This window comes from Castor canadensis, chromosome 9, assembly GCF_047511655.1.
Source record: "Castor canadensis chromosome 9, mCasCan1.hap1v2, whole genome shotgun sequence".
NCBI classification, from domain to species: Eukaryota; Metazoa; Chordata; class Mammalia; order Rodentia; family Castoridae; genus Castor; species Castor canadensis.
This window is the reverse complement of record NC_133394.1, coordinates 152,465,501-152,536,013: the sequence shown is the minus strand read 5'-3', so window position 1 is coordinate 152,536,013 and position 70,513 is coordinate 152,465,501. Positions and strand designations below refer to the sequence as shown.

Genomic DNA, 70,513 nt, shown 5'->3' with positions numbered 1-70,513 from the left:
AGAGGTCTAAGCTAAAAAGCAGGATGGATGGGGAGCGAGGCCAGTCCTCCATGCATCCAGATGGAACTCTCAGGACAGGGACATCCATAGGGACAGAACGCAGGTGGGTGGCTGCCCAGGACGGCGTGGGGCGAAGGCAGGCCAAGGACCTCGGGGCTACCTCCTGCACTGGCTCAGCAAGAGGCATCATCTTGGTGCCTCCTGAGATGGTGGCCTCGTTGGACTCCACAGAGCCTGGTCTAGGGCCAGCAACTGCTCCCCACTTCCTGGGACAGCCCAGGAAGTAGAGTGTCCCCAGCTCTGCCATCACTCTGTATGTGCCATCAATAAAGAGGCACACGTGAGTGCTTAGACTGCATCTGCTGTGGCCATGGCTGGTGCGCTGAGAAACTGGACTGTGCGTGTCCTGGAAGGCAATGGCCACTGGATAGGCATGCAGAGGGGGGCTCAACCTGGAGCTGACCTGAGGGCTTCCTGGTGGAGGAGGCATTGGACCTGAGCTCCCTGGAGAAGCAGATCCAGAGATGAGTACCCTCATAAGAGGGAATGAGAAGGAGACAGTGACCTTGGGATGCTGCTTACCACCATCCTCTTGGCCACCTCTCCCAGTGGCCTGGCCTTTCCTTTCTCCCTTGGAGGGAAGTGTTTGGAGGAAGCCTGAGTGCGTGTCCAAGGCTCTGCCACAAGGTGCCGTGTAACTGCTCCTCTGCCTGCCCAGCCCACCTCAGAGCTGTGACAGATTAAGTTGGCCATTGAATTTTTTTTTGTGGTACAGAGGTTTGAACTCAGAGCCTCACACTTGCTAGGCAGGTTCTCCCCCACTTGAGCCACTCCGCCAGCCCTGTTATGTGTTGTATATTTTTGAAATAGGGTTTTATGGACTATTTGCCTGGACTGGCCTTGGATCTCGATCCTCCTGATGTCTGCCTCCTGAATAACAAGGATTATAGGGCATGAGCCATTGGGGCCTGGCAGCCATTGATTTTTTAAAATTGGATTTTAAAAAATTAAATGGTTTAGGGGGAAGAAAAAGTTGCTCGTACTTCATTTAGAAAGTGTTTTTATGAGCAGTGAAGGATGGTGGAGGAGACGGTGGCCTGGAACTTGTGACAGGGTCAAAGCTTCTGAAGAAAGGAGAGGAGTCTCCTTCACAGGGCTGTGTGCACGCGCCTGTGTGTTGCGTGGGACAGACAGAGGGCTCCAGATCACGTGGGCTCTGCCTCCTCCTGGCATCGCTCCCCTCACTTCCTGTCACTCCCACGCACTGGCGTGGACCTTGGCAACAGGCCTATGCATGGGCAGCTTCTGCCTCTCGAGGGGCCCTGCACCGCCCTCCCCGGCAGGCTCAGTGCGTGTTGCACCTCTCAGTTTGACTAAGGAGAAGAAAACCAGGGCCTGCTGAGGGCAGCTCACCTTCCCTGTGTCCGAGGGCACAGGTGAAAGGTGGGTGGCACTGACAGGCTGCAGATGCTAGGCTCCCCTGGCCCTGGACTGCTCTCGTGGGAGGGGGCTTCTCAGCAGCCCGTACCCTGCCCTGTGCATTCCTGGGCTGGTTCACCAAGCCCCTGGCCCCTTTGAAGTCAGCCCTTGAAATCTGATGAGGCCTGACCCACCTCTTACTCCACCTTCCTCCAGCTCCCACAGCTGGCTTCAGGAACCAGCCATGGCTCCGAAGGTGGGTGGGACCTTAGCCCAGCATTCATGGCTTGTCCCCATCAGCCACTTGGGTCAGGGCCACAGGCAGCTGCATCTGTGCCTTCCTGCTTCTGCTCACTTCCTGTCTCCAACACCACCTCCCTGAAACCAGCCCCTGCTTCCCACTTGCTGTGGATTCTTGGGCTTCATCCAGGCCTTCCTCTCCTCCTGCCCCACAGGCATTGTCTTCCTCCTGGGCATCACTGCCATCTCCAGCCATGTCCTGGACTCTTCTGCCCAGATGCACCATCACCTCTGCAGTTCATCAAGTCTAAACAGTGAGAGAGTTGTGAGAATCAAAATGGAGTCACTTGTGCCAAGAGCAAACACACAGGTGGCAGCGGAGGGGATCTTTTGCGGGCCCCTGATAACCAGCACTGTCACCAAAGACTACCAGAGCCATGGACTGCCACGGACTGCAGCGGACCAGGGTCAGCTGCCCCCAGCCCCCTCTGGAGGACAGAGCCGCACTGGAGCCTCCGCAGACGGTTATTCACAGTGCCTCACACTCAACTAAAAGCCACAAAGTGAAGCCAGAAGCAGGGTCAAGAGAGAAAATGGACAAGTGCAACAGACTCCTGGTGACCCAGGCCCTGCAGTGACAGCTGAAATCGTGGGAGTGATAAGCTCAAGCAATTAGAGGAGCAGCTGTGGCTGAAGGGCACTGCACTGTCCCCAACAGAGACAGAGCTCTGCTGTGTCAGTCAGTTGTCCAACACTGTAACAAATGCCAAGCCCACCAGCCTGTAAAGAATGGAGGTTAATGATGGCTACAGCTTTGGGTATTGAAGGCCACACCTGTCCTGATGCTTTTGGGCCTGTAGCGAGGCAGCACATCGTGGCGGGAGTGTGTGGAGGAGCACAGCTGCTCACCTCATGGCCAGGGAAGGAAACAGGAAGAAGAAAGGACTGGAGCCCCACAATTTCCTTCAAGGGCATGTCCCTGACCTAAAGACCTCCCACTTAGGCAGCACCTCTTAAAGATTCTACCGCTCCCCAAAGTGTCAGAGACTGGGCCCTCAGCTCATGGGTCTTCGGAGGACACTTACCAAACCATGGTACCGTTCTTTTTGGATGCACATGGAACCCTGGCTAAACGAGCATTCCATCCTCCAGGCACCATAGGGGTGGTTCATAAAAATGTAATCCCACCCAGCCCGCTTCTGCTGAGAGCCTTCCAGCATTCTCCTTTAACAAAAGCAGGTGTCTAAGGCTCCCTGTCACCATAAAGGTCCAGCCGCTGCTCCATCCCAAGTCTCTGTCCTGCCTTAGTCCTCCCTGGAGCCACCTATCCCTGGAGGCCCCCTGCAGCTCCCCTAGCATGAGCTCCAGCCCCACCGGTGGGGTTCAAAACCTTTCACCTGCCAAGCTCCCATACACGCCACCATCCAGTCCTGCCACATCTCCACTGTACTAAGAGAAAGAGTGAGAAGTTTCCCTGTGCCCAGGTTACCTGTGACCCTGACTTTTCACTCAGCCTCTCACTCACCTCATTGGTACTCAGACCCTGTGTCCCAGGGACACTCAGTGCCATTCTACCCCAGAGTCCTTGCCTGTGGCACTCACCCAGGCATCTGCCTCAGTGACTAGAAGTCAACAAGTACCCTCACTGCCTGTGTCAGCCCTGCAGCTGGGCTCCAGCCTCTGGACTCTTGGTGTCCTCAGGTGTCCCCTCTGCACAGTCTATGCCTCTCCACAGGCCCTGTCTGCAGTCCCTCGCCAGTCCTCTGCCCCTGGCTAAAACACAAGCTCCAAGCGGGTGGGCAGGTCTCACTCTGGTCTCCAAAGCTTCCTGGTGCCTCGGGGTACAGTCACCCTGCCCCTGCCATAGGACAGAAGGAGAGACTGAGGAAGGCACTGGGGACCACACACTTTAGCCCCACTCACAATACCCACCCCCGTGTCTATCACAATCTTCCCGTGTGTCACAAGTGTGAGAACCTTAATCACAAGTGTGAGAACCTGACTTTTAGGCTTACTCTCTTTCAGCGTCTGTCTTTCTGGGTCACTGGGCCCTAATCCCAGACATTGACACCTGGGCTGGAACTGAAGGTTGCAGAGATGGCCAACAGTCACCAAGCACATGTGGATTCCTGTGACCCATTCCAAAAAGGGAACCAACTGTCTGTGCAGCTCCTCAAGTGTCCACCCCACGGCTTGAGGACCTGTCTGCACCACTCCACCTCACCTGTGCAGGAGTGGGCCCAGGGAGTGTGGGGGCTGTCAGCACAGAGGGCAGGTCATGGTGTAGGTATGCAGGTATCCCCGTGAGCATCCCAGGACCCTGCACATTGTGGAGCCTGTGCTGGTGACTTGGGGAGGTCACAGGCAGGAGTGTGACCACACTCCAGGGCCATGGGAGGACTTGCTTGTGAAGCAAGCTACTGGAGAGGTGGGCAGATCTGGGCTGAGGGGTGGAACCCTGCAGGTGAGAGCGGGAGATGGCTCATCTCTGCTGGGACATCTGACACCACAGCCGGCACTCAGTTTACACACCCTCCAGACTCCAGCCTAGAAGGGAACCATTGTCATCTCCACACCACAGATGAGGAAACTGAGGCTGGGGGATGCTAAAAATGAGCTCTGTGGTTACACAGCTGCTCTGGAGGGAGTGGAACCCAGGAGCCAAGGGCTCCTGGGCATCTCACAGCCAGCCCCCATCTTCAGCCTGCCCACCTCGGAGCCCAAAGGCCCTCGCTTTGCTCCTGCCAACCTTTTTTGGGCTCCAAGCCTTTGTGCAAGTTCTCCCTTTCCTGCCTGCCTGTGGCTCTTTCCCTGGCATGCTTTAAGGTTCACCCATGTGTCAGGGGGCTCCTTTGCTCCCCTCAGATGGGCCAGGGCTTCCCATGCTCCCTCCTTGCCTGTGCCACCCCCAGGCTGGCCCGTGGAGGTGCCACTTAGACTGCGCTGTCCCCTGCATGTGACCTCAGGCTTCTAGGGAACCAGGTCCTGCTCAGTCCCCTGCACCCAGTATACAGTGGGTCCTTGAAAGTGTCTTTGGAGAAACAAGTCTTTAGCAATTAAGTTTCTTCTGGTTGCTCACACTCTGAGTGAACCCCGCCAGCTGCACCCACAGGCTCGCTGAGCCTGGCGTTCAACGGTGATGGCCCCTTCAGAAAAGCACCAGTGTTCTCTGAAAACTCACTCTGGGGCCAAGCTGAGGATCAATGTAAAGCTGCTGCCGAGACTGTCCCCCTTCCAGAAGACAGCACGAGCTGTGGTGGTTTCAGAGAGGGGGACCAGCCTCCAACCAGCCTTTGGGCACTCCACCTGGAACAGGACCCTGGGCTGATGGGGAACAAAGGAGTCATATATTGGGACACCCCCCCATGCCCAGCGGCTTGCTAGGGACACCTTCTTCCTTATGTGACCATAAAGTAATCGATATAACTATTAGAACAGGATGTGCGCAGTCTCCGTTTAAAGCTTTTCCATTGCTAGTGGTTTTTAATAAGAGAAATTATGGAACATGTTGGGTGTAAGGCCCGGAAGACAGCAGAGGAAGGACAGATGAGTGGACATCCTCTACCAGGACAGCCCCTGGCAGGAGCCGGGGAGGGGTGCTCAGGATCAGCTGGTGGGAAATGCGCCCCATGGTGGCCGTGTGGAGAAGTGCAGCCCAGAACTACCAGGAAGGGGACAGAAGACAGATACAGAAATTTGAAAATACAGAAATGTAAAGAAACTGCCTCCCACACAATCCTCCACTAGTTCTCTTCCATACTCTCTCCCTCCCTTCTGTCTCTCTCTCTCTCTCTCTCTCTCTCTCTCTCTCTCTCTCTCTTTCATTTCCTCCTTCCCTCCTCTCAGTCCTCCTGTGTATTCCTGCGTTAGCGTGCGTGTGCGGTTATGGAGAGGCACACGCAGACGGGTCAGTGATCACAGGAGAGACACGCAGAGGGGGAGTCTGACATCCATGGCATTGGTGTTCCTCTTCCCCACCCTTTGGGTCATTTGCTTTGGTCCTCAATGTCCCAGGAAGATGGGTGCAGAGGGAAGACCTGCCACTCGCAGCCACCCCCCTCAACCCTGCCATCCCATTCAGCTTTCTTTCTCCAATAGTTTCCTGCATGGCTTCCCAGAAAAGAGCCAACAGGGGTAAGGGCCAGAACGCCGACCCACGCCTGGACACACCTGACCACACTGTGCCTGGTGTGGCTTCTCTGGTGGCCGATCCGCTGCCCTCTACATACTGGACCATGGTGATGGACAGGGAAGTACAGATTCTCAGACCTAACTGACCCCTCAAAGCTCTGCACCTCGTTTCCCCAGCTGCAAAGGAAAAAGAAGATGAACTGTCCCGAACGGTTCTTTGGAGAGTAAAGTGGGACCACAGCTTGGCTTGCAGACTTGTGAGTGAAGCCCTGGGTCCATTCCCAACAGCACAGAAAAAGAAGGAAGAAAGGGAGGGAGGGAGGGGGTGGGAGAGAGAGGGAGAGAGACAGACAGACAGAGCTGGCAGTGTGTGAACCACAGATCCCAGGACCCCATGGGAGGCCTGGAGCTCAGTCCCCAGAGAAAGGTAGGGACAGGTGCTGTTAGCAAGTGCCCTGGTGAGCACAGTTTCACCCCAGTGGGGGATATGGTGCCCTTGGTCCGCCTCGCCCCGCCCTCCACATCCCCTCTGCAGTCTCCCTGTGTATGCCAGGCTTGACTCAGCAGCCCCCCCGAAGCTGCATTCAGGCCATGCCCAGCCAAAGGCCACTTGCTGCTCTGTGGGGAGTCCTCCACGAGAGGGTCGGGGCACTGGCCAGCCGTGTGACCTGGGCCGGGATATCCCAGAAGTGTGATATGGCCAGCCCCAAGGGATAGGGACTGCTTGGCTTAAGGCAGGGGTCAGTGAACTACTTCCTGCAGGCCAAATTCTGCCTTTCTCCTGATTTGTAAATAAAGTTTTATTGGAACACAGTCACATCCACCTATTTATGCATTGTGTGTACTGCTTTTGTATCACAGATACATTAGTGAGATAGGGACAGTTTGTTTCCCCAAAATGAAAATACTCACTACCAGGCCCATCTTGGATATAAGGTCATAGCAATTCAGTCCCATTTGAAAAGGCTTGCAACCAAGTTCAGGGCACTGAGATGGGGGAGCCTCTGGGAATGTTTGCTCTCCTGACCAGTAGTGACCACAGTATCAGTCACCCTTGTTTCCTGTGTGGTCACTTTGGGGTGATGAGGAGATGGATGGGGCAAGGGCAGCTATTCCAGGACCATGAGGAGAGACTTAGGATCACAGGAGCTGGGTCCCCACAATAGTGTGGAGTGGACTACACTAAAGGACACCTGCCTGCCCCAAGCAGCAGAGTCCTGTGAAGGAAGCAAGACATGTTCCATAACTACTGGTCATCACCAGGTGGGACTCTTGTGACTGGCCCCATGTTGCTGAGGCCCTTGGCTGGATGATGGTAATAGGAACAGCCTGTGAGAGGGGTCATGCGCAGCCATCCTGGTCCCTCATTGTAGCTGCTGCTCCCTCTGTGCAGCTGGGGAATGGAGGCTCCAAGTTGTGTCCACCAATGAATGTTTTTTTTCTGCATACTACTGTGTGCAGGATGCTGTTGGTGATTGTGTCAGTGGGCTCAGGCCACCATGAGGAAATGTCATGGATGAGGCTTAACCAACAGACACCCATGCCTCACAGTGCTGGAGGCCAGAAGCCCAAGGTCAAGGTGGCTGTCAGTTTGGTTCCTGGTGATGGCTCACTGTCCCGGCATGGGGACAGGGAGCACTCTAGTGTCTCTTTCTCTTCTCATAAGGGCTCTGACTCTACCATGAGGGCCTTAGCCTCAGGCCCTCACTAAACTCAACCACCTCCCAAAAGCCCCATCTCCAATCTATCGCGTGGGAATGGGGGCTTCCACCTGGGGCACACAATACAGTCTATAGTGGTCATGCAGGAGTACACAAAGGACCAGGCTTCTTACCCATGGAGCTGACATCCAGGGGACTTGCCCAAGTCCACATGGTGGTCTGACCAGATTACACTTGATTCCACACTGTCTTGATGTGTGTCTCTCAGATCCTTACCTTGTTTCAGCCAAAGAGGGACAAGCCAGGCCTTACCTTATGTAAATGAGGACATCTTGGCTCTCTTGTTTAGAGCCAAGTAAGGGTAAATTTCATTCATCCACCCATTCACCCCACCCCACCCACCCATTCACCCATCTGTCTATTTTTCCATTTATCCTATCTATCCTGTCTATCATCCATCCATCTACTCCCTCATCAGTCCATATATCTCCCTACCCACCATCAATCCATCTGCCCATCTTCCTATCCATCCATCCATCCATCCATCCATCCACCCATTCATCTAGTCAGCCATCTACTCACCCACACATCAACCTATACATCTACCTCCCCATCATCTTCCCATCCACCCACTCATCCATCTACCCACACATCCATCAATCCATCCATCCATCTATCCATCCACTCAGCCATCCACCATCAACTCATATACCTACCCACTTGCCACCCCCCATCCATTCATCCATTTATCCATCCATCCATGTATTAACTCAACAAAGGTTCCCTGAGCAACCACCAAGACCAAGACCGTCTCCCTCCTTCACCAAGTAAATGCCCACCCTCTGAATTTTCATTCACTGGTCTGTGTAATAGAGACCCACTGGCCCAGGGTTTGGGCTCCACGCAGCCAGGGACCACAGTCATGCTGAGTTCCTGTCGAGCCACCCTGGGAACTCTTCTCACTTAAAGCACCACTGTCTCCATTCAATAGCAAATTCACCAGCTTGCATGGGATTCCCAGGACCCTCTCTGCTTCTAGGGGCTGGGGAGCCACCACAGAGAGAAGGAGGCCTTTCCTTCCTGCCCATAGCACTGTCTGCTGGGGCCTGAAAACCAATCTTCCATAAAGTAGGGCCTAGCTGAACTCAAAATGGAAAACAGACCCTCGGCAGCTCGAGAGCGGCCGGCCCAGACAGCCCAGGATCAAAGGCAGGCTGGGCTGTCCACAGGCCCCAGCACGGTGTCTGGTTATCAAATTTGCACTTGGCAGAGTCTCCACAGCTCACTCTCCTGGAGGGAAGAAAGGCCCAGGCAAGTACAGGTGATGTCCCCACACCAAGGGGCTGGGACCTGACCCTGACTGACATGCCACATGGTATCCCTCCTGGGCAGCACTGCGGAGAGGAGTCCTGCTCTTTAAGTGCTGACTGTGTGACCAGCACGTCATCTCAGCCACAGTTGCCTGCAAAGTGACCAGGCAAACAGGTGTACTCTACTCTCAGGAGACTGTCCCTTGGTGGCTTACATAGCTGTCATGCAGCAGAGCTGTGGCAGACCTTGGAAGGTGCCACTCTTTGGGCCATCTGATGCTGCTTCTCCATGTGGCTTTGTGTCTTCTTGTGTTGGAGGTGGGTTAGAGTCAGGCCTTTGGGGTGGAAGGGCTCTGGAGGGCATCAGCAAGGTCCTCCGTCTGATGGGGAAGGAGATTGGGAAGCAAGCTGTACAGGCAGGCCGCCAGGTGCTGTCCACAGCAGGTGTCTGGACAGCTAGCTTTTGCTGCAGAGCAAAACCACCCAGACTCTGTGGTACTTCACAACAATGTTCACGACTCACCTGTGTATGGTCAGTGGGGGGCCAGCCTTGGGGTCTGCCTGCCTTGGCTGGCCTTAATTAATGCAGCTGGGGACCCCGGGCTCTGCAAGTGGCTGTGGTCCTGACTGGAGCCCACGCTCATGGGGAGGCAGAAGAGCCAGAGAACAGTGCAAACGCAGGAGGCTCCTGAAGACTGAGACTCAGAAGCAGCTGTGTCACTGCCACCTGTGCTCCTGGAGAAATGTAGGCTCGGGACCGGCAGGGAGAGAGGGGAGGCACCGCCAGGTACCTGCAAAAGCTCAGAGTGAACAGTGGGCCTGCCATCTACCAGCGTCACCCTGTCCCCCACGGCGGAGGCTGATAATGTATCAGCCACTGCCAGGCTCCAACCCCACCACTGCTCAACCTACCACCACCGCCGATCTGCTCCAGCCCCCACTCACCTCCATCCTGCCAGTCCATTGCGTCCACTCACACGGGTGTCTCAGTGTGGCCATGTGTTCCCAGAGCCGAGGGTGTGCCTCTGTGGCCGCCTGTCCCCACCTCCACCTGGCTGGGGCTCTGCGGATATCCGCTGTGACAGCTGCAGCAGCAAGACCGATGGCGGCACCGGGCTTCACCCTCCCAAGCCCATCCTCGTCCATTATCGGCCTCGGTTGCTTGTCATCACACACCAGGCGCAAATCGGAATCAAATGTGGTGCCTGAGCCGGGAAAGCCTCCACCTCACATTTGCACAAAAGCTGGGGGGATGGAGGGGTGAAGCTTGCTCAGTCAACTTAAAAGGGAAGGAGAGGCGGCGAGGAAGGGAAGGAGGCCGCGATGATTCGGAGAAACTTTGTTTTTCATTTTCCCTCCTGGCTCCTTGGGCTCCAAGAGCGGACGGGGCCAAATCCCACAAGAAAGCCGGCTCCGGTCAGGCCTAAGCAAAGCCACGTGTCTCTGTAGCCCTTTAGAGGTTTTGAAATGTTTTTCAAAAGTCTGGGCCCCCAAACTCTCGAGCCCCCATTCCCCACTGAGGTGGGAGCAGTGTCGTCTACACCCCAGGCAGCCTGGCCGCATGCCTCTCGTAGAACCCACGATGAGACCCACTTGGGGCATTAGAAGGCCAATGGTGTTGCTTAGCAACCCCGTCCCCCCTTTTTCAGCTCCTTTGATCCACCGGGTTGCTTTTCTGCAGAGGTGGCCAGGAGGCTCTCGGAGGGCCATCTTTGGCCTGTGTGCCACCATAGGGAGCTCTTGTTTCACTCAGCTCTCTGGACACTTCTCTGCCCTCCCACCAGGCCTCTGTTGAAGGCCTATGCCTGGTTCCCAGCCTTCCTAACCCAGGTCATTCATCTATTTCTGCTCTCACCTCCGCATCTCCAGACAAGGTACTGCCCACTTGCAGGAATCCCCCGCTCCCCGCACGCACAGGCAGGCCGCTCTTTTACTTCTAGGCCTAGAGCCCCAGAGGAACTCACACCTGTGGCCGAGGGCAGCCTGCGTCTCTCCAGACCTAGACTGAGGCTCCTTCTGCTGCTTCTCACCCTCTCCTACCCCTCTCAGCCGTGTGCCGGGATGGGCGCTTGTGTGGTCAGCACTGGGACCTGTCTAGGACCCGTGCCTCCCAGTTGGCTTTAACCAGAGGGAGCCCAGTGGAGATCGGAGGCAGGGGGAGGGACAAGGACAGCATCCCCAGTAGCCTGAGCCTACCTGGAGCAGTGTCCCTTTGCCAAAGGTCACTCCCTCTGTCTTCCACTCTCTCCTTCTTTCTCCCCCCTTCCCTTTCTCTCTCTCTCCTCTCTCTTTCCTTCCCTCACGTCTCACCACCTCTCCCTGCATCTCTCTCTTCATAGCTGCCCCCTCCCCTCGTGGTGTCAAGGCCCTGCCCCTCCCTGCTGCCCACCCCCTGCCTGTACTTTTCCACCCACACCTCTTCTAGCCATCCGGTCCTAACTGTGCCCTTGATCCCAACAGTGCCTGATGATACAGACGTCCTTTGTTACTACCAGGTGCTGGGGTCAGCAGAGATCCCTGGAGGTCATGGGGACCTGGCTCAATTTGCTGCTCCAGTGGAGACCAAGTGCCCTGCTAGACCAGCCAGTGAGCCTTGGCAAGCACACCAAGAACCAAGGCAACCAGTGCCCACCCCTCCTCCACAGCGCCTGGTTCAGATGGACAGCAAAGGGGACCTGCAGGCCACTTCACTGGTAATGGCCCTGCAGGTTGAGGAAAAGGTCTGATCCAGGCACAGGGGAAAATCTGCAAGGTTAGGAAACAGAGGCAGGCTTCAGAGCCTGCCCAGGGGCAGCAAAGGAAAGTCCAGAGTGAAACCAGTGGCCATCATTTGTATCTGGAATGTCTCGCAAAGGCCCATGTGTTCAAGGCTTCGTCCCTGATCTGTGGTGCAATTGGGAAGTGTTGGCTTTAAGAGGCCTAAAGCTTGGGCAAGTGAACTAAACAGAACTTTCTCAAAAGAAGAAATTCAAATGGCCAAAAAACACATGAAAAAATGCTCACCATCTCTAGCAATAAAGGAAATGCAAATTAAAACCACACTAAGATTCCACCTCACCCCTGTTAGAATAGTCATCATCAGCAACACCACCAACAACAGGTGTTGGCGAGGATGCGGGGAAAAAGGAACCCTCTTACACTGTTGGTGGGAATGTAGACTAGTACAACCACTCTGGAAAAAAATTTGGAGGCTACTTAAAAAGCTAGACATCGATCTACCATTTGATCCAGCAATACCACTCTTGGAGATATACCCAAAAGACTGTTACTCCAGAGGCACCTGCACACCCATGTTTATTGCGGCACTATTCACAATAGCCAAGTTATGGAAACAGCCAAGATGCCCCACCACTGACGAATGGATTAAGAAAATGTGGTATCTATACACAATGGAATTTTATGCAGCCATGAAGAAGAACGAAATGTTATCATTCGCTGGTAAATGGATGGAATTGGAGAACATCATTCTGAGTGAGGTTAGCCTGGCCCAAAAGACCAAAAATCATATGTTCTCCCTCATATGTGGACATTAGATCAAGGGCAAACACAACAAGGGGATTGGACTTTGAGCACATGATAAAAGCGAGAGCACACAAGGGAGGAGTGAGGATAAGTAAGACACCTAAAAAATTAGCTAGCATTTGTTGCCCTTAACGCAGAGAAACTAAAGCAGATACCTTAAAGCAACTGAGGCCAATAGGAAAAGGGGACCAGGAACTAGAGAAAAGGTGAGATCAAAAAGAATTAACCTAGAAGGTAACACCCACGCACAGGAAATCAATGTGAGTCAATGCCCTGTATAGCTATCCTTATCTCAACCAGCAAAAACCCTTGTTCCTTCCTATTATTGCTTATACTCTCTCTACAACAAAATTAGAGATAAGGGCAAAATAGTTTCTGCTGGGTATTGAGGGGGTAGGGGAGGAAAGGGAGGGGGCGGAGTGGGTGGTAAGGGAGGGGGTGGGGGCAGGGGGGAGAAATGACCCAAGCCTTGTATGCACATAGGAATAATAAAACAATAAAAAAAAGAAGTGGCCTAGTGGGAGGTCTGTAGGTCTGTAGGGGAATATCCTTGAAGGTACCTTGTCCCATTCTCTCTCTCTGCTGCCCAGCTGCCATGAGGTGAGCAGTTTCCTCTGCCACGCACTCCTGCCATGATGCACAGGCCCAAAGCAACAGGGGGCCATGGACCTCTGAATAAACCTTCCCCTTTTATCAGATGCTCTGTCCCAAGTATTTGTTATAGTGACAGAAACCTGACTGGCATAGTGACCTTGGCCAGGTGTCTAAACTTCTCTGTGCCTTTACCTGTGCAGCCAAAGGGTGATGTCCTATTATTGTCCCCTGTGTGGCAGAACAGAGACATCCTCTTCAACCTCATTTCTGACTAGGATGGTACACAGGCCAGAGGAGAAAGTGACATGTCCCTGGTCAGATCCACATAGAGAATCACGACATCATTTTTCATGACTGTCACAGGCCCACCTGGAACTCTGGCTCTTCCTCAGCTCCACCCTCGATCCCCTTCTCAGTCCTGTCCTGATTCGTATGCCAGGGGCTTGTGGTAGACCGAGGAACTACACAAAAGAGCTAGAATGTCAATTTTTCTACAAGGAAAGAAAACATAGTGACCCTGGAGGACACAAAATTTTAAAAGCACACAAAAGAAAAAAGTAATAAATTGAACCCTGTGACATTAAAAACCTTAATTTGCAAAAGAAGTTGAAAAGACAAGTCACAGACCGGGATGAACATATCTGCAGAAGTTAAACTTGGTGAAGAGCTGGTATGGAGTGTGCGTGGTTCTAAGAACTGTGACAAATCAATAATGAGATGATTGAGTTTTAAAACGGGCGGGAGATTTGAGCACATGCCTAACTACAGAAGGTGTGTAATGGCTAGCAATTTGCGCAGGGAAAAGGAGTGTGAATTAAAACCACAGGAGACCCTGCCACTCCCTGCAATCAGGACTGAAATTCGAAGGACTGATAATAATTGAACAAGGACATGAAGCAATCAGAACGCCTCTGTCCCCCTGGAGCCAGGCGGAAAACCGGTCTCTCTGAAAACAAGGTTGGTCGTTCTTAGACAGCTACACACGTCCTCACCCGACGGCTGCACAATCCCCATTTGTCCAAGCACAAGAAAAGGACCCGTTATCAACAGCCATGTTTTAATCATGACGAGCCCTGTGTGTCATGACTGTGTGCAGTCATTACATGCACTTCCCTTAGGGTAGCTCAAACGTTTCATGTTCACACTATGGGGGCTCCATCTGGGCTTCTGAGTCTTTTTGTCCCCAATATTTTGCGTGTGTGTATGAGATAAAGTACACACATAACATCTACCATTTAAGCTGTTCTTAAGAGTACAATTCAGGAGCATTAATCACTTGTTGTTACACAGCCATCTCCACCATTCAACTCCAGAACAGAGTCGCTTCCCTGTAGCATAACTAACACCGCAGACGATCCACTTATAAAGAAGAAAGGTTTACTTTGGCTCATGGCTTTGGAGGTTCCAATCCACAGCTGTTTGGACCCATCGGTTGGGGCCTGTGGCGAGGCAGTGCATCATGGCAGGAGCACATGGCAGAACATCACTCACTTCACACTGGGAAGTACGAGGACATAGGAAGAGGCCCCTTTGAGGCCCTCCCCAGTGACCTGAGGGCCTCCTGCTAGGCCCCGCCTCCCAAAGAGTCCACTTCCTCCCAACAGTGCCGCTCCAGATAACACGTCTCTGACATCTGGGCTCTTAGGGGGTGTGATGGTTAATGTTGATTGACAACTGGATTGGACAGAGAGACACCTAGGAGATTAGTAAAGCACATTTCTGGGCTGTCTGTCGGGGTTTCCAATGACAAACAGATCATGAGGCTCTGAGCTAATCAACGCTTCCATCCACTGGCGGACTCAAAATCTGAGTAGACTGTTGGCAAGTGGTGGAACCGTGGTAGGTGGGGCCTGGTTGGAGGATGCAAGTCACTGGGTCCTTGAAGGGCTGACCTTGGTCCTGGTCCCTTCCTGTCACCCTCTCTGCTTCCTGCCCGCCCACCATGAGGTGAGCAGCTTTCCCCCACCTGCCCTTCTGCCGTGGTGTTTCTGCCTCGCTACAGCCTAAAAGCAATGGAGCCAGCCGACTGTGGACTGAAACCTCCGTAACTGAATCAAAATGAATCTTTCTTCTCTTATGGTATTTTTCTCAGGTATTTGTCACAGGTGTGACTCACACAGGAGACATTTCAATGTGAAATTTTGCATCTTACAAAATTGAAACTCTGTCCCCAGTTAGGACCAATTCCCTAGTCCCCTCCCCCATCCCCTGGCAGCCACCCTCCTACTTTCAGTCTCTCTGGATTTGCCTATTCCAGGTGTTTGAGATAAACAGAGTCAGACAATTGGTGATACTGATTATCGTCTCCTTCCACTGAGCATAACGTCTTCCAGGTCTGTCCGTTTCCTTCCTCTTCAGGGTTGAGTACTATGTCATTGTGTGTAGATCATATGATGCCCGCCTATCCATCTGTGGGTGGGCGCTTGGCTGCTCCCACTTTGTAGCCATGGGAAATAATGCTGCAATCTGTACACGGGTGGATGAATTCCTATCCCAGCCCCTTACTGTCATTTTGGGTGGGGTTTCTGGGTCCTATGGTGGCTCTAGTCTTCATTCTCTGAGGGGCTACACCACTTGACACTCCCACCAGCACAGTGTTCCTTCCGGTCACATCCTCACCAGCATGTGCCATTTTCTGCTTTTGATGGCAGCCATCCTGAGAGGTGTGAGTGGTGCCTGTGTTTTTCTGACGTGACCTCCATCATGTTGGCACCTTCCTTGTCTACAGATCTGATGAGCGGGTCTAAGCTCGGGCTGCCCCAGATCTGGAACCAGCTATTTCCTGGAGGGACCCCAGTTTCTTTTCACGGAAATGGTATTTCAAGATCTTCCTGGGGCACTGGATCACAGAGTGACGCATTTCCCTGCTTGGCCAGTGTCTCAGTCTCCAAGGCAATGCGCAAACACGCAGCTCCCAGGAATAATGTCAAGGGGGCTCCAGAGGGGAGAGGGTGGGTGCCACTTTGTAGGGGAGGATTCTGCCCAGAGATGGTGGATTGAGAGATGACAAGGACAGGAGCATGGCAGGACCTAAAGAAAAAAGTTTAGGACTGACCTTACATGAAGTACAAGTTCCCAGAAGTAGAGGTGTGGAAACCAGCAACCCATGAGTCCTGCGTCCTGAGCAGAGGGAAGCCAGGGGAAAGGCCATCAGGGAAGCCAGGGCCTTGGAGACAAGCATGGTGAAGGCTCTGTGTCTTGCTGAGTGTGATGGGAGTGGATGGGTGTTCAGTGGCAGGGGCAGCATCTGACCTGGTTGTAGAGTTTCTAGTCATACAGTGCCGAGTGGTTGGTGGGGCCGGGGAGGGTGAGGACAGAGACAGTGGCAATGGACCAGGAGGCTAGCCCCAGCCTGGCAGGGAACCCTGGGTAATTCTCCCCCACCCCCTGCCCCATGAGGGAGATGCTGTCATTCCAGGGTCATAGATGGAGAGTCTAAGGCCATGAAGGATGTGGTCAGCTGGGGGGTCATGGCTGGGACCAGATCTGAGAGCCCAGATGAGGGGGTGAAGAACCATTAGGAGACCACTCAAGTTTTGGGGTGTTTTGTGGAAATTCTTGGGAGAGTGAGATTTTATTTCTGACTCAAAGCTAATCTTAAGGCATATGTAGGACTCACTGCTTTCTGAATGCCTCCTTATAAATCATCATGTCTGGCCTTCCTACACTCCCCAAAAGTCACCTGGGTGAGCGCTATTTATTCCTGCTCCACAGATGGGGAAACTGAGGCTGAGGGACACTGCTCAAGACCTGCTGCCCAGCTGGTGCAGTAAACAGTATTGGCCTCAGGGTGAACACCAAATTCAGATTTTTAAAAAGTGACATCCAGTAGAGTCTGCCTAGCTGTCCAGAAGCTCTGTGGGTGGAAGCGGCCTGTTTCCACTGCTTGGGAAACTCTGGATGAAGGAAGGTGGAGGTAAGAGACCTGTGTGGTGGGCTCCACACTTAAGCTCTCAGCCCTCCACCCCATGGCACACACACACACACACACACACCCCTGCTCTCTCCCCCGAGCTCCTTGAAGTCGGGGCCAAACCCACTGGGCTCTTTATTTTCTCCCTCCACACCCTGTGGCTGGAGAAGCAGTGGTTGTTAGTGCTGTGGAGGTTGTTAGTGAGGCTGTCTGGCAGAGGCCTGGAAAGGCCCATGGGCCGCTGAGGACAGTGCTGAAGAGGGAGGGTCCTAGCTGCCAAGAAGGTGGAGGTCAGCACCGGGGACAGCTCCCAGAGCCTCCTGCCATCAGCCCCCTTTGCAAAGGGCCCTGAAGCCCCTCGTTCTCCCTGGGCCGGGTCTTCTGGGTACCAATGGAATCAAAGGGTGTGGTACAGGAAGATGTGGGGTTCAGCTGATAAGTTCAGAGCTCGCTGGCGGTGATGGCGAGGAGATGGAATGGAATGGGTAGGGGGCGTTTGATGGATCCACTGAGGTGAGCACCGTGGGAGGTCAGTCTCCTGGCACTGAGGCTTTTGAGGGCACGGAGAGACAGCAGGGCCGGGCTGATCCCCCACCCTGAGAAGGACACCACCTGGGTATGGGATCTCACTCATTTGTTGGGCTGAGCTCCACAGGGGACTCTGGGCACTGCTCTCTGCCTGCCGAGACCTGGCAGCTTTTCTACTGCCTTGCTGTCACCAGTCACCTCCAGAGGCAAATGAGGACCCAAAATCTGAATACAGCTAAGGCCTTGGCCCTGGCCCTGGGGTGGTCAGTAGGAGAAATGTCCTTCAGGTTTGCAGAGAGAAGAGGGGGCAACAAACAGACTTGAGTGGGCACTGGGGTGACACCCAGCCTCTCTTCTCACTCGTGGTATGATTTCAGCATGTCCCCACTTCTCTGAGCTGGGCTTACTCAGCTACAAAACAGGCAAAGTCACACCCACGTTGCTTTGTCACCATGAGGGGGCCCTGAGCTGGCCCCGTGCAGGCTGGGTTCACTGCCTCACTCTTGGGGCTCCTCACCTGGGGTTCCCTCCTCCATCCCAGAAGAGCCCAGCAAAGACGACAGCACAAGTGAGCTGCCCCCATGCAGGCCGCAGAGCTGAGGTCTCTGAGGGTCTGTGGTGTGGCGAGGAGATGGAGAGTCTGTGACACATCCCTTCATCATTCCCTCATTGTCACCATGTGCTCTCTCTTCCCAGAAAAGCTTCTAAATCTAGGTGACGCCTTTCTTTCTGACGCGTAAGGGATGCCAGTAACCAGAAGATGTGAGTGGGGGACGGATGAGCACGCAGGTGGGAGCCAGCCGTGGCTTCTACAGCTTCACGGTCGATGGCTGACAGGTCGTTCCTGGAACAAGTGGGCAGAGGGTTCTTTTAAACCAGCTCACTGTCTGTCCCCGCTCCTCCCTGTACAGAAACATCTCCCTTCCTGTGAGGGAGGGGACCAAACCTCCTGGGTGGCCCTTCAGCCAGTCAGCCAGGGCTGTGTGGCATCGAAGGTCTGTGTCTGCTCTGGCCTCCCAGCTTCTAAGACTCCCCACTTCCCTGCTGGGACCTCACGAGCAGGAATGGTTTTGTCACCTATGGGGTGCTCCCCATGCCTGGTGACAGACATTGTATTCATACTCAAAAAAGACCTCAAGAAGACAGGTTGAAGCTGCCAATCTTGAAATAAGCCACTGAGGCTCAGAGACCTGGGATAACGTCCCCTGGGCTGTGGCTGGACCTGTCAGAGGGGGGCTCACCCAGCGCCTCTCCCCGAAGCTTCCTGCTGTGGCTTTAGCTAACACCTGTGGGGGTCACAGACTCTGTGACAGGGTCAAGGATGCAGAGACCAGTCACAGAGGTTCATGGTACAGAGGGAGGGACTGACAGACACGTTTATGAGGTCAGTGCCCTTGTAAGAAGAGAGATGGGGTAGCAGGTTCAGTAGTGACCCTAGCTCCTGTCCATTTAAACCTCAGAGCATGATCTTATTTTTGGTAAATAGAATCTTTGTAGATGATGTTAGGATAAGGATCTAGAGATGAGGTCATCCTAGAATATCCAGGTGAACCCAAAATCCAGTGACTGGTGTCCTGATATGAAGAGACACTGACAGGCAGGAAAGAAGTCATATGGGTCCAAGGCAGAGACTGGTGGGGTGCCTGGAGCCCGCAGGAACTGGGAGAGGCAGGAGGACCGCCTGGAGCCTCTGAAGGGGGTGAGCCCTGACTTTACCTTGTCTATATCTTGAGATCAAGTTCTGCAGTCTGAAGCCCCCAGCTTATCACTTGTTGCTATGGTGACAGCAGTCAGTCCCTGCTGGGATGGGAGCCAGTAGAACCGTGGGTCCTGGTGAGGAGCCCCAGGCTGGTCTGCATCCATGGAGCGACAGGGCTGAGTGGTGACAGGCATCCTGTGCAGTGCTGAGACAGGGAGGTGCTCAGACTCCAAGGGACCTCGGCATCCCTGGGGCTTGTAAACTTACACAACTGCCCCAACCCAGAGGTCTGCTCTCCTGCTCTGGGGTCAGCAGAGAATTTGCATTTCAACAGGTGCTGGTGATGCCCAGCTGCTTTGGGGACCCTCTGAGTTGCACACCCTTTACCTGGGGGCACCCATTCCTCTCCACTTCCCTTTGTACACCCGCCCCCAGCTGCTGGAGTGTGGATGGTGATGCTGGCAGCCCTCCTTCTCTGGACCACCCCTCAGCCAGGCGTCTGCAGCCCAGGTCTGTGGAACGCAGCATGGTGACGCCACCTGCTGGTTTCTCCCAAGAGAGTGCCCTGGATCGGCAAACCACTTGCACACAACCGGGGTCTCAGGTCTGCTTCTCAAAATTCGCCATTTTTTTTGTCCATTCACACATCCAACAGAGTGAGCTGGGCAGGCTGGGGACTATGAACGGCCCCAGGAGGAAGGCAGAGGACATGCTGCCCATGGGAGGCTGGCAGACGGGAGAGAAAACCAGGTCAAACCTTACCACACAGCTAACAGGGTGCACCTGGAAGGGTGATTGGGCAGAGGGCACAGCACGCTTAAGGCCAGGAGGTGGGAGGCTGCGTGACTGGAGGACAGAGAGGCCCCAGGTCACATGCACCAATCCTCTTTGCCCCAGAACTCCTAGAGGGTGAGAGCCAGGCCGGGGCTGGAGGGGACAAGCACTTTGTGAGGGTCACTGTGGCTGCAAGGGTGTCCTGTGTCCCACAGTGGGTGGTAGGTCTGGCTTGGGCAGAGGCAAAACACCTCCTTTTTATAGGGTCGCCGGTCACCTAGTTCAGGGTCCACCTAGGCATGTGGCCCCAGGTGGGCCGTGGCTGGTTCTGGGAGGAGGCTGTGAAGTGTGTGGGGTGGAGCAGTTGGGGACAGGAGGGACGGGGCCCTCCAAGCACAAAAAATCAGAGCCAGCACCAGCACAGAGGCATTTGTCAACATCCAGTGTGCTCTCTGCCCTCTGCCCGAGGACAGCCGGGACTGCAAGCATCTGCCACCACGCTCAGTAAGCCCTCTTACTACTCTAGCCACTCTTCCAGCCCTTTCTTTTTTGTGACAGTTTTTTGTTTTGTTTTGTTTGAGATAGGGTCTTCAAAACTATTTACCTGTCTGGCTTTGAACCTCTATCTTCCTGATCTCTGCCTCCTGAGTAGCTAGGATTACAGGTGTGAGTCATCACACCCAGCTCCAGTTTTTACATTAAAATGAGTTGGGATAATATTCTGTCACAGCACCTTTGACATCCTGGACTGACTTGTCCTTTCAACGTATACCTAACATCTGGGAAGATTTTAAATTTAGTTCCATTTCTCTAAGATAAAACCACTTCAACTTCCCTTCTTCTTAAGACAGGGCTGGCGTTTTGCACTTTTCTGGAGATGTGTAGAGCTTGTCTACATTTTAAATTTTGTGCTCTACGGTGCTCACAGTCTCACATCGCTTTTTTGGGAGAAGGGGCTGCTGGGGACAGAGGCCGGGGCCCTGCATGTGGCCTCCCACAGCCCTTGTGTTTTCTTTGGGTTGGTTTAGACGGTCAATGTCTGGCTTTCTTCCTTTCTAAGACAACCCTATAACTATTTCCTAAGTACGGTTCCCGCAGCCCAATCTGCAACCGCTCTTCTCTAATGTCCTCCGCTCTTCGCGGTGTCTTGTTTGCCTGGCACGTTGAGGTTTTCCAGATGTTAGCACACCTGCAAGGTGCCCAGAGACTGGCTTGCTTGCTTTGTTTATGGCCTAGGATTATGATTATTTTTTGGTGGTACTGAGGTTTGAACTCAGGGCCTCTTGTTTGGTAGGCAGGTGCTCTGCCACTTGAGCCATTCTGCCAGCCCTTTTTGCTTTAGATTATTTTTCAGATAGGGTCCCATGCTTTTGTCTGGGGTCAGCCTCAGAATGACCTTCCTACTACGCTTCTCACGTAGCTGGGGTAACAGGGACACGCCAGCAACCTGGCTTATGAATCACGACAGGGTCTCACCCACTAACTTTTTGCCTGGGATGGCCTCAACCCTTGATCCTCCCTGTCTCCTTAGTGGCTGGGATTACAGATGTGAGCTCCTGTGCTTGGCCCTGTATTATTTTTTAACACGGACTCCATGCTCATTTAAAAGTGTGTGAGGTCTGAAGCTGTTGGGTGTAGCTTTCTATCACATTTCTTAGATCACGCTTGCTTAAATCCTCTACATCATCATGGTGTTTTTATTGCTGCCTTATTCCATCAGTCACCACAAAAGGTGGCTTTGTTTGTTTGTTTGTTGTTTGTGTTGCTGGGATGGAACCCAGGGCCTTGTTCACCACTGAACAGCACCACGGTCACAAGCGTCTTCAAATATCTCTGCATGGCAGGACTTGCCCAGTTGTCTCTGCAGTCATCCCTGTGGCCTGTCGAAGTTGGCTTTATGTGTTTTTAACTTGTTATTGGGTGTGAACAAGTTTAACTCACAGTCCGTGGAAACTGCTGTCAAATTCAGTGACTCTCTGTGGCGCAGCTTTCACTGGACATCGCCTGGTCAGGGCTGGTGTAGATACACCAGGAGCTACAGGTACAGGCACAGGCAGTGCACGGGGACAGGCACAGGTACGGGGACAGGCATAGGGACAGGCACAGGCATAGATTTTTGTTAACACTAACTTCCTGGGAACTTTTCATTATTCCTGTCTCTGTCCTCTCTGTCCTAAGGTTACAAATGTCACGGGTGGATTTTCCCCCTCACCTTTCCCTTGCACTCTGGCATTATCTCCACCATGCCCTCCTCCCCGTGCCCTCTGTCCTTTTCACTGGGTGCTGCCCATCAGGCCCCGTTTCCTCTGTGGTTCTCATTTGGTTCCCAGGTGACTTTTTCTTGCCTCTCCCACCTCCACTAATTCTCTCTCTAGCTGTGTTGACTCAGCCCTTAAATTGTCTAAGTTCAGTTTCTACATTTTTCTCTTCTATGATTTCACTTTGGTTCTTTTGAATCAGATTGGGAGTTCCTTCTCTGTGGCCAAATTGTCAACCCTTTAACTCTTTGAGGACACAGTGGCACCCCTGCAGTCTTCATGGGACTAGTTCTATAGCTTCTGCATTTGGGGACTTATTTCTCTTGTAGGTTTAAGCTCATTGTCAACTACTGTGGGCATTGCTTTGCCTCTGCCTGATGTCTGGATTCTGGGATTCTGGGGGCCACTTCAGGCCACCATGAAGCTTCCCAGTGTGGGGGGACACAAGGCTGCTCATGTGCCATCAGGGCCACCACCTTCATCCTGATCCCAGGCTAAGGAAGCAGTGAGGAGCGAGAGGCAACGAAGCCCCACCTGAGGTATCCACATTGGGCTGCCAGTGACCGGAGGCCTCAGCCAGCTGTCCAGAGCTGCCCACCTCGGCCTTGGCTGTTTGGGGCTCTGGGACCCCCTGGGGTCTGCTGATTGTCCTGAGTCCCTGCACACGGCTGGCAGTGAGGCCCATGCAATGAGGACAGTACGGTCCAGGGAAACCTGAGCCCTCCTCCTGCTTGGCCTGGTTACACCGAAGGTGATTTATGGGCCCTCGTTAAGTGCGGCCATAATTGGACGGGCTGAAGTCATTGCCAACAATTAAGAAGCCACCATCGATCCCTCTAAACAGCAAGTGGGCGGTTTAGGACACTTGAGATGGATCCTCATGAGAGGCCACGCTGTCCACCTCTGGGGACTGTGAGAGCCCTGCATGGACCCCGGGGACCCACAGAACCAGGCTGCCTGGTCAGCACTGGAGGTGGCCGTGTAACCGGGTGGGTGGAGCACAGAGTCCCAGACCAGGAATTTGGGGGCAAACCCAGCAGTGACCTTGAGTCTCGGCTCTGCTCCCCCTCCACAGCTGGCTGGGAAGACAAATGAAGTAATGCCCGCCTGGAACAGGGGTGGCCCCTCAAAGCATTGCCACTATTGTTACCACAAATGACAGGCCCGCTGGGGCGTCTGCTGCGGGGTGGTTACGGGTTATGTCGTCAGTACGTGCACTCTGGGACGGACTGAAGCGGAAAGGAACCCCAGGACCCAGGGCCTCCCTTGCTTTTGGCATGCCCACGCCCCTGGGAAGGTAAGCCTGATGGCGCCCAGGCTGGGCTCTGGGCTTAGTTAAACTGTCTCTGCCTCCCGTCAATCCTCCAAGCTCCTTTAAGACTCATCAGCCCCTCGATTGCCAGTTAAGTGTTTTCCTGCCAACCGCCTCTGCTTGAGCAGTCGGGCGTTTATGTGTCTAGACTTGGGCTGTTTTGATATTGATTTGGCCAGAATAATAATGGAGGAGAAACCGTGTTCCCTCCCGGCCCTGGCAGCCCGTCCACCTCTGCAAAGCCAAGGGCTTTCTTACGCTCCACTTCGGACCCAACATGCAGCTGCTCTGGGTTTGGAAGGGTGGCCCTGCCTCTGGGGGGAGGCATTGAGAGCTGGTTCTCTCTGGAGGCTGCAGGTGCTGGGCTCCCAGGTGGGAGGGTGGGAGGCACCGGAATGGAGCTAAGCCAAGGAGGCTTGTCTGCAAACTCCTGATCTGGTGAAGCCCTTTTGTGCCTTACTTTGTTTATGCTCTACCCTTGGTCTGGGGTGCCCTTCTTTCCTCCACCTTGCAAACTCCTACTCATCCCTCAAGACCCCAAGCAAATAATCCCTTCCTAGAGGTTTTCCTCAGCTTTCTGAAGATGATTAGGAGACGAAGACAGCTGGGAGCCTCAGACCTGATCCTTCCCCCATCAGTGTGTGAGCGAGAAAGGGTGCTCAGGGCCACAAGCATGTTTGAAGTGCCATTGGGCTTGGCAGCAGGCTCTGGGTGAGTTCCTGGCCCATCCCCACCCTCCTGACTGCACTCTCTGTACCCCTGCCTGGCTACCCTGGTCTATCCAAGCTCTTCCTGCAGACACCCCTGGGGAGCCTGTGGCCAGAGTGAAATCTCCGATCGATACCGGAGAACCGCACAGAGCCGGGGCAGCAGCCTGGTGAGCCTCGGCTCCGGGAGGGCGAGGGAAGCCCGGCCCCCTCATCTCCCCTCCCTCCTCTGTCCGTCTGTCCTCCTCTCTGCTGCCCTTCTTCTCCTGTGAAAAAGCACAGAGGAAAAATCCCACCAGTCACCCCATTTGGAGAACCCACACAGGTTCCTCTGGCCCAGCCGTCCCCGAAGCCTCTGATCCCCCAGAGCGCCCTCCTGGTCCCCTGGCACGGTGTCTGTGTGTCACGCCTCGTGCTGCTGTCTGGAAGTTGTGCAAAAGGAAATGTCATTTTCACCGTGCGGCTGGGTTTCACCCTGCGCCATGTCGGCAATCGCTCTGCATGATGGGCCTGTAGGGGGTCCCCAGTATTTTGCCATGTCCCCAAGCCTGTCATGAGCCCCGGTGTGCAGGTCAGGGTCCCTCAGCCTGAGTCCCCAGAGCTCAGGTCGGGTGGCCGAGTGGCTGAGCCTGCCGTCTTTCCCCGGTGTCCTTGGCGGGCTTCTGGGGGCCTCTGCCTTTTCCTCCACGACTCGCCCCAGTCCCTTCTTTCTTCTGAGCTCCACCTTCCTGTCTGTCGCGTGCTGCAGATAAGTCATCTTGACTTTTATCTGCACCCGAGCGTCTTTGTCCTGCAGACAATTGAAATTCCGAGGTAACCCAATCGACCCGACTCCCTCGGGAATCTTTCCACTTGCATCCTGGCTCCGAGGGTCCCCAGGCCGCTGTCTGAGCGGCCATCTGTTTCCACTAACAGTTTTGGTTTTGGCGTGAAGATTTCTGACCCTGTGGGGCAGGGACTGCGTTTTTGCTGGACATCTCTGCATCCTCTGGGGCTCTTGCTTTGCCGTGAAGGGTTTGTAAAAATAACCTGCTGGACTGAACTTGCCAATCCTCCCTAAGACTTTTTTTTTTTTGCAGTACTGGGGCTTGAACTCAGGGCCTGCACCTTGAGCCACTCCGCCAGCTCTTTTTTGTGATGGGTTTTTTTCAACATAGGGTCTCATGAACGATTTGCCTTGGCTGGCTTCGGCCAGATCCTCCTGATCTTTGCCTCCTGAGTAGTTGGGATTACAGGCGTGAGCCACCAGCGTTGGCTCTCCCTTAGATTTGTGTATCTGGCAGCGGGCCGCGGCCTCATCAGTGCTGTGCTAACCTCCGCGGGCTCCAAGGAGGCAGTGGTTCCATCCTCCAACCTCCCAGAGTCTGGGGGACTTTCAGTCAATCGCGGCCTTTAAGGTGTCTGGCCCCCAGACTTCCTACTGCATGGACCAAATTCTGATGTCTTATTTTCCTTCAATAAGGAACCCGGCCCTTGTACGTTCACAGCTCCTGTCGCATCGCCCAGACCCCCTCCTTCCAGGAGGCTTCGAGGTCTTTTTTTTTTTTTTTCTTAAGCAGCCTTGGTTGCTGTTTTCAAAGACCCAGAGTTTGGATTTTGTTGCTTTTTCTCTTTAATTCGATGTGGAGTCACTTCCAGACCTTCCATGGTTCAACAGCTTACACTTCCTAATTCCACGATGGTGCAAACGCCACAGGCATTCAGAAGAAGCCACACTGCCAGTTTTGAGTGTGGATTTTTCTAGGCTAGCATTCTCTCTCTCTCTCTCTCTCTCTCTCTCTCTCTCTCATTTTAGGGTTTGAACTCAGGGCTTCAAGCTTGCTCTATCACTTGAGTCCTTCTGCTTTAGTTTATTCTTCAGATAAGGTCTCACTTTTACCTCAGACCACAATCCTCCTTCATCAGCCTCCTGCATAGCCGGGATTACAGGCTGTAGCACCTCACCTGGCCCCATACTCTCTGTTGATGTCAGACAGCAGCAGTGGCTGCCTCTCCCATTGACAGATGGAGGTGACCAGCGGATTCTCTCTGGTGTGATGTGCCAAGCTGTGGCATTCAGTTCATGAGGTAGATTACTGCATTTTCAATTTATATTCTCAATTTACAATGGATTTATTGTAAGTTGAGGTACATCCATCATTAATAACCTGGGCCCTGCTACTCCTAGCTGTGTGGCCTTGGGAACGACTCAAACTTTCTGTGTCTTCTGCAAAGTGGGGAGCACAGCCCCTCTCTGTGCTGTTAAGAAGAGATATGTCAATATTCCTAAAGAGTTACAGTTACTCTCAACACTCGGAAAACAGGTATGGTGGTACATGCCTGTAATCCCAACACTTGGGAGATGGAAAGAGGCTCCTCCTGGCTGGCCTGGGCTGCATAGTGAGACCCTGTGTCAACAACAACAACAAAAATAGCCAGGCAATGTGGTCCCTGCCTGTAATCCTACCTACTTGGGAGGTGGAGATGGGGAGGATGGTGGGAGGCCAGCCTGGGGAAAACAGTTAAAGAGACCCCATCTCAACACTGGTTGAGATTGGTTGAGACCATCAACTGGTCACCATGGCACACACCTGCCATCCCAGCTGCATGGGAAGCATAAACAGGAAGATTGCAGCCCAGGCATAAAAGCAAGACACGATTTCAAAGAAAAAGCAAAAGTAACTGACGGCATAAACGTTAAAATCCAGTACAAAAAAAAAAAAGCCAAGAAAGACAAGGAAACATTTCCTTAACCAGCACCAGGCATCTGCCGGCCCGACCTCCGTCAGGGCCAGGTGATGCATCCAGGGGGCGTCGCGCCCTGCGAGGCAGCAAAGCGAAGGAAAGACGGTCGTCTGGGAGAGGAACCCAAGTGGCTTCGTGCAACGCGATTGTTTCGGTAGAAAACGCCAAGTCTGCTCGCTAAATTACAAAGACAAAGGGAGGTTCGTGGTACTTCTAAATCTATTTGTAAAACCAGATTAAACCAGCCACAAACAGAAAACCTAATTGTTACAAAAGCAACAACAAATATAAAACCTGTAACAATAAATTTTAAAACTGGCTCTGCGGGAAAGCATCAGGCAGGACCGCAGACGTTTTACAAGACCCAAATAAGCCGAGAAATACTCCAGACCCATGCAGCCCGAGCTTTATGAATTTAAAGATGTCTGTTCTCCTCAAATTGATCTACAGATCACTACAGTTTGACCCACCCGTCTCCCTCTCTCTCTAATTTAATAAGGTGAGTCGAAAATGTCACGGAAGAGCCGAGAGCCAGGATCGGCCCAGACACACTGAAGAGCACCAAGATGGGGACTTGTCCCCACCAGCTGCCAAACAATTTATGAAGTTAGAGAACTGCACACCCCGCTCCCAGAGAACTGCACACCTGGTCCACGGGACAGCACGCTCACAGGTGCTCATCATGGCTCCATTCACAAAAAGTGGGCTCCACCTGGCCCCCTCTGACCAACGACAAGCGGCTGCTCCAATGCAGGTGTTGCTTTTTGGGGAATTGCTCTGCATCTTTTTGATCCTTGGTTGAATCTGTGGCTGTAGCAACCGCTGATATGGAGGACCGATATGTATTCGGGTCTCCATTGGATAACCTAGAATAGGCTCCCACCCCAAGGTCCCTCATCACACCTGAAATGTCCCTCCTCCGTGTAGGTGGCACCAGACAGCAGGACCTGGAGGTCCTTGGGGCCGCTCCTCAGCCCCCCACACAGGTTATGGAAGGGCGGGAGAAGGAGCGATGGGCGGCGGGGCTGGAGGCAGAGGCCTCACACGCCAGCTGCGGAGTTTGGAATGTGATCCAGAAAAGGAGAAGCCCCCATGGTTTGGGGGCAAAGTGGTGACCAAGAGTGTTGGGAAAGCCCTCTGGCTACGTGGCAAACCAGAGACTGGACACGAGCCACACTGGAAACGGACATCTGTTTGGAGCTCAAAGCCACAGTCCAAGGTCAAGAAAACAGTCCTAAGTAGACAGCTCATCAGGAGCACTGCCGGTCCCCCGTGCTTACTGTCACCCACCGCACTGGGGCAGCTCAGCCCCCATGAGGTGACGTCTGAGCTGGCTCCACTTGCTGTCTGTCTGTCTCCTGAGGTGGGGACCTGCTATGTCTGACCCTCTACTGTGGCCCCACACGAAAGCCCACGGTAGGGTGCAGTGATGTGTGCAGAAGTCGGGGCTCTGGGCAGTTGAGCCCCAGCTCTCTGTACCGGATAACTGATCAGTGAGGCGGTCAGGGCTGAAGCTGGAGGGCTAGCCTCAGGGCCCCCTGGACAGCCTTGGAGGGGCCCACTCTGCAGACAAAGGTGGCCAGGGGCTCAGGCTGCACTGGGCTCAGAGGCCAGGTGTATGTGGTCCCCCAGTTACATGTCTGTCCTCTTCTTGAACAGCCTTAGTGTCCTTTCGCACCAGAGGCCGGCCGCGTGGGACAGTCCCCTGAGCTGGAGAGCAGATGGGGTAGTGGGTCCAGTGCTGTCCTTGCTCTCCACTGGACCACAGTTCCTGCAGCCCCCTTGTGGTCAGCTCACTGTCCTAAGCTCTGCCTCCTGCCAATCTGAGCCCTGCCTCTCCTCACCCCCACAATGACAGTGATGAAGGACTCCCCAGGGAGAAGAGTCGGAAGTTTTTATCACTGAAAGGAAGCCCAGGTTGTGCCCTAGATCTGCTGTCCACCTGCCACAGAGGCCATACACTTCTCCCGGAGGCCCTCCTGTGTGGGGGTGGGTAAGACCGCTCCTTGCCTGGCACCTTCTCCACCTTTCCCACCCCATCCCAGAAGTCAGATGGAGACCTTGGTCCTCCTCGGGTCACCCTGCCCCTCATCCTCTCTTCCTTTCTGCACAGTGGAAACCTGCTAAGAAGACTGAAACCCGCTAAGAAGACTGAAACCCACGGCAACTCAGGCTCTTGCAGCTGGGGGGGTCATGTGGCCAGGTTCCTGGTCTCCAAGGTGGCTCGATGGTAGAACTTCCCATGCCCTGGGTTTTCCTAATCCACAGCAAAGACCTAAAAGTGTCCTGCCTTTTCTTCCCTTTGTGACAGACTGAATTGTGTCCCCCAAATTCCTAGTCCCCAGTCCTCAGAATGCCATCTCTCTAGAGGTGGCACCTTTATGGATTATCAGGTTAAAGTGACAGCAATAGGGCGTCCATATAGAAAGGGGAAGTTCAGAACAGAGATGGACACAGGGAACGCCAGGCGATGACCCAGGCTGAGGTCATGTCATGTAATGTGTCTATAAGCCAAGGGACCCCGAGGATCATCAGCAAATGGCAAGAACCTGGGAAGAGGCCTGGACAGAGTCTACCTCACGGCCCCCTTAAGGGACTAGCCCGGTGGACACCTTGGTCTTGGACTTCTAGTCCCCAGGTCAGTGGGACACACCAGTCTGTGGTGCTTTGTTGTGGGCCAGAAGACGCTAACACAGTTAGTGTCCACCCACCCGCCCTGGACCACAACGTCCAGAGGGTCGGGGGACACCTCATCAGCACGCCGCCCCACACTAAGGATGGGAGAGGGGAAGCTCCGGGGCCAGGTATGAAGGGAGCAGAAGGGAGCCAGGCCTCTTGGATGGGCGGGACTGTTAACATGCCTGCTTTACAGATGAGAAAACTGAGGTACGGCAAGGCAGAGAGAGGCGGCCAGCAACTGGAAGTGCCCAGATCTGAGCCCGGGCAGGATGGCTGGGGCACGCACTCTTAGCCACAAAGATGTCTCCTCACGGTGCCTGAGGACGCTGTGGACCCTGGAAACCACAACAGGCTTCCCTCCAACCTCTGACACGAGGCCATGCAGGGTGGGCGGGGACTGGGGTCTCCCTGCCCCAGGACTGAGGGCCTATGCCCCTTCCTGTGAGCACTGAGGCTGGGGTGGGAGTGAGAAGAGGCGGGTGAGGCCTTGTCCCATGTCCCCTGAGGGCAGCTGCTCCTTGGCCAACACCGAGTCAGGCCGATGGTTCTGAATGGGCCTGCACAGGCAGAGCCTGCTTCCGTCCACGGCCCAGTCCGTTCCTCTCCCTGACTCCCAGAGGCCCTCAGGTCATGGGCGGCCCTTGGGTTCAGAACCCAGATCTCGTCTCTTTCCCTGCACTGCAACCTGCTCACTGTCCTGTGCCTCAGTTTCTCCCTCTAAGTAGCAGGGATAGGTTCACCTGAAGGTGAATGGGGGTCCTGGGCACTGACTGGCCCCCAAGGGAGAGGCCCTGCTGTTGTTAATGGTGAGGCCTCTGTGCTCCCTATATGTATCCTCTGGCCAAAGCTGGTGTCCCCAACCCTGGGGGCCACAGAGAAGCCTCGGGGGGGGGGGGAGGCGCATCCTCTGTGTTGGGGGCCTCCCTTTCCAGGCCGTCCTGGAAGGAATTAAATGCACCTGCCACCCATGTTTTGGAAGAAGCTGGGTTTTGTTTAAGCCTCTTTCCCTGAGCCGCCCTCTTGGGTCTGAATCTCCTTCCTATTTTGGCAGTGGTAGAGCGGGGTCAGCGGCAGAGGGGCGTTCTGGTCAGTGGGCAGCAGGTATTTGCTCAACCAGACAGGCAATGGCTTTGATGCGAACCGATGGGTGACAAGGCAGGCTGTGGCTGGGTGGGGGATCGTGTGGTTAAGCAGATGCCCTGGCTGCGAAGCACCTCCTCCCAGCCTCAGCCCTTGCCAGGCTGCACCCCATACTTCTCCCAGGGCCCACCGGCTCAGGTGTCAGTCCGTTCTGGGGCCCAGGCTCCCAGTTCTCAATGTCCTCCCGTCCTCTCTCGTCTCCACTCTCCCGGAGAGCTGGTCAGAGAGCTCACAAGCCACAGCCTGCGCAAGCCTTGCTGGTGACAGTCCAGCCAGCTGTCCAGTCCTCAGCTGGGGTGGGCCGGGCAGAACCATCAGCTCCTCTCCCACCTGTGCCTCCATTGTGGGAGTATATAGGAGGTGCTAGAGTGGTGGAGGCCACTGTTGTGATTCCTGCTAACTGTGCCACCCCACCTGGTGACCAGCTCCCCGTGTCCTGCTAAGAGGAGCTAGGTCAGGGGGTTCTTGGGTGGTGTGCAAAAGGGTGCCCCAGGAATTCTAAGAAAGTACCCAGCTTACTAGACCAAGGGGCGCAGAGTCACCCAAAGACCCCTCCCTGTCCTCTGCCCTTTTCTCCTGGCCTGAGCTCCAGGCAGAACAGGGAAGGTCACACATTTCCCACCCTGACTTCAAGAGTTTGCTCCCTATCGTCCCCATTCCTAAGCACTTCAGAGACCTACTCTACACCTCCTCCTCTGGAAAGCTTTCCCAGCACACCACTGGGAGGGGTTCACCCCTCCTTTTGTGCAGTGATTGAATCTTATTCTGACCTCTGTCACAGCAATTGTACCCTGTCTTGCCCGTCCTCCAATTAAGAAGTCACCGTGTCCTCAGCCACCAGCGTGCTGCCCAGAGCCACTGGTAGCACTCAGTAAACACACCTGTTGGAATGAATACAGCAACAGAAGGACAGACTGACTTCTGGAGGCAGGCAGAAGTCACTTCAAGAGAAATGTCCCTTGCAACTTATGGTCAGAAGTGACCATGATTCAGACAGCCTTGGCACACAGGACCTTTATTGGTCACAAGGCTTGGTTGAACATTTCTTTGTAAACACGTTGGTGTGACTATATGATTGCAAGCGCTTGCCTTACTCTGCTCACTTCGCTTAAGCTGGGCCCCTGTCACGTGGCACAGACCTGGGCAGTGGCTTCCGGGCAGTGGCTTCTGTGGAACTCTTCTGTTTAGATGGAGAGACTGACGGATCAAAAGCTATCTGAGCAGCTGCAGCAGCTGTGGCGAATGTTGTCACCAGCAGCTGCTGAGATGCTGAGGCTGAGATGGGAAGCCTGTAAGTTCCTACAAATCAGGGTGAGAGCTGCAGCTGGAGTCGGTGACAAAGCTGGGCTTTCCCCTAGTCCTTCCTTGTCACCTTTGTGGCTGAGGAACAAGAGCCTGGGACTGAGTGGCTTGGCTCAGGCTCCTGGCCATAAAACTAGGATGGACGTCCTGCTCCTGTCTTGGCCAGGGCTCAACATTGACCACGTGTGGACAGAGGTGAAAACCAGTCAAAGCCCCAGAGTGCTCTCAAGTGGTCAGGGTTCTCCAAAGTACCCTGGTAAGTGGAGGGCTCCAGGTCACAGGCTGGGGAGGGGGACCTGTCTGGAATGTAGTAATGTGGACCCCACCCCTCCATCCCCCAGCAGCCCCGTCCCCCTCCCCAGACCATGGCAGCTGAGGCGCTGGAGCTGTGGGGCTGAGGCACCGGGGCCAGGCCAGGAGGGGGGCTGTGCCAATGCTGATGGGCTCAGGCAGCCAAGAGCGGCCGCAGTCCCTGTCTGGGCTTTCCAAGTCCACACTGACCGCTTCCCTCCCCCGCACAGCCAGGGAGCCTCACGGGGAGGGGCTGGAGCCAGCCCTGCGTCAGCCTGTCTGGGCTGCAGATATGTGTGACACTGTCCTTCCTGAACCTCTTCTCACACCTCAAGCACAGACCTCTGACCCCGGCTTGGAGGACAGGAAGCACCTCCGGGCTCTGCTTGTCTTGCACATTAATTCTGCATCGTGGACTCAGCCCAAGACCTCCAGCCCCTAACTGCGGCTTGGGGAGCCACCGTCTAAGCGTCCCTGCCCTCTGTGACCCTGGCTACACAGTCAGCAATACCGTGCCTCCCACATCTCTGCCCTCAGGTGTGCACCAGGACTCAGGGCAGGCCAGGCCTGATGCTGACGGCCAAGTCAGACACATTTCTGTGCTCAGGTTAGGGGACTGCAGGCTCTGAACCCATGTGAGATACTCAGACTTCTTACCAATGAGGCCTGTGGGCTGCTGTCAGATGTAGGACAGTGGACGTGAGATGAACAACCCAGCACTAAGTGCCCCTGTCCAATGCACGGGGAACAGTCAGTCCTCAAGAACTATTTGCTGAACGCAATAGTTAAGCACCACTTTCTCCCACCTGTTCCTCCTGGGCCCCAAGATGAGGGCAACTTTTATTTATTGATTGATTGATTTGGTTGTGGTACTAGGGTTTAAATTCAGGGCCTTACTCTTGCTAGGCAAATGCTCTACCACTTGAGCCACACTCCAGCCCTTTTCTGCTTTAGCTATTTTTAAGGAAGGATCTCAAGCGTTTCTTGGGGTGGACCTTCCAGAGTAGCTGGGACAACAGAGGTGCACCACCAGCTTATTTGTTGAATTGGGGGGTCCCTATCTTTTTGCCCAGACTGGCCTTGACGCTCAGTCCTCTGGATCTCCACCTCCTGGACACCTGCCTTGCTCTGCATGGCTGAGGGTTGGATCCTGTAGACATAGACTCCAGCCATCCTCCTCTACCTCTGAGCTGAAGTCTGGCCCTGTCACGTGCCTGCACCAGGCTCTGCTTGCATTTTGTGTCTTCCTTGCCTCTGACACCATCTATTTTCTGCCTAAATTCCTTCATTTATTAGTTATATCCTGCTTTGCTGTAAGCTCCCTGTAAGCTTCTGTAAGGTCCAAAGAAGGGATATAGGATCAGATATTTCGAAAGGCCCGTGAATAAGTTCCTAGTAGGCAACTAAACCTCACGGTGAGGTTGGGTTGAATGAGAGGTGGTGGAGCCCAGGGCGTCGGGCTGTGGTAGGTTGGCTCCTCCTCAGTTTCACAATGACCCTACTGCATGATGGCTGCTTCTGCCTGGGGAAGAACGCATGATGTTGGTGATGGCCCTCCCAGGGCCAAGCCATGATGATCAAGGATGGAGGGCGTCCATCCTTGATCATCATGGGACTCCATCCTTGGGACTCCCTTACAGTATGCCTGAGCCAGCAGAAGGAACAAGACCCTCAGGGCCCCACAGCTTAGCCCCCAACTCAGAAACAGAAGCTGACATTTTCCAAATTAAGTCAATCAGTGATCTTCTTCCTATTTGAGCTATAATGAATGCTCATCACAGGAAATCTGAACAATATACTAAAAGTGGAGAGCAGCAAAGTGGACAACGCCAGTGTGGTGACCCCAGAGGTGAGTGTGGCAGCCTCAGTGCCCCTCCGTCTGTGTGCCGAGTGGCTCCTTCACCCGTACTTGCCACCAAGGGTGGGGCACAGAGGGGAGCGGGGCAGAGGAGAGGAGAGGGGCCAGCGTTTCCCAGATGTCCGCTGCTGTACCTCTGACCCTCCTTGTAAACCATCATCCCCTCTGGTAACACTGAGTTATTACTAAACAGTGTCCTGTCTCATACACTGACACTTTGTCCTTCCTTTTGTTACTTCCCTTAGTGTATGATTGCTCAGGAGGTCAGTGCCCACAAAGGTCCCCAGCCACGGCATAGCCGGGTCCCTTACGTGGGAGGTGCTCTGTGCTGGGGGGTGGCGGAGAGGCAGAACACAGCGGGCTGAACAGTGTCCAGTTTCCTGCCCACGAAAGGGCTTGCAGAGTGGACTCCCAGCAGCCTGGGTGAACCATTGTGGGCCTGCCAGGACCGTGGCTTGTCCTCTAACAAGCCAGCCGCCTCCCAGCAACAGCCCATTTCCACGGATAAATCAATTTGTCTCCACTGAGGGGAGAGAATTGCAAAGCAAACAAATTATGCCCGCCCCATTGAGCCGCAGGCACTTGGCCTGCCGGGCGCAGAGCATCGGGAGGGCTTTTCTTCCCGCACTTCTCTTAGCAATGACAGGGCTTGGGGGTTCATGTTCCCCCCTCAGCTCCCAAACACATTTTTTTCCCTCTGCCCACATCCCTGCAGGGGCCACGTGAGGCTCCGTCCCGTGTAGGGTCTGTGGTAGTTTCCCACGCTGTCGAGGCAAGCCTTACAGGCCAGGTGCTTAAAGGGACAGAAATGCACCTCACCCAGCTAAGGAGGCCAGCATCTGAAAGTGGGGTGTGTGCAGGGCTGAGGAGCAGGGGGGTCCTTCCAGCTTTTTCCAACTTCTGCTGATTGTTGATGGCCCTTGATATCCTCGGCTTGTAGCCATGTCACTCCAGTCTCTACCTCTGTTGTCACACCCTCCCTTGGTGACTATGCCTTCTTATGAAGAACTCGTGGTTAGTTTGGAGCCCACCCTAAATCTTGGGTGACCCATCATAATGACTCCACAGAGACCCTATTTTCAAATAAGGTCCCACCCATGAGCACCTGGAGCTCAGACTTCAGCCTGTCTGAAGTCACCACAGCAAGGTTCGGCCGTCAGCAATGCGGTCTGCACAGCCACTTCGAGGGAGCCCCTCCCCAGCTGTGCTGGGGTTCCTGGAATCCACTCCTTCAGAGGTCAAGGCGGTTGACAAGGAGCCCACTGCTCATGCAGAAGGTCCTCCCCAATAAAAAGGGAAGCATTGCCTGCCCTGTTCTTTGTTGGGGTTTTTCTCCGAGGCCAAGTACTAAGGAGAATAGAGAGGAACCCAGGTGACACCTACAGAAGCAGGTCCAAGCAACAGGCAGCAATCGAGGGTCCTTTTTGAGGCCTCTGACCAAGCTGGGATGGGAGTAGAAGTGGGGAAGGGAGACCGCGACCCCAGCAACTTCAGAACCATGAGGCTTGGGATCCTGAAATTTCAGAATCACAGAATTCTAAAGAGGCTTTCTTTTCATGTCACAGGTCTGTGTTGGCTTCTGGATGCCAGGAGGCTCTGCAGAGGCCCCAGGCTGAGGATTGAGGGTGGGGCCAGGGGACGGTTTCCCAAGGCAGGTCTGGGGAACCAGGAGTCATCACCCCTGCTCACCAGCTGGTCATGGCCCAGGGTCCTGCAGAGAAGGCCAGAGCTCAGGCAACCCCTCCTTGGACATGGTCAGCTGAACAGAAGCCCCATCTGTGAAGATCACTGGGGTCTATGCTCAGCCAGGCCAGGAGTTATCATGGTGAGGTGCAGGCCAGTCTTGGGCCATATTACGTTCTGGTACTGGGGTACCACCAGCCAACCCAGAACGGTCGCCATGATGCTTCTAAGATGTATCACCTTGTCCCTCTCCCCCTCCCGACCCCACCTCTGTTGAGTAAGTCTCTCAACGGCCATGACCTGTTGGGTCTTCCCCTGTCTCCTGCCAGGGCTCAGCAGGGACTCTGATGAGGTGGGTGTTTGGAAAAATGCTCAGAGAACATAAGAGAATGTTCCCTTTCTCTGTTCCCAGGGAACTCCTGAAACCAGCTTCCTGGAGTGAGGATGTTTCAGAAATGGCACGAGGACAACCATTTTCCCAAATCCTGGTATATTTCAAAAGCTGAACGTACCTTAGGCACCTGTTCTCAGAGCTCAGTCAGCATGAGTGTGTGCACAGGTGGGACGCGCGCAGGCGCACACAGTGTGTGGTGCTTCGCTCCCTTTCTCAGCAAAAGATTTCAGGCTACTCCTGGTCGTGTGGGTAGCAGACAAAGGGACACAGGGCTTGCACCCATGTGCTCAGTCCCCATGTGGGCAGTCGGACAGAAGCCCCCACCTCCGCGAGGGCCTAGGGAGCTGCCAGGTCACCATGGCATAGCTGTAGAAGTGGACATTGACCTTCAGGGAGCAAGGGGAGAGTTGAAGGGGAGGGTGTCCCTGGGTCCCCACACGTAAGATGTCATCTGAGGAAGGAAAGGCCATGAGAGAGACTAAGGGAAGGCGAGAGCCTTGGGAGGGGGGTAGTCCGAGAGCAGCAGTGGGCCGCTTCATCCAGGCAAGAGTGGGACATGTGACACTGAGCAGGGTGAGGACCAGCCAGCTGGCCCTCCAGAGACTTGGTGGGAAGCCACAGGTTAGATGGGGAGTGTACGGCAGAACTGGGGGCCTTGTGGGCTGGAAGGAGGTATCTGCTGTGGCCCCACCATCCCACACATTCTTACTGGCAGTGCCCAGCAGGCAAGACCCTGACTGCTCTGCACCCAGGCCAGATCTCAGGGTCCTGCTCTCGGATAAAAAGCAGGCTCGCTATGAAAAATATGACAAGAGCCCAGCCCAGAGTTCGCAGGCCACTCTGGTCCCACTGTGCACACTGTGAGCCTCTGAGTCACCTCACAGGATTTGGGACCCCAGGGACAGATGCCAACAAAATGCACCCATGCTTGCTGGGCCAGGAGTAGTGGAATCTTCACCTGTGACCCAGGAATTGGGTGACATGGCAGATGCCGACAGGAGGGAAGTGAAAATGCTCAGTCAACAATACAAAATTCTCCATCACTGAGGCCGTTCTTTTTGGCACTTGGGTGTGATGTGAGCACAGAAGAGAGGACCACAGATTGCTGGTACCTCCCATCTCACAGGTGCCCTGAAGACAAGACCCCACAGCACTGTGAGGTGACACAGTGGCTTCCTCTTCTTGCCTCTGTTACGCTCTTCCTTCATTCTCAGGAATGAAGGACCAGCAAGAAAGAAGATATTAATTCTGACTAGGGTGATGATGACGTCTATGGAGGAGTAAAGTCTGCACGGGCCCATGAAGCCTGGGCCACGCTTTCAAAGGTCCTATCCTGTTTCCTTTAGGCGTCCTGGCCTGGTGGCAAACCCAGCCAGCCTCCATACCTCCTCTGACTCCCAGCACTCAGAGCCTGCCATCACTCTTCTCCCGGAACACCCCCTCCAGGAGGCAAGAGAAGACATGGTGGCTCCAGGCTTGGGACCCATGATGCTATTGGTGGTAAGCCAGGCACACTGTGCTCAGTGACCTCCCACGGAGATGGTGAAGCAGGTCAGCTGTAGTCAGGGCCAGGCCAGGAATGGGTAGTCTACTGCCCCTTGTGCACTGGAAGGCCACAGGCCCTGATTTACCGTGAACCATCTGGACATTGCCACCATCTTGATAAAACAGCGTGGCTTTGTTTGAACAGGAGAGACCAAAACAGGCTGAGATGCTCTTTATTGAATTGGGCGATATTGGATTTATGGAACTCAAGTTTCTGATGACAAAATATTATCTGTGTGACCAAATAAAGATGAACAAAGCTCAGAGACAACTCAGGAGGCAATTTCGGCCACTAATCCCCTCTTGGGCAGCTTATCGCACCCTGGGATGGTGTCATCTGTAGGGCTGGGACATAAAGTGCCCTTTTGGATTTTTCTTAAGCTAACATTAGTAAATTGTACATAAATTTAATCTTGGCTAAAAGGTAAAGATAGTCCACAGCCAAGGGCAAGGCCACCATCTCGCAGCAATTGCTGCGCTTTCTGTCCAATCAGACACAAACCAAGAGGAGGAAATGTGGCTCTCTCCACTAATCAATTACATTTGAGTAATTGATCGTATATTATTATTGATGAAAGCCCATAATATGTGAGTTAGAAGGGAGTGGGCTCTCAAAAGATTAGATTTGTATACGAAAATGGAAGGAAAAAAAATGACTCCCATAAAGTCATTTGAGAGTGGTTTATGGCTCCTGCCTGGGTGGACCCGAGGCCTCGTCCCCGAGGCTACTGTCCTCTCCCTGCCTATTGTCCACCTGGCGAGACTCGGATGTTAGCAGAGAGAAAGTTATGAGGCCATGGGACCTGCCGAGGATGGTGGAAGGGTCACCAGAGGGAAATGGGGGTGCACGCTGGCGTGGTGGCCTCGGACAGTTTGATGAAGCAGCCTGACAGCACAGCTTCCCTGCAGGGATTGAAGGCAGCAAGCTCAGATAAGGAACAGCCGCCCCAGATCGGACTCGACTGTGGTGGATGGGGGGCTCTAGGTGACCCTCAGGGTCCTTCCAGAATCAAGAGTCTAGGGATCTCAAGAACGCCCAAGTCAGCACCAAGGGTGACAAAAAGAGACCATGAATAAACAAACGGACCCCCTTTATCATGGTAACATCCTTTACGCCCCCCAGACAACCTACTCATTGGCCTTGACCAGTGCCCACCCATTTCTGGGGGCCATGCAGGCTGTCCCCCTCCCTCCTCTTCCTGCCAGCACAGGTCTCCTCCACTTTGCAAGCAAACAGAGCAGGGTGATGGGAGACCCCACTTTCCACCCACCAGCCTACCAGGCTCTGCAGATCCGCCCCCCATCATTTCCCCGTCCCCTACAGCCTCCCCGCCCCTAGTCTGTACAGGGCAGAGCCACTCCCTCCCAGCAAGTTCACTCTCCTCCTTGGCCCCCCTCAGAGTGCACTTGACTTCGAATCACACCAGCTTCCCCCTGTGAAAAATAGGTTGTCTCCCAACTGCTACTACATCCTGTGAGGGCACCTGGTTCCCAGGCCAGCCTTCCTGCCCACCCAAAGCCCACACTACACCTCAGCCACACCCCAAGATGTGTTTGACCTGCCAATGTGACATCCACGCTACCCAAATGTTTCTCATTCACTCAGCCATTCATTCATTGCACAAAGGGCATCGTTGGCTGACCTACTCTCTGTGAGGACCTGGGATGCTGAGTGAGCCATGCTGACACCCTTGCTTCCTCTGGGAACTCAACAGTCAACAGGGATCACACAGGCCAGTAGCCCCTGGTGAGGTAAGGCAAGGAGATCACCCCACAAGTGAGAACAGAAAGAAAGCCCAGGTATCCACCAGCTCCACTCTGTGATCTGTGTGAAGTCCCCAGCCCTAACAGCCACATCCATGCAAGCGCCTGGCTGTGCCTCCCTGTACCTCCCTGTCTAGGAGGCCCTTCCCAGTCTCTTTGGAGGAGCCTTCTGTCTAAATCCTTTTTCTTAATTGAGATGAAAGTCACAGAAAATAAAACTCACCATCTGTTCGCATTACCTACTTCTCCTGGGTCCAATTTTGTCCATCTATATTTTAATACACTTTATATATTTAATTAATGTTTTTGTAAGAAGACTTCTCTTTAGTTAAATGAAGTTTTCTGTAAAATACTTTAAAGCCCTCCTGATGTCTTAGGCACATCTTTAGTCTCATTCTTCATTGCTTCTTCTTTGTTCTTTGTTTCTTAATCAGGTTCACAAGAGACATATCTACTGGATGGATCTTTTTAAGGAAACAGGCCTGGGATTTATTAATACTTTCTACTGTTTCAGCTTGTTTTCTATGTATTTTGTCCTTTGTCTCTGTCATTTTGATCTCTTTTTAAAAACTCTTTAAGATAGTCAACCTCCCTATCTTTGATCTTTCTTGCACAGAAAGGGGAGTGTTCAAGACATTCTTATTTCTCTGAGGGACTTCCTCAATGCTCTCACACCACTCTCCTATTTCAGTCATCCTTCTTTTAAGCTCCAACGACATAATAAAGCCCAACTGGCTCCCTAGTTCCATTCTCCCCTTCGTATTAACAGAGCCCTCAGTTTTTATTGGACAAAACTGCATCTCCCAGCATTCCTTGAACTGGGTGTGGTCATGTGACTGCATTCTGGCCAATGGCAATCGAGCAGCCTGGGGAGCTTGCCTTCTGTCGGGATACAGGTGTGGTGAGCCATTGGGAAGGGGGTCACCTGGGATGGTGGAGCAGTGAGCGATGGGCCTGCTGCTGACCACCACGCAGTGCAGACTTTTATATTAGAAAAGAGCAGAAGTTACTACTCCTAATTTTAATAGCGTGTGACTAGTAAAAATCCCCAGGTCTTCTTAAGGTTTTCTTGTAACCGTGCACATGACCCATTGCTAAAAACGCCAAAAGCGTTTTGCAAAAGTGCACTGTTGACTTGAAGTGTGAAATGTTTTATAAGTAAATTGAGTTTTCAGATAATGTGGTTCGATTTCTCTCTAACTTATTTATTGAACATCTACTCGATCAATTTGATTTTGAAAATGGTACTTGTAATTCCTCCTGGAGTCGAGCTTTTATTAAGTTCTTGTAAGTTTAAGCAACGTGGCCTCGTTGATTAGTGCGTAACACAGATTCATCGTTTCATCTCGCTCACAAATTGTTCTTTTAATTATTCAAAATGTCTTTCTTCCCCACTTAATGCTGTGGATCTCCAACACTACCTTCCTTCTTCCTGTCTGCCTGTGCCTGGCACTTGGTGACACATCTCTGCTTTCATGCACTGTCACTTCCCTGAAAGCTTCTTGAAAATGCATACCACTTTCTTAAAATCCAATCTGAGAATCTTTTTCCAGGGGAATTCAGCCCAATATTTGGCAGTCTTCATCCTATGGGCACCAGCTATCATCATTACCATTTATTTATTATTATTAATTACTCTTCTAGAGTGTAGGAGCACCAGATCCAGATCCCGTCCCTCTGAGCACTTTGTAGACATCTTTTGGCTTTTGGTGACAAATGGCACATCCATCGCCAATATGCTCCTTTTTCCTTTAAGGTAGCTGCTATGGTTTGGATGTCTCCCAAAGGCCCCTGCATTGAACACTTAGTCCCCAAGGTGGCACTGTTGGGAGGTAGTGGAACTTTTGGGAGGCAGGGCCTAGCAGGAGGGCCTTAAGTTATTGGGGGCTGCTCTCAAAACAGACTGTGGCCTCGCTTCCTCTTCTCTCTCTCTGCTTTCTGGCAGTTCCCAACCGTTCCCAACAGCCCACATCAGAGGCCAAACCAATGCAGCCCCTCCATCTTGGACCCTGAACTGTGAACTAAATTAATCTTTTCTCCATAAAGTCAGCTGCCTCTGAGGTCTTACTGGCAATATAAATGCTTATATGGTTTTTGCTTTTCCTTCAAGTTCAGGGATTTAATCAGAATGCACCTGTGTGTTCTGCACTGCTCCTATCTAGACCTTTGACCTCTTCCAAACTACAGGTTGCAACAGTCCATTAGCATCCAGACTGACACTGCAGGTGAGCAGCTGCGAAGTTTATGCCTCAAGTCCAAACCCTACTACCTTTCAGTGTGACCTTATTTGAGGAGTCTATAAAGGTAATCAAATTAAATTGAGGTCATCAGGGTGAGCTTTAATCCAATTTAAGAAAAGGAGATTAAGACACAGAGACACACACAACACAGGGATGATGTGAGGACAAGAAGACCGCTGTCTACAAGCCTAGGAGAGAGGCCACAGGAGGAACCAATCCTGCCCATGCCTGGGTCTTGGACTTCCAGCCTCCAGGACCGAGACGTTAAGTTTCTGCCCTTGAAGTGCCCAAGCCGTGGGACTTTGTTACACAGCCCTACCTGACTGACATGTTGCTCCATTCTGTGCTGAGGCTAGACGCCTGGAGGTAGACTCCAGGCCTACCTGATGATAAGACTGCTGAACCAGAACGGGACACCTGTGGGGAGCATGGGACCAAGGAATGTCCCTTGACCTGAGCTGGTGACATCACAAGATTGAGGGAGGACTGAGGAAGAGCCATCGTCCCAGGGCCAGGGCCCCGTGGAGGTCTATGAGACTCCTCAGGCCTAGCTGCAAGGTACTGGGTTCTGACTGGCTCTCCTGCCCTTGAGGTCCTGACCCTGACTCTGTGTCACTGCTTACCCCACTCCTCCCATCCAGTCCCGGTCTTTCTCCTCCACACTCCTGGACACTCAGCCTGAAACAGCAAGACCCAGAGCAAGACCCCTCCTTCTTCCTCACTCCAGCCTCAGTTTTCTCATCTATGAAGTTGTCTGGGTCCAATGGGCCCAGCACAGATGCCTCTGGTCCTGTCCCCTGCAGGGACCAGGCCAAGTGTCCTCAGAGACAAGGGCCTGATTTCCTCCCCTCCCACAGGTGCCCCTGCACAGAGCCTCTGGCCATGGCAGGTGAGTAAAGTCACTTTAATAAACAGCAAAGGTTTTGTGCAATATCTGTGGCAGACAAAATCAAGAGCCAGGAGCCTGGATGTGGAGGTGGGCTGGAGTCTCCACGTCGAGGCAGGGGCACTCTAGTACTTGAGCAGCCAGCGTGGCCTGTGGGGACTCAGTGACGTGAAGTAGGACCACCACCACGGCTTGCTCCCACCAGCTGAGGGCTGCCTGCGTGCCCCGGGGGGCTCAAGGTCCAGCTCCGTGGTCTCCCCCCAAGGCCTGGGACCTCCCAGTGGGTCCTGGGACCCAGAAGTAGTTCTCCGAAATGCAGGAAGGAATTTCTTGGGTCCTGTCCCTAGAGGCTGAAGAATGAAGTCCACGCGGCCTGCCCTCTTCATCCGGAGGGGGATGACGACTCTCTTCACGACCTTGGAGTAGCCTGGGGCTTGGGCAATGACCACATAAGACCCTGGGGGCAGCAGTCTCCAGTAGTCGCCATCCGGGGCTTTGAAGAGAATAAAAGTGACTCTCACTGGGGCTGCAGACCCAGTCTCAGGGTGATGGGTGTGAGAGCAGAGTACCCCAAATTTGTACTTACCTCTGCATCTACCTCTGCATCCACCTCCCATTTCTTCTCTCTGTCAAACTCCTGTTCATCCTTCAAAGCCCTGCTCAGGTACGACTTCTCTGAAGGCCTCACTGACCATCTCCAGCCCCATCCCTAACCCATATCGTTAGTAAGTCCCACTCTCCACTGGACTGTGACTGCCAGGTAACTCCCATCACAGTGCCCTGTGAACTTCAACCAGTTGTGAAGTGGCTAAGGGCAGAGCCCATGCCTGGCCCCAGTAGCTCATCATGGACTTGGGGATATACGTGAGTGGGCTCACGGGGGACGGCAGGGGAGAGACACTCACCTGTGCTGATGTCGTGGCGGATGCCTTTAACTAAGATGCGGGCGTTTTTGACAGGCTTGCCGAATTTGTCCATCACCACCCCCTTGATGCCTCGGTGTACCTGAGAGACCAAGGAGAGGGCATGGAGGAGGTGTGTGCTCCCCAGGACAGATTGAAGGGTTGCCCCTGCTAGTTCCCCGCAGCCTCCTGGGTCTCTAGGGAACTGCCGACTGAGCCCCATCTGTCCCCCCATGCTGTGTGGTTATGAATAAGTCGCTCCCTATTCTGGGCCTCAGTTTGCAAGTGGCCCCACAGTTCTCTCCAAGGGTCCGGCTGACTCCAACTTCTGGCTTCAGACATGGAGCAGACGACCTTCACTGTCCACCTCTGTCACATCTGAGCTCCCTCCCGCCTTCCCAGCCTCAGCGAGTGGTCACTGATCCCTCTGAGCGGAGGCCTCCAGAGACAGCCAGGGCATCTATGGGAAAAACAAACCCAGGACTCAGAGCCTGGCTAACACCTCTGGTTCCCTGGCTCTGGGCGAGCTGCCTGGCACCTGAGCACACTTCCCTGCCTGTGCACTATGTACGGGGTGGGGGGGGGCACCTGCACCACAGGTGTTCCTGCAGAGAACAGCCGTGTCTGGATGCGACCCACTCAGTCTTTGCTGTGAACTGGTCTATACACACCCAGCCTACACTGCCTCAGGGGCTCATGACTTTGGCCAACCATCTCCTTCTTTGTACCTCAGTTTCCTGCTCTGTAAAATGGGTCTAAGTGAAGCAAAAGCCACCAACGGTGCCCTGGGACTTGCAGTGCTTCACACGCTGTCCTAAATTTCAGCAATGCACAAACTCACTCATCCCTGGAGTCTCAGCCCCATCTTGACGGATGAGAAAACCCAGGGTGAGTGTCTGACAGCTGCACAGCTGGGTTCATGCCAGTGTTCACCCCCACTTTTGAGTGGGGACGCTCAGGACAAGCTGGCTCCCACAGACCCCATGTCATCTCTTCCGTGTCTCAGTTGAATCCAAAGTGTCAGAGAAGATTTGGGAAAGCAGAGCACGTGGAATCTGGGGGAGCACATCTCGGTTTCTCAGCCCTCTTGATGAGGTGGTCTAGGTGTGACTGGCCACCACCAGGACCCCTTGGTCTGGTGACCACCACCTGGATGTTTTGTCCACATTTGCTCAGGATTACAGCCTCCTGCAGACCCCAGGTGGGGAAGGGGGCGGGAGCTGAAGACATAGGCTTTCCCAAGTGGACGGTAGGAGAGGCCACCAAGCTACCTGGCTCCTCTGTGGCGCCTCTCACCCCCAGGGTAGCACCTGAGCCTCCCCGTAGCATGCAGGCCTCCACTGTGGTCTGCAGCCACTCTTATCTCCAGCAAGTGTGCTGGGCCCCAAGGCCTCCACAATCCACCGTCTTCACCCTCCCTCTGCTCAGATCACTCAGGCCATCACCCACACCGGGCTGGCTTCTCTGTCCTTTCCAAACACAACTCACTCCCCTCCTCCAGGAAGCTGTCCAGCCATCCATGTGGCCTTCTCCAGGTCCCAAAGCTCTGTGCTCCCCATGGCCCTGCCCTAACCTCACTGTGACATGTCTTCTGCCTCCCCTAACCCCACCTGAGAGCAGGGCTGGCCGTGGGAAGTTCTCATCCAAGGTCGGCTTGCACTTTGCTGTGCTTGCTCCCCCACCAGAGTCCTCTCTTGCCATATGGGGCTCTGCTACTCCCTTCTCCTCCCTGCCCTGAGCAGTGTAGACATCCCCACCCCAGGCCTGCTCAGTATCACTGAGAAAATAGCCTCAATTGGCCACGACAGACCCGATGCTTATCTCAGGGCTGCACCCAGCTTTGGTGAGGGTCATCCGTCCCGGGAGCTGGCCAAGTGCTGCCCGGCTGTCCGCGGCTCCACTGGCCATTAAATCTTCATATCCCAAGACTTCACGTACAATATCCATGGAGCAATCCCAGCTCCACTGCATGCCCTTAAAACTCATTTGCACCAGACAGCCATAAAATGCAGGGAGCATGGAGCTCGGTCCACTGCCCCTCTCAAAGGACAAGACTGACCACCTGTGCGTACAGGACTCACCAACACGAGAGAGCCGAGCAGCACAGCCGTATTCAGCTATCGTCTGGGGCATTGTGACATTTCTATTGCCGCTGTTGTGGCTGCCACAGGGAGCCCGTGCTCTGACCTTACCTGGAGGAAGTCTCCTGATCTTTCTAGAAAGAGCCAGGTCTAGGGACAAATAGATCCAGGCCTGAGCGCCAAGCAGTTGCCAAGCCATGCTACTCCCTGACCTTCTGTCTCCTCCTCTGTCTCTTAGCCCTGGGGCTCTTCAGGCCCAGACTGGCACCACCCTTCCTGTCTGTAGAGAGGCAGCCCTGATATCGCCACACGTGGGTGGCCACCAACCACCAAGTGCTATGCACCTGCCACTCCTGCCACCTTTCTGCTGGAGACCTGCATGGACCCCCACACCAATAAGCAGCCTGTGATTCTTAAAAGAGATGGGAGAAATTAGCAGGGCTTCTGCGGGTACAGTTTGTCTCCCCTTGGCCTCCCAAGCCCTACTCAGAACCCCACTGCACTTGTCTGAGCCACACTGGGCAAGGCAGCAGGCATGGGCTCCTAGTTCCCCCACGTTAAGTTTCCAGGAGACCTTGGCTCTCTGGGCCCAGCAGGGGTTACTGTGGATGCATTTTCAGCTGTCTCCACTCACTGTCCACCCACCCGTGTCCAGATGACCTCACCCCTAAGACGGTGTTACCTTCAGACATCTGCAGCCTCTGACACGTGGACACTGTGTCACCCAGAGCTATCTCCTCTCTGCCACAGTGCCCACTCCATTCTCATAGCCACAGAGACCCCACTGTGCTCAAATGTCCCAGGGATCCCCAGGCTTGCCGCCCCCCCCCCCCCCGTGCCCTCCTGTGCCCCATCAGGCACAAGATCCTGGCTCCTGCCGGCTCACCATCTCCATGAAGTTCAGCAGCGGCTCCTTGTTGTGCTGCCAGAGCCCGTAAAGGGCCTCCTCCGGGGGAAACTTCATGCAGCCCAGCTCCACGGTGATCTCGAAGCAGTTGGTGTGCAGGTAGTTGAAGTCAGACATGCCTGGGGGTGGGGCAGCCCCATGTCAGGACAGAGAGGGCCAGTGAGCACGCTATCGCGACTGTCAGCATTCACAGGCCCCAAGACCACTGCCATCCATCCATGGCTGTTCTCCCCATGCCGGCCTGCCCCATGGCCCTGCCAGCTGCAGAAGGGGACCCCTGTGACTTCTCCTGGCTCAGTCCCACCCTGAGGGACCATTGCAGACTTCAGTAACAGAGCCAAGACCAAGGCTTAGAGAACTGAGCCTGGGGTCGGGGAACCTGTGCACTTGAGTACTGGAAGGAAGAGAGGCTGCCTTGGGAAAGATGGCCTGTGCCTGTCATGGACTCGTGGGAAGGTCACCTGGGCCTGACAGTGACTTCAGAGCGCCCTCTGCTGTCCTGCACAGGAGGGTGGGATTAGGCTGCAAGTTCTGACCCGGTCACTACTGATGGACCTAAGCAAGTCTTTCTCTCGTCCTCATCTGCAAAGCAACACGGATAATGTGTGTGTGCCAGGGTGGAGCACACAGACGGACGCACGCCGCACGGACGGCGGCATGATGTCCGAGGACTGGCCCAGCAGGCACCCCTCAGGTGCCCCACGACACCTTCACCAGGAGCGGCTATAGCCAACGAAAACACAGAGGACTGGCTCAGGCGGGTGAGTGCCTGCTTGTCAAGTGCAAGGCCCTGAGTTCAAGCCCAAGTACCATCAAAAAGAAAACACAGAGGCCAGTGAATGCTGAGTTTCAGAGAATCAGCACTCTTAGCATAAGGACAATCCCTGCAAGTTCTTACAGTGTAAGTATATCCCACGCATCAGGACACACTTGCACAGTACCAAGGAATTCCTTGTCTCTCTGAAATGTCAACTCAACTAGGCATTTCACCTGGAGACCCTACTCAGATCCTTAAAGGCAAAATGGGTTGGTCACGAGTGGAATCATGACATGTGCGCATTAATAAAGCGAGCAACAGAAGGTCACAGGGCCAACTCTTCTGCACCCCACCTTTCCACAAAGACAGAGACAAACTCAAGCCAGACTCTGCCCAACCACGAAGGCTGCCCACTGCCGGGCTCTCCACCTCCCAAACTGAGGTCTCGGGAGAGGTCACAGAGGAATCTGCACCCTCCTGCCCACCGCGCGAGGCCGCACCTCCCGTGAAGCTGTACCAGTCGGCTCCGTTGATGATGCTGCCCCGTTGCAGAAAGTTGCCCCCACATCTGTTCTCCGACCTGTCCATCATCATGGGGTGGACGTCGGCGTAGGCTCTGGACAGCAGCTTGAACATCTGGAAAGGACAAACCCTGAAGGCTGTCCAGATTTCCCGGGACCCCAATGCAAGGACAGGCCTATCGCACAGGTGGGAATGGTGTCCAGACACAGGGCGTGGCGTGTGCAAAGACCTGCAGGTGGGCCACAGGCAGGTCCAGAGGCAGGTGTGCTGGGTACCAGGGCGGGGTGATAACTGAGCCCTGCAGGCCTGGCTGGGAGTGTGGGATATGCCATGACACCGGCAGGACCCACAGAGGTCAGCTTTGCAGTTTATGAAGCATTACGGTCTCACAGAGAGAGGCAGGAGGCTGAGGGGCTGGAGGCAGGGGTGGACGGCGTTTTCAAGGATGTCATATGTCATCTCCCTGCCCAGCAAACTCAGTCCCTAAAAAACCATTGCTTCGTTGTCCCCAGGACCACCAGCACTCAGCTCCTGGGACTTCACCTTCAGGAGGCCCCTGATGCCCACCTGCTTGTCCAAACCATGTGTGGCTCCACCACAGTTGGCAGAGGACACAGACAACACCCAGGATCCCACAGCTGGGTGCGTGCTGGTATCCCTCCCCAGGCCACAGTTTCCCCACAAGGCCCTCTCCCCTGAGCGGGGTCCAGGCCCTTGTCTCGGATTTCAGTCATCTGAAAGTCCCCAGCTGGGCACAGGTCCTGACCCAGATACAGTCTCCAAAGGTGAGTCAGATAGATGGGTGAGCTTCCAGTACCAGGCTTGTCAGGGCCCCACAACTGGGTAGGACATGCCTGAACTGGGGATGGGGCCCCTCTGGCAGAAACAGGGACACTGGGCTCGGTGACAGAGCAAGGGTCTCTCCCTGGCCAGGGTCATGGGACTTGGAGCCCAGGACCTGAGATTTGGGGGTGCAGAGGATGGGTCCAGAGGGAAGGCTGTGTGGTTCTGTCTGGGTCCTAGAGACACAAACCAAGCACCCCAACTCAGTCCCTCTTTGTCCTTTAGCCCTGAGACTGGCAGATCAGTAGCTCCTGCAACTCTGGGCCCCAGCCTGGTCATCCGGGACTACTGGTGAGCAGAGGACACTGCTGCCCCTTTGGTGAGGAGACCACGGATTTCTACATGGAGAATACATCAGGTCAAAGTGCTGTGCGTGCAGCCCGCCGATGCTGATGGTTACCTTGCTACCAGCCTGTCCATGTCCATTTCTCTGCCCCGCACCATCCCTGTCAACACAGACCTGGGGCTGGGGATGGGCCTAGCACCTGACACTTTGCTCCCCTCAACATAGCCTCACCTAGGCCTCCTCACCATCTTTGTCCTGGGGCCACTGTCCTAGTCTCTGTCAGACTTTGAGTTAAAGCATGGAAGGTGGCTGTTGGTACCTGTCCCCAAGATCCTGGGGCACATGAGCCACGTAGGCTGGCTTTGGCACAAGGACGTCCAGAGGAGCTGCCAGTCTGGAGGCCAGGTTGGCAGGCAGGACACAGACACGGATACAGGGACTGCCGATGAATCAAGGGTGGTGGCCGGCTGCCTGAGAAGGCAGCATGGACCCATTACAGAAACCCAGGTCCTTGGGCCACAGAAACCCCACTGGCCTGACTCCTGCGGAGAGCTGGAGAGCAGGAGAGTCGGGGGACAGTTGCAGCCTGCTGACTCCAGCGGTGTGGGCAAGCAAGAAGCAAGCGCCTGGTGGGCAGATGGAGCAGGATTTTGGCAGCACAGCAGGTGTGGAGGTGTAAGAGGGACTGTCTGACCCAGGGGGCCTCAAATTTGGTTCCGAGAGGCTGGCTTTCCTCGGGGAGGCTGTGTAAGCTTAGGGAAGGCATAGCTTGGGACACCTGGCCATCCCCAATCCTCGTGCTACACCCAACTCCCACCTCTCCCGGGATTCTGGTTTCTACAGAGACCGCGCTGGCTGCAGGGCCGCTCCATATTGATTGATGATTGACCTGATGGGAGAGGCCTCATTTCTTCTGACTCTAGTGGGACACATTGAGGTGACCCTGCCCCTAAGGGCATCTTCACTCTGAGCTGACATGGAGGCTCTCTGGCTGCCTGAGACTTCTGCCTGCTGGTGGTGTCCCTCTCTCTGAGACACAGTGAGCGAGTGAGTCGTGAATGAGTGAGCGAGTGAGTGAGTGAGCAAGTGAATGACAGAACAGGTGAATACAAGGCAGCGAACCCTGTGGACACAGGCCTTGCTCTCCGGGTGCCTCTGGCTGGTAGGTAGGCAAGCGCTGAGCCATCCCAGACTCCTCATTCCAGGAGTCTCTGCACATACTGTCTACTGTTGTCTGTGCCTCCAGTGACCCCTGCTCCTCAGCTGGAAATCTCCACCTCACCCTTGGGCTCCACCAGAGAAGCTGCCACCTCTGGAAAGCCTCCTTCAACCCAGACCAGGCTGGGGTTCATCCCCAATGCAGGCACACACACATGCATGCATGCTCCCCATGACATGCACACACACACATGAACACACAGGAAGCCATGCTCTCACACATCCACTCTGCATGCCCCCAGCCTCCCGGGTCCCCCTGTGGTGGGCCTGGCATCCCATCCTTGTTCACTTATGGCTTTGTTGTCCTCTATACTTTGCTACAGTGGCCCCAGGAGAGGGAAGGAGCTAGGTGTCACCAGGTTGATGTCCGAGTGTCTGAGGAGGGGTGGAGGGGCAGCTGTGCCACCTGGCCAAGTGGCTCAGAGAGAGCACCTCATGTGTGAGCACCATCAGTGCTCAGTGCTGGTGCTTGACACTGTCCTATTCCTCTCTATCTCTCTCTCTGCCCTTTCCCCTAAATACCTCTTGAAAAATGCTCAGGATGGCAGACATGGCCCCCCTACGCCCATGTGACCCACTAGGAGGCCTGGTGGGTGACCAAGGAGAGTCCAGACCTGCTGGTCAAGGGCACTGGCAGCGCTGGCTGTGGGCTGCAGTCCATCACTGAGCACATCCCTCCTTCCCCCTGTTTTCTCATGCACACTGTGGAAGGGACCACTGCCCACGCCCTCCTAGAAGACAGCGTGAGTCTGGGAGCACAGCAGGGCTGGGGAGCCAGGAACAGCTTCCCACCTGGCCCCCTGCACCATGCACTCCCAGGAAGCCCAACACTTCCTGCCCAGGGAAGGGGAGGAGGCTGGGAAACCCAGCAGGCGCCATGCACGCTGCAGCACCGCCCCCTCCAGGCAGCATTTGGAATTGTGCCCGCCCCTGCGCGGGCAGGAAAACCCAAAGGCCCTGGTCCCCATCTGGCGGTTGCTCCCAGGTGTGGACACTGAGGGAAGGCACCTGGACCTCTCCCTGCTGGACCAAGGAGGTTCCTGGAGGAGTCAGCCACAAACTCAGAGACTCTGGAGGGTTCACTGTACTCGGGACTGGACAGCACAGTACTGCGGGACAACCCACCCTTCCTGGTCACAGTGACCACCCTCTCACCTTCTCATCAGGTGTGGGAGAAAACATCTTCTCCTCCAGGGGATGTCTGGAGAAGTCGAAGGGATAGGACACCACCAGGTCACCCCCGTGGAGGCTGGCCGAGAGCACAAAGGGGATGGACCGCACCCACTTCATGATGGCCTTTGTCTCAGGGGCCACCTGCCAGGACAGAGAAGCCGCCCTCAGGACTGTGCTTTACAGGCCACTCTGGCCACACCATGGGGTTCCAACCCTCTCTAGGGCCTCTGGACCCTTCCCACCCTAGAAATTCCTGCCCAGTCTTTAGGGTCCCTTTAGACACCTCCAGGCTCATGCTGGTCCTTCCACCTGGAACTTTCTTCCTGGACTTCTGGGGATGTCACCCCTTCAGGACCCTCCTCAGGGCCCCAGGATGGCCAGATGTCATCCTTAGGCCTTTCCAGCTCCTGGCTACCCCTGTCCCTGCACTGAGCAGGTGACATTAGCTGCAGGTGCCTCTGCCTACAGGAAAGCCAGCCCCTCAGAGGAAAGAGCCCGTGTTGGGCCCAGTGCTGTTGTATGTCAGGTGCTCAGCAAATAGACTCTATCGAAGGTCCCAAAGCAGAGCATCCTCTGGGCCACAGAAAGGGCATCTTCCACCAGTCACAGAACCATAGCCAGGCCCTGCTCGGGATGAGGGGCTTTCAACACATTATTCCTTGAATCTCATCCCCACCACAGAGAGGCATTGTCGCACCTCACAGGCAGAACGCCGAGGCTCAGAGGACCAAGGTGCTCCTACCCCCTTGAAAAGGACAATGACTCCTGAGAGTCCCGGAACACCCAGGCCCCTCCTCAACCACAGGGCTGGACGCAAGCCCTAGGGGGCAGATGCAGGCAGTCTGGCTCCTACCTTACCCCACCAGTAGTGCGGCGGGATGGGGATGTGATCACCACGCAAACTGCGGGAGGCGGTCAGCCGGTAGTACTCGGACGTCAGGTCCGGGAAGTTGCGGTTCAGGTCCAAGTTCTGTGCGTTCTGCCTCCCACTCGTCCACCCGTTGTAGCCAGCACCCTGAAAACACAGGCCAGTCCAAACTAGGGGCGAGCAACCCGTCCCACTCCTTCCAAACCAAGGCCTCGGCTGGGCTGAGAGTGGGAGCTGCGGCTGCATTTTCACTCTAGCTTCATGCGATGAGCGAAGGGTTGGACACCCACGCGTCCAGCTGAGTCACCGTTGACCTCTCCCATGCACCGTTCCTCCACACGGCCTTCCTGCTGGGCTCAGGGCCTCACGTGCTGCTCCCTGCCCGGAGCCCATTCCATTTGTTCCCTGCCTCCCTTATCTCTGAGCCTCATCCCAGAGCTTCCCCACCCTCACTCTCACACTGCTCACACTGCCAGCTCCCTTTTCCACCACAACTTTCCTCCATAACCATCCATCATCAGTGCCTGCCCCTCCCGGTCCCCGCCCCCAGCAGGACCTGGCCAGGACTGATGTCTGTTGACCCCCTGTCCCCTAGAACGGTGGGTCTGAATAGACCTCTGATAATGATTCGCAAATGGGCAGGTGAGGAGTTCAAAGGCAGCAGCCCACCCGCGACCCGGGCAGTGGGAGTGCCCACCTCTGCAGCGGCCACCTCGTAGCCATCGGGGTTCATGGAGGGCAGCAGGTGGACGCGGGTAGTGTTGAGCAGGCGCTGGATGCGGAGGTTGCCCAGCAGGTACTCAGAGCACAGGTACTGGGCCAGGTAGATAAGCATCTCCCTTCCTGCCACCTCGTTGCCATGAATGTTACCGATGAGCTTCACCTCAGGTTCCACTGAGGGGAGAGACAGTGCCGTGGTGTGTCGTGTCATTGCCCAGGGTCCCCCGTGCCAGGGCGATCAGGTATGCCTGGACTGATTTATACTCATTTTGGCCACTACTTCTCAAGCTCATTTCTTATGGTGACTCATGATTATTAGCGTGACAAATCAAGGATACTAGTAATGGTAAATGGTGCCATTGATTCGTGTGACTGCCACCGATACACAGCCACTTGCCGTGTTTGCACATAAAGTCAAGCACAGTGGTGCCTAGTTGAGAAAGCAGCTGGCCCTGGGATAGATGAGTGGGTGGATGGCAGGATAGAAGGAAAGGAGGGAAAAAGGGAAGAGAGGGGAGGAAGAAAAGCAGGAAGGAAGGGTGAAAGTCGGAGTGAATGGATAGATGGGTGGATGGATGGATGGGTGGATTGATGAAAAGTTGGACGATGGGGGTATATGAAAAGAGGGATGGATGAAAAGATGAATGGGCGAGTGAATAGATGAATGGATGGATTGGTGAGTGGATACATGGATGAATGAATGAATTAAAGGATAGATGGCTGGGTGGGTGAATGAGTGGGTAGATGGATGGATGGATGGGTGAATGGATGAATGAGTGAGTAGATGGATGGATGGATGGATGGATGGATGATGGGTGGGTGGATGGATGGGTGGATGGATGGATGGATGGATGGATAGATGGGTGGATGGATGGGTGGGTAGATGGATGGATGGATTGTGGGAAGAAGAGTGGGCTAAGCCTGGCAGCTTCATTTACTGTGTGACTGTGGGAAGGTCGCCTCTCCTCACTGAGTCTCACATTGCTCAGCTGGAAAATGGCATCTCCCTCCCCAACTGTGCATGGCCCAACAATTTCAGCTATGGGAGTGATACCCACGACCTTCAACCTCCACATTCCATGGTATAAATGACTGAGAGACTTCCATGCCAGTCACTGCCCTTGACCCTCTGCAGTGGTGGGAGCAGGGTAGGTGCTGGAGGCCGAGTGGGGTCCAATGACCTCTGACTCTGTATGGGAGACAGGGTCTTTGGGCTCACAGTGAGACCAACAGGATGAAATCTGAGCTAGGCTGGGCAGCACAAGGGTCAAATGGGCAGTTTCTGGGTTAACCCCATTGGTCATAGGGACAACTGGGCTGGGGGCAAGGCTGAGGAAGAACCCAGACTCAGTGATCCCTGCTAGTCTGTGCCCTGGATGCTCTCAGTGCCCAGAGGGTGGGGACCTGTGTGGTCATCCTGGCCTCACCACACAGGAAATGGAGGCCCCCAGCCATGAGCTGAGTCTCCTTTAGAACACTCTAGATTCCAGGATGCAACCAGTCTCTCTCCTGCAACTCAGAGCAGGCAGCAAGTATACTGTAGCAAGGTTTGACTTCTTAATTCACCACACAGGAAAACAGTTCCAAAGAAACAGTACAGTCTAGCACTTTCCACACTGCTCACTGCCCACTCAAAACAGGCCTCCAAGTCTGGTGAGTGTGGAAGTAGACTTGGGGCCTCAAGATGGAAAAGCCTCTATAGTCACATCACCCTGTTGGTGGCACATTCCCAAGCAGCTAGGCAGTACACAGGGAAAGTGACCAGGACCCAGGACTGCACAGACCTGCCTGGGGCCCAGTGCTCAAGGGCAAGACTGCAACAGAGTAGGACACAAAGAGCATGGTGACATGCTCCTCACGGGGCCCTGGGGCCTGAGCTCCAACAGTCATGGCACACTGCCCCTCCCCAAAAGCAGACGTCCTCTCTGGGACCTGCCCACGTTCTTCTGTCCTCCCTGCCTCCCAGGAGACCTCGCACTCTCCCTGAAGACACTTATTATTTTTACTTCCACCCAACCCCTTCTAGGTTGGTGTCTGGCACACCCGAGGCGCGGCAGGCCCAAAGCCCTTTCCCGGGGGTAGAACCACACCCAGGCCTCTCATGCAGGCACTCACACAGCTCATGCTGGCCAGGGCGACTTGAGAACTCAATGACCAGCAGGTCCTTGCCGTCGAAGCTGCGCCCGATGCTATAGGTCTTCGCCACCTGGGGGCAGCGGGCTGCTGTCCGCTTCAGCACCCGTACCATCTGTGTGTAGGAGTGGTGGGCGAAGCGGATGAAGGTGGGCGGAACACCCGAGGGCAGCGCTTCCTCCACCTCCAGGTCTCCTGGGAGAAGCAGGAAAGCTGGGGTTGGGCACTGCCCACTGACCAGTGGCTCAGTTAGCTCTGCCAGCGTACCCTACCACCAGCCGGGGACACCCAGTCTCTCCCAGCATCTTCATCCTTATACTGTAGCCAACTGGGGAGTCCTATGTGTCCTCTTTGGGTGGCACTGCCAACCAGTGTTTATGTTTTTTAATTAAAATTGCCTTTTTAACACTTATAACAACATTGACAGCCGATAACTGTGCCCCATATGGCACCAAGACACTGTTTCCAACACTGTGAGTGAAAGGAAGCGGGGACTTGGGGGAATTCTGACAAGCAGAACAGGACAGTCTAAGAGAAGACACATCTAAGAGTCTTCAAACCATGGAACCAGAGTGGCACTACCACTTCTGCATCTCTGTTTTCTGCTGAGACCCCCGTGTCACCGTAGCACTGACACAGTCCCACGTTCTGCGCTGCTTACTGGCACCATGGCACAAGCTGCATCAATACCAGCATGAATCAGAGAGACTCCTCGCAGTCTCCAATCCCTGCTGGGATTACTAACAGATGTTGTTGCTGTTACCGCCGTGCAGTCAGTGCCTCCACCAGGAAGCAGAAGGGAGGGCGAGGGTGGGGGTGAAGCCAGGCAGGACCCCTGCCCCAGCCCCTTTCCCTGCTCTTCCCTAGAGCAGAAGACTTAGGGTTGGTGGCCTTGGGGACTCTCCTCAGCTGATGGCCCACAGAAGCACAAGACAGGTCCCTCAGGCCGCCCAGGGGCCACAAAGAGTTAACACATTTCCCAGAGTGCCTCTTAACCTGTGGTTTTGTTTCTGCTCAAAATGGTTGTTGAGGAGAAAGAAAGCCAGTAGAACCCACAATTTGGTGGCAGAGACGCCCAAAATAATTTCTCTCCAGCTGACTCCTGAGGTTTTCCCAGGGCAGCGGGCTTGGCGGCTGGCTTCCTTCCCACGCATTGGTCACCTCCACACCTGAGAGCCCTCCACACACACACACAGCTCCTATCTGCCAGCAAAGCCTTTCTTCCCTCTGCCCGTGGTACCCACTCAGAAGCCCACCCAGCCCTCCTCAGGGATCTCAAGACTCCGAGCACCAGGATCAGCCCTGAGTGCCCCCCAAGGGCCACTGACACGTCCCCAGGTGCATAGCTGTGTCCTTCCCCTCCCCCACCATCCTCCATGACCCAGCATGGAGCCACGTACACAGTATGTGCTTAATAGGTGTTTAAGGAAGGGAAAAATCAGTCCATTCATAAATGACGGCCAGCTCACTCCAGCTGAAGATCCTAAGCTATCATCTTCCCTCCTGAAGCCCCTGATTCTCAGCTGAGACCCTGGGGCCTCGGCGGACACAGCTGCTGCCCGGCAGTGTCCAGCAGCCACACGCTGGTCACATTAGACTGCTGAAATTCCAGCTTCAACTCATTACAATGAAATGAAATGAAAGCACCCAGGCCTGGTCTCACAAGCCACATTCCACGTGTGGCCAGTGGCTCCTGTCTTGGACAGCACAGAAGGGCACACGTGCATCACAGAGAAAGCTTGCCCAGCCAGGTCTGCTGGGGGTCATGCTGGTCTCTGGTGAATTCCACCTTTTTACCCACCAAGGTACAAAACAAAGTTGGGGTGAAAAGGTGCAGATGGGTTCCAGGTAGCCCTTGTGGCCCCTGCAGCATCATGGCCAAGAGGTCCTCTGGGACCGCCCTATACAACCACCTCCCAAGACGAATGGCCCACTATCACCCAGGGGTGCCCATACCACCTGTCACCAGTTACCCCACAGGTAAACTCAAAGCCTGTCTCTGCAGCCCCTCACACCTCCTGGAACCCAGAGAGCCGCCTTGAGGAAGCTGCACCAGCCCCACTGCCTGCGCCATCTTTTAGGGTCAGCATTGCCAGACAGGCCTGCTGGGGACATACTTGCCCACCCCAGCCCCAGTGCACAGCCAGTGCACTGCAGCTTTCTGGAGGAAGCTGTGGCTGAGGACCCAGCCTACTGAGCCACCATGTCTGGGCCCATCTCCTTCCTGGGGACAGGCACGTCCACAGGGAGCAGCACTGGCTTGCTTTACCCCGAAGCTGCTCCAGGGGGTCATAGCAGCCGTCCTCCTTCCGTGCGAAGTAGCGGGCACAGTCCAGGAAGTAGGGCCAGGCCATGTCAATGGCATCAAAGGCCGGCAGGCAGGCCTCCCGCAGGCCCTCGCAGACATGCCGGCAGGGTCTGCGTGTGCGGCCACCCTCGCACCGGGGGACTAGCACGGCACAGCCCAGCAGCCGCAGGTCAGGGTTGCACTGGCCCTCCAGAAGGTGGTGCAGGACGCCCAGCAGGATGTACTCGGAGCTGAACTCCACCGCCTCCCGTGACCGGTGCTGCAGAGGCGTGGGGAAAGCCGTCCGGTTGTACATGGCATCTGCACAGGTCCTGAGCTGCAGGTCCACGCAGGTGGCTGGGGGAGAAGGGTTAGCAGGTTACACGATGATCCATGCCAAAGGGGACCCCACCTGGGACCTGGGACTACAGGGATGGTGGCCCCCTAGTCTGGCAGGGAGAGGCTAGACAGGGCTACAGTGAGGAAGCAAGGCCTGTGGGAGAACCAGGGGATTCCTGCGGCTGACCGAGCTAAGATGCCCACTAAGTGTGCAGGGAGAGTCACGAGTCACTCTGAACCTTGGCAACTACATCAGCCAAATGGGGCAAGGAAAGCCAGCACGGCCGAAGGGTGGTCCTCACTAGGTACATGAAAGCGGTCAACAGATTGGCAGAAACAGGTGCAAACCCCTCTGAAGACAGCCCCAAAGCAGAGCAATCCCCAAAGGTGCACCCTTCTCGGTGTGTCCCAGGTCTCTGGGGACAAGGCTGGACTCTCACTGATGAGTTTGATCTCAGGGCCTTAACAAGAATGCTGAGTTCTGGCTCTGTTCTGCATCTCTGAGGCCACTTTAAGCTCAGGCTGAAGGAGGCAGGGTCCTCTGTCACTGGACACTTTTATGTTTGACACTTATGGCCATTTTTCCAGCCTGGTGTAGATAGGCTCATTCGGTTGCACCTTCTCAGGCCTTCACCTGCCAGACAGGGCCCTCCACACCCATGGTGCAGAACGGAGCCCCTGTGGCTGCTGGCTACACACTCCTGTCCCCATGTCACCTGCTCTTCCCCTTGCCATCAGACACTCCAGATGCAGCGTTGTGTGGCACAAAGCACAGATTCTACCACTTCTCTGTCAAAGCTTAGAAAGCACAGGGCTGTCCAGGTTCCCAGTTCTCCACCTGGAACATTTTACCTACGGCACTGACTTCCGTGCTGAGAAAATTTTTCCTGATTTTTTTTTTTTCCAGTCTAGTCTCTCCATGTAGAATATTCCAGATACTCAAGTCTGGCAGAAGGTTCGTCTGTCTGAGAACCGGCGTTGTCCTCAGCACTTTCCTGGGCACTTTGATATGGAAGTTTCAAAACCCTCCAGTGAGCTCACTACTTTCTCACTTCTTCAAGAAGGAAAATGACACCCAGAGGGTGGGACTTGCCCAAGCCCCCAGGCCCAGTGGTACCTGGCCACGCCAGGAGTCCAGGCATGCACCATCCCCAGGATCCCCTCTCCCAGAAAGAAAAGAAACGTACCATGACAAGGGGACGGCTCAACGCTGCCCAGCCTTCCTGACCTGAGCAGTGGGGTAGGGACCGGGAGCCCGTCTCTGAGAGCTCAGTGGACAGGCAGGATGGGCAAGCTGGAGGCCAAAGGGGCAGGTCTGTCCCTGCAGGTTTTGTCAGGTTGCTCCCAGGTGATGAAAGGGACCTGTTATTTGTTACCCTCTTTGGAAACCAGGGGCTCAGCTCTCTACAATGCTACAGTGTGGAGGGACCACAGCCTTCCCATAAAATAAAAGTGAGAGGGATATGGGCACCATACCACTGTCTGCGGCTGCCAGCCTCTGGCATTCACCTGGAAAGAGAGATGACACCACATTAGGGTCTCAGACAGAAGAGAGATGACACATCAGGGTCATGGACACAGTATTGGGGTCACAGATACCACAGTGGGGTCACGCAGCTCTGTTGTCCACTGCCTTTACCAGGTGCTCCTTGAGGACCCAGACCTGTTCCTCCCCCAGCAGCTTCATCTCACGCAACCCTCTGAAGTCAAGGCAGCAGAAACCCCCATTTCTCAGGTGGGGCACCCAAGTCTGGGAGGTCACATGCCTTGCCAAGGAAGGACACCCAGGTGGGCTCAATGGCACTGCCCTAGCTCCACAGTCTGAGTCTGACTCCCCGTGCCTGGGCAAACCCACTTTCCAGGGTGAACAAGGGCGACCCTACAGCTACTTCCCCATGGCGGGTTGTCTGTCAGTTTCCACAGTCCTGAGTGTCTAACATCAGCCACGGGGCTCTGCCAGGGACGGGGCTCTGGCCACAGCTGTTCAAAGCCCCTCCCAGTGCCACCAGAGAGCTCCTGTGAGAGTGTGGGGGTATTGCTGGTGCCAGTGGCTCACGCCTGTAATCTAGCTACTCAGGAGGCAGAGATCAGGAGGATCATGGTTAAAGCCAGCCCAGGCAAATAGTTCACGAGACCCTATCTCGAAAAAACCCATCACAAAAGGGACTGGTGGAGTAGCTCAAGGTACAGGCCCTGAGTTCAAACCCCAGTACTGCAAACAGACAAACAAAAAAGACCTGGGCTTAAGAAAACTTGGCTGAGCACAGGTGAGTAAACCACCATGACAGACCCTAATGGAGGAGGGGAGAGCAGAGGGACACCGCTAGCCAGGCGGTTCCGTTGACCAGAAGCTCTGGTGCTTTGCATTCTCAGTGTAGGATGTGTACAGCTCCCCAAACTCTCAGGGACAGAGATGTACATGGCACCACACCTCGGCCACGCACTTGCAGGCTGGCTCGGGTTTCCACCCTCCTGACTCCTGACAGGAGGGCTGTGCAGCTACTTCACAGCGTGGAGCCAGGTGTGTGCCCAGCCCACGGGGCGATGCCTGCCATCCTGGGACTCACGCTGCCTCCTCCTCTGAGTCACTCAGGGGAGACGCTGACCATGAGCCTCAAGGGCAGCAGAAGGCAGGTCAGTGTCCCAACCTGGGACTTGGGCAGCTCTGGGTTCACCCAGCCCTCTCAGCAGGGATCCTGGACAAGTCTCTGTTTTACCATTTCTTTCCCCAGTTTCTATGGAGCTCATTGTAACCACCTTTAGGGTTACAGTGAAGGTGCTAGGGGATGACACACATTTAGTGCCCAGCAAGGATCCATGGTTGGTAACACCAGTTTTTGCTCTTCCCTTTTTTATGCCAACCTAACACCATGGGCAAACACTTCCAGTGGCTTTCCAGTGGCCACCCTATGGGGAAAGGCAGTGGCCAGAGCCCATTCCTCCTAAAGCACATGGAAACAGGACAGAGCCCTGTCCTCGTACAAACAGTGCCCACCCATGCACCCCAACACCCCACAGGGCACATGTGATGAGCACCAGCAAGTGACAACAACCTGCTCAAAAACCTGCTGTTCAAAGCCACCAAGTGCCACACCAGTGCCTGGAGAGCCTTGCAGTCACCAGACAAGAGAACCCCTTCTGCCTTTAGGTGACTCCAGGTCTTCCTGGCTCACAGATAAGGAAACTAAGACTCAGGGGCTACGTCCCACCCTGTGCCCCAGGCTCCTCATCGTGAGCTTGAGGCCACCCAAGGGCCATGCAAGTGTCTGAGGCCCCTGCTCCCCTGACATGTGCATAGAGCTTCTGAGTACTCAGCACACTGAGGGGACTGGAAACTTTGTGGTCTGAGTGTCCTCAGACTTATGCTATCACCACCCACTGCAGAGCGAATGTCCCTTTTGTGGAGAACACAGCTCAGTGACTGCTGCTCTGGCCCCAGTGGAGTGGGGTGGCATGGAGGAGGGGCCCAAAGTGATTATGCAACTGGCCAGCTGTGTGATGAAATCGGGCCTCATCCAGCCAACTCTCTGCACCTCTCGTTTTCATCCACAAAGAAGGCATGGACCAACAACCCAGGCCACTTTCTGTCCATCTCAGCACCTACCTGCCCTGCAACCACAGACGCCAAAGCCAGGGACACGATGCACCCACCTCCCTCCACCATGAGACACACGTGACATCCAGAGCTTGAAGCTCATGCTGTAAGTGTAAAATGCAGGCCAAGTTGCACACACAGTATTTCAAAAAGGTAAAATATTGAATTAATTATTTTTCTATTAATGACAGTACTGAAATATTTTGGATGTACCAGATTAAGATTTTGTTATTAAAATTAATTCCGCCTGTTTCTTATTACCTCTTTCATGTGGCTACCAGAAAACGTAAAACCGCATGGATGGCTAGGTGGCCTGCACAGGTTTAACTTCTTAGCACTCCACAAGACTTGACGTAGTTTAACCACAAGATGGCAGAATTTCTCCAACCCAGGGATGGAAATTGCCCTGAGTCCTTCCTTCCCTCTCTGTCAAATCACCATAGGTGATTCCTGCTGGCCAGGGCCTGCTCCAATACAGGAGAACCCAGACTGAGGTCAGACAGGTCAGGTCATCTGCTGCCAGGTCTCACAGAAAAGTAAAGGAGTCAGGGTTTGAACCCAGGACCCACTCCCTATGAGCATGAACGTCACCTCAGATCCAGGCTCCTGCAAAGACTCAAGTCTTCCACCAGGAAAGGACTGGGCAGAAGGGAGAGACCAGGTTTGCTCTGAGCCCCTTGGACATGGGAGACAAGGTTGTGGCTGCTCTTGGATGAGGAGCTTGAACTCAAACTTCTCAGCCTGGCTGGGCACAGTGACTCGTGTAATCCTAGCTACCTGGGAGGCAAAGATCAGGAAGATTGTAGTTTGAGGCCAGCCTGGGCAAAAAGTTCACGAGCCCCCGTCACAGACAATATAAGCAAGGGCGTGAGCGCCTGTCATCCAGCTACAACTACTTGAAAAGCGTAACGAGGAGGATCTTCCTCTAGACAGCCTGGGCGTAAACACAAGGTCCTACTCGTAAAAATAATTGTGGCACAAAGGGCTGGTGGAGTGGCTCACCTGCCCAGCAAGCATGACTGTGTTCAAACCCCAGTACTGCACCCCCCAAAAAAAAACCTGCCCAGATTGGACTATGAGCACATGATAAAAGCTTTAGCACACAAGGGAGGGGTGAGGATAGGTAAGACACCTAAAAAATTAGCTAGCATTTGTTGCTCTCAATGCAGAGAAACTAAAGCAGATACCTTAAAAGCAACTGAGGCCAATAGGAAAAGGGGACCAGGAACTAGAGAAAAGGTGAGATCAAAAAGAATTAACCTAGAAGGTAACACCTACGCACAGGAAATCAATGTGAGTCAACTCCCTGTATAGCTATCCTTATCTCAACCACCAAAAACCCTTGTTCCTTCCTATTATTGTTTATACTCTCTCTTCAACAAAATTAGAAATAAGGGCAAAATAGGGTGAGGGGAGAGGGAGGGGACGGAGTGGGTGTAAGGGAGGGGGTGGGGGCAGGGGGGAGAAATGACCCAAGCCTTGTATGCACATAGGAATAATAAAAGAAAAAAAAAAACCTGCCCAGAACTGCCCACATTCTGCCACAATCTGCAAATGGTACTAGACTTCCATAACCTCCATAAGGAAGAGAGACTAGACCCCAGGGACACTCTCAACCAGGGACAGAGCTTGCTGCCCATCTGCAGAGTAAGGAAGGGATGCATGACTGCTGCCCAAGTCCAGAGATGGGGCCTCAACTCTCCCTGGCACAGCACAAAGCAGGGAGGGCTTCCTGGAGGAGGAGACTATGGCCCCCACAGCCTCTAATTCTATAAGTTTTCTGGGCTTTCAGGGGCCCAAGAAAGGTCCTCAGTGACAGCATGCAGTTCCAGCAGAATTACACAGACACACCTGCACGGTTAGCAGGTTCCCAGGTGCACTGGGAACACTGGGAGCACTGGACTGGCCCAGATTCTGCAGAACGGGAGGACAGGCAGAGAAGGCCAGGGTGGAAGGGAAAGTGCAACCTGAGAGCAAGAAAGAAGATCCAAGTCTGCATGCTGGAAAGGGGCATTTGGTTCCCACACATTCACTTGACCCATGCAGACAAGTTCTCAGTGCCCAAACACAGCACTTGAGAGGTTCAAATCTGACACCTCACCCTGAAACTCCTGGGACCCCAGCCCTCCAGAAGCACAGATGTCTGCTGCTGATAATCCATCACCTGAGGACTTGGGCTAAATGCTTCCGGTACCTTCAAATAGCAGGGAATCAGGCCAGGCTTCTAGAGAGAACCCAACACTCCAGGCCCCATCTATGAAGACCTTCCCAGGTGAATCGTGCCCAGGCACAGGCCTCTCCAGGGTGTCCCCTGGATGTTCCCTACTTCGGGCTGCAGATCACTCTAGGATCGCCCATCCACTCCCACAGGACTATCCCCCCCCCACACACACACAGAGGCCCACTTCCGGAGACGTTGCAACTGCATCACAGCCGCGAGTTGGGAGGGAGGAGTCAAGAGTTTGCACCTCCCCATTCCTGGAAGGACCCAGGACCTCAGATGGCCTCTTGCCTGCTAAGTACCGGCACCTGCAGGAGCCGTGGTGCCTGACCACAGAGGACCTGTCTCCTGTCCCTCGCTGGCACGGTGTCACTCCGCTGACCCCCGCCCACTGCGCTCTCCCTGGGGTCCCAGCCTCCATGTGCGTAGAAAGCCGGGTGCCCCCTCGAGGGCAGAGGTCCCTCTGCTGGTTCAAGATCTCTAGGCGCCCACCTTGGGGACATTCTCGGTGGTTGCGTGAACGACCTGGAGGAAGTTCTCGGGTGGATCGGGGCGCACGTTCTACCCTGGAGGGCGCATCGGGGCCTTACCCGCGGGGTCCGAGCCGGGCTCGCAGCCGGGGCGCGCGGTGGCGGCCAGCACGGCGAGCGCGGCCAGGAGCGGCGACAGAGACAGCCGCATGGTGGGCGCGCGGGCGGCGGGAGGGCGCAGTGATGTGGCACTCGGGCCGCGCGGCCAGGGCTGCGCTGCGCTGCGCTGTGCGGCTCCGGGCTCAGGGCGGGCGCCCCGAGCGTGGACGCTCAGGAGTCGGGTTACAGTGGGCAGCGCCAGAAACTGGAGAAAGGATCCCGCTGCAGGAGGAGAGGCAGATAAACGCCACAGCCGGCCCCCTGGGGCGGGGAGTTCCGCCCTCTCCAGAGGGTGACCTCCCCTCCTCCTGCTCCAGGGTCTGAGGAGCTGATCTCCGAATTCCCTGCGAATCCTGGGAGCCTCAGGCTGGGTCTGAGGTGGAAGTGAGGGTCCTTGTCCCAGAGCTGGCCCGCGCTAGCAGTGAGGGAGGCCTGGGAAGTGAAGGAGTGTCCCGCCGCTCTACCCTGTCCTTGTGACATTCCCTTGTTTGCAAAGGAAACATTTCCATGTGGGAAAAACCAGGAGGGGCGGCTCCTCCCCGACCTGAATGAGCACTAGTCTCTAACATCCTGGGGAAACCTTCCCTACAGGGAGCTGGCTGGCCCCTGGGTGCTCAGGAAGGGCTGAAGGATTGAGCAGTTCATTGAAGGAGGACCTGTGTGGCCCAAGTGGTGGCCTGAGGCCCTTCTGCCTCCTCTTTCCTGGACCACGGATCAAGGGGAAGGTTGTGGGTGAGGAGGTGAACCCACTGGTGACTGAGCAGCAAAGCGCTAGCCTGCACGCCTGTACCTGGGGAGTGAGAGACTCCTCTCCACTTCTGTGCCCCTCTGTTATGGCTAGGCTCACCCTGCAGGGAGCCACAGGCAGGAGATTCCAGGGCCTGGGAGCCGGAGATCCCAAACCAGTGCAAGGTGAAGAAAGACAGCCTGGAGCCCTGGGCTCAGCCTCTGCTTGGAGGCTTGCGCTCCCACCAAGGGAAGGACCGACCATCCCATGCAGCCGGATAGGACCTGATGCTACAGTACAGATGCGTTCTCATCTGTCTGCCAGACACTTCTCACTGCCCCATTGCTGGGTGCCCATCCGGATGCACATACTCCAAGCTCTGGAGACAACACTGGCCAGATGCTGTCCACAGCCTACTCTGTTCCCGGATGGGGCATTTGACCCAGATAACCTTTAGGGACCATGGATTGTTCCAGTCAGCTGGAGGTCCAAGTGCAGAGGTCAGTGCATGGACCCTGGGGTCAAATGCCATTCGATCCCGAGAGTGTGGATGAGTTACTTAGCTCAGAGACTGGGTTGGTAGTGACAGTGCCCCTTGGAGCACAGTCATCCCTGGCACAGCAGGGGCTACTGCCACTATTTCAATACCTCCCAGCAGTTCAGCACTGTCTTGTGTCCACCTGGGTTCAGCCTGCTCCTTCCAGAGGCAACTGACCTCCCTCACCAACCTCCTGTGTCCTTGCCTTTGACCTCCTTGTTTCAGGCTCCTGGTTCAGACCTCTTTGCTGAGTCTCTATGCACGCCAGGGTGGGGACCTGGGACTCTCCAAGTGCAGCCTTCTTCTGGGGTGGGCATGTCCTCTGTGGCACACAGATTAACAACACTGCTTAGAATGGGTGATATTTTAGATTGGATGAAACCAGCTGTGATTCAACGCTCTTCAGCCAGGATGGCCCTCGACACCCCCTGATCCCCACACACAGACTAAGTGGTTCACCAGAGACAGATCACAAGCCCTTCCCTTCCCAAGGATGGAGAGGTGTCTGCGCCCTCCCCATCCCACCAGGTCCCTGACCTAGTCCAGCCAGGCACCTGATGGCGGTGTTGTGGAGAGGGGAGAGGGGCTGACAAGATGGGGCCCAGTGAACCAGCAGAGGCAGCCAGAGTCCGAAACCATGGCACTCAGAGCCTGGGTCATAGAAAGAAGTCATGTAAGGTCCTGCCTCCGCTGTCCCAGCTGAGTCACTTTCCTAGTCAAGTGACCCTAATCCAGTGACCTCTTCTGGCGAGTCTGGGTACTCTCAGGGCCAAGTGGACGGGGACCCCTTGGGCTCTCGGCAGAGCATAGCCTACGTTAGCTGACTTCCCAGGAGCTCCCTGTGCTGGTGGAGGGTGGGACAGAGATGGGCTGCCTTGTGAGGGGCTGGCGAGGCTCCAGGGGCTGTGGCCATGAGTGGCACAAGAAGACCTGAGGATGCCCAAGGAGGGCTGCAGCCAGATGCCCCAAGGGACAAGGAAAGGTGTGCCCACTCACAGTCCCCTGGCCAGGACTGCTGCCCTGTCCCATCAGGCTGGAGGCTCAGGAAGAGTGGTTGAGAATCTCAAAGGACAAGAAAACAAGCCACCTGAGAACACTGTGCCTTGGGCTCCCAGGAGCCTCCTTCTGTCCCCCGCTCTCCTCTTCAGGCTGCTACCCTGACCGATGGACTCAGCAGTAAACCTGGTCCCCAAATAAGTGAGCACATCGTAGTCCCCGTGGCTCTCTGCCTTCTGCCACACAAGGAGAACCGGCTAAGGTTCAAAAGAACTGGGCGCCAGCCTGCCCCTCTGCATCCCCTCCTGCAGCTCAGGGCTTGCTCTGGTGTCTTGGGTGCCCAGCGGGGACAGCCTGCAGAGCAGAGATGGGAGAAAGCTCTGCCTTCCTCAGGATTAAACAGTTGGCTGCAGGCTAGTACAAAGGTGACATCCCTCTCTTTTTGGGGGAAATGAGAGACCCTCTGAGTGAAACGATAATTGGGTCACAAAGCTCTCAGGACAGGTTCCTGTTATCAACATGTGCAAGGGCACGTGAAAAGCAGTTTTCAAATTCAAAGGAGACTTAAGCTTAAGGCAAAGGAGGGTGTGAGCCTGAGAGCAGTCTTCCAAAAAACTCTGTGGACCTCGAGGGAGGCAGAATGCGAGAGGACACAGCCACCATCTCGTCAGCAGTGCGCCTCTTTCCAACTGTGGGACTTTGCAACAGGACAGGATACATGTGTGTCCATGAAGGGATTAAGGTTGTAACTGGTGGTTAACATGGCGAGGATGTGGTAATGCGCTCTGGAGACCGAGAGGCTCCCCTGTGGCACCGCTCCCCTGTGCAAGCTCAGGCCAGCTGGGAATACAGGGGACTCAGGGTCCACATGCCTCCACTGAGCCAGGGAACAAAGCCCTTCTACCACAACTCACACCAGGAGCCCACAGTCCTGGGCTGGAAGGACAGGAGGGCTGCACTGGTCTGGTTTGGTTGGCTTGTTGTTTACTTATTTTTATTTATTTTTAATTTATTGCCATGCTAGGAATAGAAGCTTAGCACAGAAACCTCAGGCAGGCCAGGCAAGTGCTCTACCACCGAGCCATGCCCCCACCTGTTTTAATTTTTTACCAGCTTCCTGACCATGGTCCCTAAAGTTATTATTCCCAATAGTTGTATAGTTGAGTTGTTTTTTATGATTTACAAACACTGCTTAGTGTTCCCTTTTAGAAGGAGGCTTCGAGACTCAGCCACCTGGTTTGTTGGAAAAGTGCACATCAGGCTGATTGTCCCTGGATCCAACAATTATGGATGTGCTGGTGGCCACTGCTGTGACCACAGGGGCTCTGCGGACTGCCAGCCAGGAGGAAAGACCCCCAGGACCATGCTGTTCTGGTCACTGGCCTCAGGTGGGGCGGCACATGCTGCTAGCTCTCCTGCCTACAAGATGCCACAGTGAGGCCATGCAGCCATGTGGTGTTGCCTGAGGCATGCAGCCCACCTGAATTCTGCAGGGTGTGGGCCTGGGGCCCAGAGGGGAAAGAAAGCGACAGTGATGGGGCATTTGAACAGGAAATGACATCCATTCATTCACCATTTCCCTCACTTACTCACGCCATGCACCCCTCCTCTGAGGGCCCCGTAGGGGGCTGAGCGCCATTCTTTTTCTGAAGTATGAAATATGACAGATGTGCACAAAGTTGCTGGACGTTGTCCTGTGGAAACATTTAAAGACACTGACAGTGGTGTCCTCACCAGGACCTGTGATGTCGAGACTGAGGAGAAGGCTCACTGCTGTGCCCTTCTCCTGGCACCTGGGGCTGAGCAGAGGGGCAGCAGTTGGGGAGTGGGTCCCTCCCCTTCCTGGGCCACCTTCCCTGGACACCTGGCAAACTGGCTACCGCTGCTGATCACTTGACCGTCTTATGACCAGAGGCCGGCCATGGACTTAAAAGGGAAAGGGTCATTGGCTTATATGGTGTCCCCCTCAGAGTTAGCTCTGAGCACAAGAGACTCCTTGTGCCTCCCACCAAGATCCGGTCCCTCCGAGGAAGCCAAGAAGGAGCTGGACTGCAATCTACCTGAGCAGCCCAGGTGTGACAGTGGACAGAAATGGAGTGGAGGGTGGGTCTCAGGCTTCTCAGGGATGGGCATTTCTCAGGGGACCCTCACCTCTAGCCTGCCCCTGACCACAGATTACCAGACATGAGGTCTGGCTCACTGTGGTACTTGCTGACAGCAAAAGGGGCCATGTTACTAACCAGGCTGGAGCAGCGCCATCAATCTAGCTGTGCCGTGGGCCCTTGGTAAGCATGGGCTCCCTCCCCACGGTGACAGCATCCCTTGCAGGACACTCATGGGGCATGGGCTACCCATGCTGTGCTGCCTTGATTACCCTCAAGCATCACACCAAGCCCAGGAAAGTGTGAGGAAACTGAGGCTCAGAGAGGGAAAACCACTGTCCTAGGGCCACACAGCCACAACCACAGCCAGAGTCATCCACAGCCTCTTATTCCACCTTGCACCCCAGGTTGACACGTCCATTCTCTTCCTCCCTCCTCCATGCATGGCACCCTCTGTCCACAGCCAACTGTTGTTTCCTGGGGTCCCAAGTGGTGTGTCTGAGTGGACCAGTGCCCCACCCCCTGGGTTCCTTGGGAGGGTGAGGCCAGCAAGTCCTGGTCAGTCCTTAGTGTGCCCCTCAGGCAGAAGTCCCCCTCCACATCCAAGGGCTGTTGCGGACAGAGGCCGGGCACAGCTGACTTCTCAGCAGACAGTCGTGCCCAGCAGCCAGGATGTGGCGCGGGGCCAGTGCTGGCACATTGACATCGTCACCATGCAGGCGCTCATGCTGCTGGTGGACCTCCACCCCAGGTAGCCAGCCACGCTACCACCCAAGCCCGGGACTGCGCGGCCTCCTGACTTGCCAGACACAGTTGCTTTGCCGCCCCCCTGCCCACAAGTGTCCACATTGGGTCCTTCCTAGGCATCCCAGAGTGCCGATGCCTCTCAGTGTCCAAAGCATTTGCCTCTGGGAATCTGTGCTCACGGCACCCACGGAGTTTTGGCAGGGAGTTGTGTGGTCACCAGAGGCTTCTCAGGGGCCTCATTGCCAGGCATATCAGCCGTTCTCCTCCTGGGACATGTAGGGGTGAGTGCACCCCGGTTCTGAAATCAATTCCCAGGAAAAGATCTCTGGCGTATTTTTAGCAACTGTAGAATAAGTGCACAGTCGCCTAAGGACCACTGGTAGGACCTGCTCCTGGACGTATCACCTCTCTCGGGCAAAGCCGTCTACCTCACTGACGCCTGTCCAGGCACTTGAGCATGGGGCTGTCACTCAGTTCATTACCATAGTGTGAGGGGCACATGCCGCTCATCCAGCTATGCTGCCCCCACTCTCAATCCCACGCTGCCCCTTCCTCACCGGAAACACCTGCCAGCTCTTGCTGACCTGCACCTTCTGCCATCCAAATGGGACCATTTCCCTCTGTACCAGCAGCACCAGGCACAGGGCCCCCCACACAGCAGGTGCTCAGCAAATGCTTAGAGTGAGGGAGACATGACTAACCTCATAAATGCGCCTAACAAGGAAAGGCTACATTGTATCCTCACTTCTTATCAGGAGCCTGGGAAGGCACCTTGCAGAGAACACAGAGAAGGTAAGCAGACTCCTTCAAAGTGAGTACCATGGAACCCACGCAGCCAATGCAGCCTTCCCTCTTACATGTGCGTGCACTCAGGTAGACATGCACGCTCACACAGAAACACTCGGACCTTTGCACATATGCATGAAAGTAAGGGTAAGACCCATAAACTAACAGCGTCGCAGCTGGCTACACCAGGCTCAGTGTATTCACTTATCATTTCAAACTAAATGCTCAAGCAGGGTCCACATGGCAGAGCCCTTGAAACTCCAATACTCATGCCCTACTCACATGCACATACTTGTACACACGTGTACACACCAGCACATATGTGCACACGTATGTATGCACAGGCAGGCAGACACACATGCGTGTGCACATATGCAAATACGTTTTGCCTCTGCCGGTTCACAGAGGGATATCACAGCTCCCAGGCACACTTGTGCCATGCACTTTCCTTAGAACCAGAGGCCTCGGCCAGGTTCCATGTGAGGACCGAGTGTGCCGGTGAGCCTTCAGAAGCCGGGTGCCATGTCCCTGAGCCTGGTGGAATCAGTGGCCAAGAGCAGCG

General features: G+C 54.8%; 1 protein-coding gene across 1 annotated transcript; it reads right to left on the bottom strand.

Annotated features, from left to right (window-relative positions):
* Positions 1-41,775: 41,775 nt before the first annotated feature.
* Positions 41,776-64,166, bottom strand: Cpz (carboxypeptidase Z). The gene is made up of 11 exons (XM_074042699.1): positions 64,017-64,166; positions 59,087-59,119; positions 57,254-57,628; positions 54,967-55,179; positions 52,829-53,025; positions 52,117-52,278; positions 51,246-51,404; positions 47,722-47,857; positions 46,444-46,583; positions 43,480-43,579; positions 41,776-43,067 (listed from the first exon to the last, which is right to left on the bottom strand). Exons 1-11 carry the CDS (start codon positions 64,105-64,107, stop codon positions 42,700-42,702), a joined length of 1,974 nt encoding a protein of 657 aa, XP_073898800.1. The 5' UTR covers positions 64,108-64,166; the 3' UTR covers positions 41,776-42,699.
* Between the last annotated feature and the right edge of the window lie 6,347 nt (positions 64,167-70,513).

Bases quoted from the DNA above. Each gene is read 5' to 3' on its own strand.
- Cpz (XM_074042699.1), bottom strand. From the start codon at position 64,107: ATGCGGCTGTCTCTGTCGCCGCTCCTGGCCGCGCTCGCCGTGCTGGCC. The intron at 53,026-54,966 runs GTGAGTGCCTGC...CTCTCCCCTCAG, and splicing joins CCCTGGCCAGCATGAGCTGT to TGGAACCTGAGGTGAAGCTC. The intron at 52,279-52,828 runs GTGGGCACTCCC...CTGTGTTTTCAG, and splicing joins ACGAGGTGGCCGCTGCAGAG to GGTGCTGGCTACAACGGGTG.